Raw genomic sequence first — 72,089 nt, forward strand, 5'->3', positions numbered from 1 at the left:
CAGAGTAAGATTCGGTACTAGTGGTGAACTGACTGCATCTTTTGGGGTAGAAAAGGGGGTGAGACAAGGTTGTGTCCTGGCTCCATTCCTCTTCACCCTCTATACCAATGGCTTGGAGGCTGAAATGTTGAGTGGAGCCCAGGACCTTCCTATGGTGGCCAATCGCCGCATTCCGGCATTACTGTATGCGGACGATGCGGTCATCCTTGCTCGCACCCCAAACGAACTCCAGAGGGCTTTAAACAAATATGCTCTTTTTATGGCCAGTCTGAACCTTAAGGTCAACATAGGGAAAACTTTTGTTATGAAGGCAGGTGTTAGTAAGAACACCAAAACTAGATCCATCTACTTGAACAAGGAAAGTTTAGCAAATACTGACAGTTATCCTTATCTAGGTGTCATGTTTGACAAAAAACTAACTTGGAAACCGGCAGTTGAAGTAAGAAAACTTCAGTTTGCGAGAACAACCTCCGCACTTGTGAGTTTCTCCAGGAAACTGGGGAAGAAAGCACCTACGGAGATGACAAAAATTTATAAAGCCAAATGTATTTCAGTGGCCTTATATGGCGCAGGAGTATGGGGCCACATGTCCGTGGCTCCCATCCAGACGATAGAAAATAATTTTTTGAGATACCTCCTCGCCTTACCAACCTCAGCCGCAAACTACTCCTGCCATTTAGAACTAGGCCTACCATATGTTACTGACCTGGCAAAAATCCAGCCGCTCTTATTGTGGTACCGAATATGGTCATCTGAAAAAACTTTCCTTACCCAAAAAATTATTCAAGATTGCATGAACCTTGATAATGTTTTCAGATCTGGGTGGTTATCCTATGTCAAAAAGTTTTTAATAGATCTAGGACTAGGAAATTATTATCATGATCCTCTTACCATACAGGAGCTAACAAGAAAGGCCTTCTATGATCTTTGCTATAACCACCTTGAAGATTTAAGACTCAATTCAGAGGTAATGAAGCAAACAGCTAGGCACAGTCTTACAGTACAGACGGTTTTTGGGATCCAGCCTTACCTTACCTATAACATTACTTCTTATGAGCTGTTTCTTTTGGTGAGGTTTAGACTGAATTACTTCCACCGCTTAGTGACATTCCCGCTGAGAAACAACTGGGCTAAAATAATTCCACCTTGCCCATGTAATGGGAGTTCCTCCCAGACTACACTTCACACTATACTATTCTGTAAATATTATACAGACCAGCGGAAGAAATTATTAATCCCCTTATTAAAATGCATGGGCTTCCGTACCTGTCGCCCGGCCTTATTGTTTTTGCAGTCTCTTGAGGGGGAAGGGCTGGTCTATGCTGTTTCCAATTTCCTACAATATATTATGCATCATAGACAGAAGTTAGGCTGACTTAACCCAGTTCTGATTTTAATTTTAAATGAATTGTATCGACTTAACAGATGTTTCACCCAGATGCTTACCTCACGTTCTAAACTCTGTGAATTGTTATTTGATTATTTGTGCTAGCCATGAGTTTTAACACAATGAATTTTATAAATGTCTCTTTTTTAAATTATGTATTTTATGTGTATTTGTATATGTATCTTTTATGACTCTCTTTGGAGAGCCGAATAAAGAAATTTTTGATTTGATTTGAAGTTGTCCTATATGGAGACTGAAATCACATTTATAAACATGGTGGTGGTGCTCAATCGGGTAATCTAGGTCATAGCAATCACAATGAAAATCGCAGAGGCTGCATTGATCCACCATCCCAGCAAACGCATCTGACCTTGCTGAAACTTTGTCTCTTCACTCAAACCACTGTGTCTTCTCTACCTTCTTTTGACTAGAATTTAATCGTGGGGGAGTGCATCATTAAGTGACTTATCCTTGCAGTGTGACAAATGAATAAAAAACGGAAATCTCCAGTTTATTTTACAACGATTCATTTCTTCTTCACTATTCCCTTTGTCCCGTAAGGCAAGTGAAACAGCAGATTGTTTAATAGAAAGAAAATTGTTCCTGATGCTCTCCTGCTGTGTTTCTGGTTTTACTAATGGCCAAAACCACCACAAAAAACATAATTGAAGAAGATAGTGGACAGTGGCAGAGTGGTTAGTTTGGCCTTAGCATAATTGAAGAAGATAGTGGACAGTGGCAGAGTGGTTAGTTTGGCCTTAGCATAATTGAAGAAGATAGTGGACAGTGGCAGAGTGGTTAGTTTGGCCTTAGCATAATTGAAGAAGATAGTGGACAGTGGCAGAGTGGTTAGTTTGGCCTTAGCCTGTCTTCCAAAAAGGTACCTAGAGCAAAATGAGCAATTGCTCATATCTTGCAGTACTCCTCCTTTCATCTAATAGATGGGTAAAGCAGGGTGGGTCGGTGAGGGAAGGGCCCTATGGAAAGCAGCAACAAATTGTATTTCTTTGGGGAGGAGGGAAGTGAAAATATTTCGATTATTTACATTTCCCAATTTTCCAGTGGTTAAGAAGGCAGATGATTGTGGCACCTTTAACAACATTTGAAGGAGAGGCTCAACACTGCACGCCTGGTTGACCGATACTGGTTGGGCCACTACTCGTTTGGGAAGGCTCACACTGCACCGTGCAGAAGGAGAGTAGCATACTCGGCATGATCCTCGCAGATTTCATGCACTACCAACCAGCGTTGTTGGCGGGAGAATCGTCCAGAGTGAGAGTGACTCAAGAAAGAGAAGTATTTCAGACACTTTGTGCATGTGGGGCGACTGTGCCCTCTGTGCTCTTGGTATCACGGGTCTCCTGGACAAAAGTCTTTAAATTTGCAAAGTCAGTGCACCAGATTTTGGGAATGCAAAATTTCAGTACGCAATGCGCTACAGTGCACTGCAAGTCATAGCTGTTTTTACGAATCTCAGAAAACACATTGGGGCAGATTTATGAGCCCCTTGCGCCACTTTTGCGTCACTTTTAACATGGGAAAAGTGACGCAAAAGTGGCGCAAGGGGCTCATAAATCTGCCCCATTGGGTCCTCACGAGTTGCAAGGGAAAGAGGATTGTGAAATCTAGCAGTGATTGAACAAAAGCTTCACTTTTGCGGTCGCAAAACATAGAGGGGCAGATTTACAGGCCCCTTGCGCTGCTAGTACGTCACTTTTTGTGACGCACTGGCAGCGCATTTCTCTGCCCCATATTTACAAGGACAGGAAAAGCCATCCTGCATGACTTTTCCTGTCCTTGTAAATACAGCCCCTTTACACGCAGCACTTTGCGTGAAAGGGGCGTGCCATCGGTGTTGCTGTGGGTTTTCCCAGGCAACACCCATGGAACCAGACACATTTCCAGATTTACAAGAAATCTTAAACCTGGAAATGCGTCACTTTGCTACACCACCCTAGGGGTGGTACGCCACCCTAGAGGTGGCATTGCCAGGTGCAACGAGGAGAAATGTTTTCATTTCTCCTCGTTTTTTCCTCTTTCAATGCGTGCTGCATTCTACAACACGCATTGAAAGAGGGAAATGCCTGTAGTGATCGTATTTGTGCAGGAAGGTACCTCTTACTGCACAAAAACAATCTCCCCACGGCGCAGGCATCCTTGCACCATGGTGAAAGTGTGCCTGTGCAGGCACATGGCAGCTGTTTGTGCACCAGCGCTGGGGAGAGCACAGGAATGCGACATATTCTTGTAAATATGTCACATTCCTGTGCACTGAAAGTGCCGCAGCGTGGCGCAGCCAAAGGGATAGTGGGGCCGCGCTGCGGCACTTTCTTGTAGATCTGCCCAAAATGGCTAACTCCTGCTGAAGATAACCATTGGACCCATTTGTAAAGTGTAAATTGACAATATTTGACACTTTGCTCTGTGCTTGTGCAGGCTGCAAACATCGATGGGGGAGAAATTGATCACATGACCTTCTGTACTTCCCGATGCTCCGTTCACAATGTGGCACATTTTGTGGCATTGTGGCCCATGCCCCTCCAAGGAACAGGGGTAGCAGTTAAGACACACTGCAGATATGACTGCTTGAATTGAGTTCATCTCACCATACAGGTTTCCGTCCCAGCGTCCTCTACTTTTTCCAATGAGCCACGAGTCAATTCCGAGCCTGTTAACCCCTTCAGCGCGGCGCGGATTTCCGCGCCACGCTGAAGGTTCTGAGCGCGGGCGGGGCCATGACGGAACGGTTCCGTCATAAGCACAGCCCAACCGACGTGCATGACGGAACCGTTCCGTCATGGGCGTCGAAGGGGTTAATGGTAATGAGGGGAGACGTGTACAAATGTTTGGGAAACGTGCCTTTGGACTTGAGATTCCCTTGCACAGCAAATGATGGGGTGGGTTGTGGGCCAATGAAAAGCTTTTTACTGTAGCCAACAGCCTGTCTATGCATGAGGTCCCTAGTCTTCAACCAAACAAGAATCAATGAGAGGTGCCCACCTCGATAATATATATAATTGGAGTAAACTGTGTGTTCAACAGATGCTTCTTTGTAGCAGCTGCAGGTAGTTATAAAATAAGTTCATCAGATATTTACACCCACATATATCTTCTTGTTTCAGTGACACACTCTATACTAGAAATACCAGTCTGGGACTTTTAGCCTTACATTTCATGTCAATTTCAATAAAGGTCTCCATTTACATAACACTGATTCTAATATTTATGTAGTAACCATCTAGCTGTCTATTTAGCATTATCTTATATGATAATAATCTTATATGCTAATGATGAAGTTGTTTCATATTATAATCTGCAGCTACTAATTAATATTGTTTTGTCCATATGGTCTGAAGAGAAATAATTAGCAAGGTTACACAAACCAAATCTGATCTAACTATTTAATTCTACCTCAGTCTTGTTCTTTATCAAAACAGGCAGTGCTGTGTAAGCTAAATGATCATATCCCCACAGTATGATCTATAGTATAAAGTTAGAAACTGAGGTTTCTGGTTGGCAGATGTATACACCCTGTCCAAGGAGGAACCACAATCCTAGTTAGGGTAAGTCAGATACACAAACTAAATTAACCTGTGCTCACCCTCTGGTAGCTTGGCACAGAGCAGTCAGGCTTAACCTAAGAGGCAATGCGTAAAGCATTTGTTGGAATTTTCCCCGCTGTCGGGTCAATGCGTCAGAGTCGAGCATCACAGACACTGTTGAAGGACTGGTGCTGCCTTATTGTCGAGCCTCATAGACGGTGTCGAAGGATCAGTGCTGCATTGTTATCGAACCTCGCAGTCGGGACCCACGTCTTAGTTGAATTGGCAGTGCGTCGGAGGGTACTGTGTCAGTTCCGTCGACGCATAGAGACTACTGCTGTGACTTTTGAAGAAAACAGCTGCAGAACCCACGTCTGGGGCAGAGGTCTGAAGGGGCCACCTCAGGCAAGGTTGAGACTCACAGATTGCAGAGCACAGCAACACCAGCAGAGTTGCAAGAAGCCTTTTGTGTCCCTGAGACTTCTGAATATTGGAGGTTAGGCCAGCAAACTATTGGAGAATCTGGGTTCAAAGATGTAGAGAGCAGGTCCAGTCCCTCTCACTCCCAGGCAAGAAGCAGCAGGTCAACACAGCAGAGCAGGTTGTGAAGTGGCATTCCCTCCTACAGCAGAGCAATCAGCAGGCATCTGGCCAACACAGCAAGGCAGACAGCAAAGTGGCAGAGCCTTGAACATCACAACAGCTCTTCTTCCAGGCACAATGTCTTTGGTTTCAGTAGTGTTCGTATTTGATGGTGTCAGGGGTCCAGTACTTATACCGAAATGTGCCTTTGTAGTGAGGGAGACATCAAAGAGGTCTTTGAAGATCACAAGGTCCCTGCCTTTCCTACCATGGCTCCAGACTCACTACAGGGAAGTGTGCAGCTCTTTGTGTGGGGACAGGCACAGCCCTATTCAGGTGCAAGTGTCAGCTCCTCCCTCCCAATCTACCTCAGGAAGGCCCATCCGCCTGGGGATGAGCCATCAGGATGTAAGTGTCACACCCAAGCTGCCTTTGTGGAATGGGAGGCAGCGTTTACAACGCTGTCAGTACCACGCATGTTGATAACAACGCGGACGTTACATTGTCCACGTTGTTACCACGCATGGCATTACATCGCAAGTCGTTTCAATGACTTACACTAGATGGCGTGCAATACCATGGAATGTGTTGGATTATAAATCCAACACATTCCCTGCTGTTGCGCTAACTTGAGTAGGAATAGTAATTTCTACTATTCCTAAATCCAGCGCGCCATCTAGTGCAAGTCGTAGAAGCGACTTGCGATGTAATGCCATGCGTGGTAACAACGCGGACGATGTAACGTCCGCGTTGTAACCTACCGCGTGGTATTTGCTCGCAGTGTAACAGACTTACAATTTAAAATCCGACTTCCACATAAGTTGTGATTTTAAATTGTGAGTTCAGAGGTATTAAACTACTTTCTGTGTGCTCCCAATTGAAAATTACACTTAAGCGATGTTTAAGGCAATTCTAAGGTTAAACTATGAGAGAGTTAGGTCTTGCATTAGCGAAAGACGAATTTAAGAGTATTTCGCTACCAGGACATGTAAAGCTTAAAAATAAATGTCCAACTTTTTAAATGCACTACACCCTGCCCATGGGGCTACCTGGGGTCTACCTTAGGGATGACATACTTGTAATAAACAGGAAGGTTTGGGCCTGGCAAATAGGTTAACTTGCTAGGACTGAATGACAATTTAAAAACTGCACATACAGTGGCAGGCCTGAGCCATGATTAAAGGGCTACTGAGTGGGTGGCACAAGCAGTGCTGCAGGCCCACTAGTAGCATTTAATTTTCAGGCCCTGGGCAAATGCAGTGCTCCTTACTAAGGACTTATAACTAAGTTAAATATGCCAATTGTGGATAAGCCAATGTTGCCATGTTTAGAGTACAGAGCATATGCATTATAGCACTGGTTAGCAGTGGTAAAGTACCCAGAATCCTAAAGCCAGCAAAAACGAAGCAGCAAAAGAGGCGGTCAGAAGGCAAAAGGTCAGGGGAAACCATACCAAGGATACCAGGTCTAACAAACAGTTTCATTTAAATTCCCCGAATGCACAACACATTCTGCGGGCCACTTGGGTGTAAGTGTAATTCTCACCACATTGTTTCGTTACATGAAAGCTAATTCTAATGCCCCAGGCATGCAGCCGCGGCGCTCGTGCACTGTAGAAAGTAAGACGGATTGCTATGGATCTCCTCTGCACAGATTTTAAGTCATTAACCTTTGGGAAGATATGTTGATGAGCCATATCTCAAAGACACTATCGTTTGCACTTTCTGTGTAACAGGGGAATTCAGGCAGCACTTATCTGAGAATAAAGAAGAACATGACATTCATAGATTTCTCGAGCTACTTTGAGGTACTGCAGCATTATCAGTTAATTCAGCTAATGGCCCCATGAGATTTTTGCAGATAGGGCTACTGTCCTCTGTAGCGCAATCTATATTAAAATTAGGACGCTTAGGTAGAGTGACTTGCCCTTTTGAGATTGTGTCACAATATCTTCATTTCAAGCCTTACAGAATGCCACTTGGGCAATTTATATCTAAAGACCTTTTATGTAAAAGGTATGTGTAACTATGCAGATCAAATAACTGTTTTAATAGCAGTACTGTAATGGCACATTTAATGCACCACTTTTCCCATTGCGAAACCTTTTTCACTGAAAGAAGTAGAACACAGGAAAATATTATTAAGTTATAATTATTAGGTATGCATAGTATGTTTGGTTGGACTACTTTTTTTAGAGTGCCTTGTTTTCGTGGAAGGGGTTAGATGGTAAATGTGAGATGGCCTTCAAAACTATTATGAGTGCATATCAGCTGTTTTACAAGAACAGGAAGACAGTCTTTTTATTCTACCTATGTTCTATAGTAACTTAAAGTGTTAGGAGCTTCTTTTCATGTAAGAACTGAACCAGACAGGCTTTGAAATACTTTTATATCGGTCATAATGTGTCAAATGAAATACTTTGAAGGTAAATATTACTAGTTTTTTTTAATTAGCATTGTCAATATTTTGATATATAATATAATGTAATGTAATGTAATATATTATAATATAATATATTGCAGTATAATATAATAGAATAGAATATAGCCATGCCCTATGTCCAACCCTCTGTGGGAAACCAATCCCCACTGCACACAGCTGTAGACCATGTTCAGTAGCAATTTAGCTGCAGGGCCTTGTACCTGGGCAGACCCTGCACTCAACCCACCCATAGTGTGTGGCCAACCCCACCCCCATGGATGACCAATCCGCTGCTGCACATGTCCTTTGTTCATAGAGCCTGACTTCTGGACAGTCTGCCTGAATTAGACAGCATGGACATATGGAGGGAGAGGAATATACTGAAAAGGGTCATATTGTTCAATCAAACAAATATCAATAGTAAAATGGCTAATCTGAGCTTCACTTAGTATGGGACATGTATTCAAGCCAGGTTTGACGTTATTGTGTTAAAAATGGGAAGCCATTAAATTGAATAACTTTGAATATGGGAAAAAACTGGAGAAGTCCTGACTTGGAAAACTACTTTAGATAGATATCAGAATACAATCAAAGCAATCAGGATGGATGGCAGGTCAGCTATTACATACCTGTAAGCTGAGTTGAGACATGCTTTCAGGCAATTCTTTCAAACTCTTTATAAGGAAAAGATAAATCCTGAGATAGCATTATTAGATAGTTCACTGGCAAGTCTGGATCTGCGAAAACTCAACTATAAATAGCAACAAAGATTAGAAGAGAATATCATGGTGTAGATGGTATTAGACACTATAAAGTATTAAAAGACTGGTGTAGCAGCAGGTCTTGATGGGCTCTCTACAGAATGCTATAGAGAGCTGAAAGATTAATCTGCACTTCTATTGGCTATGTTTTAATGAGCTTGGGTGGAGTCATAAAGCACCCATGCCTTGGCCCAACACCACGATATACAACAATCTCTATTATTTTTAAAATGATAGCCCTGTGTCAATACTGGAAAATAACTATACATTCTAGAAATATAGTTTGGCAAGGAGGCTGAAAGACCAAGGACCTACTTCAATCTATGACATACACAAATTATAAAGCTGAAGCTACAGGCACGCCTCTGACTATACATGCTGTTGATGCTGATAAAGCATTTGATTGTGTAAATTGGAGAAATCTTTGGCGGGTCCTTTATGGAGTTAGGTTTGGCCAAAATTGCTTCACTCAAGTGCAAGGATGTTTCTTTTCACCTAGAGCTAAAATGTTGGTCAACTCATACTTATTGCAGGAAGTTGTGATTGAGCAATACATCAGGCATGGTTGCTGCCTGGTGTTCGATCTATATACAGGACCAAAAGTGTGAAGGCAGAGAAATACTCTTGAAAGCATTTATTCATAAATAACACATTTTTATCCAAGATAGCATTGTATGTTTATGATCTTGTGATCATCATATCTAAGCCAGAAGAAGTATCCCTACGGCACAAGGAATTATGGAGAATGCTAAAAAATAACTAGCAGCAAAATAAGCAAGGATAATATTGATATTATGATGAGGAATTGCACCTATACCATTACTTCTATCAAAAATAAGAGCTGTTACTTGAGAGTTTTCATCATCTCTAAGATAGAAAGGATTTGTCAATCAATTTTAAGAAAGTCTGTAATGAAACAAAAAATAATGAAGCCATACTGCACCCTGGAAATAATATGTTTGCCTTCTATCCAAACTTCCAGTTTGGAGGCAAAAACTTTGCCCTATATCTTACAGGGACTATCAAATGCAGAAATTGGATGGTAGCATCAAGGTATATTCATTTTTTCTCTTTTTAAATATGGGAACCACTACTGACTCTTTCCTTGAAAGAACTGGCTGACCAGTTGTAGCAGCCCTGATAATATTTGTTAGTAAGCGAGCCCGGAGTGAACTATTTTCTTTAAAAAGATGCATTGGGAACCATCCGGACCCGGGGCTTTCCCAGAGGGAATTATATTGATTGCATAAGTGGCATCCTTCACCGGAAAGGACTAGCTAAGTAAAAAGCAGCCCTCTTATCAAAGGATATGGCTTCCTGGTTGGCAAGGGGAGAAACACCATTAGAGTAGCTTTGTGCTTTACACAGTTTCTGATTAATTGAGATGGATCATATATAGAGGAAAAGTGTTCTACTCACGTTTGAACTGTGATATAAGATTCAATCATAGGTTTGTGATAACCAGAAAAAAGGTTGATTGACAATTTTTAAGAACTCTGCAGTATCAGTTAAATTCCCTGCTTTCTCTAATTCCTCCCAGGCTTTCTTTCTGAGCTCAGCTTTTCTAGAATCTTGTGTTTCTTTGTAAACCGACCTGATCGATTTTATTTCTTCCCTACAGGGTGGGTGTTTAGACAGTGTTTAGACAGAGCAATTATAAGCTGCTTGGGAGTCGTAGTACAGGCATGTTAAACCAGCTTTAAGGGAGTTTACATTTAGGCAGTTTGCATGAAAGTAGTGTTGAGGAGGTGGGAGCACAAAAGGAACCAAAGGTCTCTAGAATTCTCTCCGGGGCTTCATATTGAGATGGCATAATTGAGATATCATAGTGATTATCCCTGAATTTCTTACCCTTATCCAATTTGATCCTAACACCTCTGATACATGTAAACACTACCTCTTGACTATCCTTACATGTGCCATCATCAAAAAGGTTCGACCCAAGAAAAGCAGGGAGCAGATTGTGATCGCTAATCCAGCTAGCTACCACATTGCGATCCCACAGCAAAGGTTTTAAATCAGAGGAGAGGATTACAATGTCAATATTACTACAGTTCCTAATACTCCTAAACATGGGAGGAAGAGGTGTATTAGAGATCTTGTAGTCTCTGGCAAAAAAAAATTTAAGAAGATTAGGGTCATATTTACTGCCTCACCATTGTAAACATGGTTGAAGTGTGTAATGTTCTCCCTTTCTGGACCCCTTTGGCCACATGACAATGTATCACACAAATGTAGATTACATTGTCCTATTAATATGATTAGAATCTCCTTTCTGTGCCTACCTTGAAGATCAGCAATATTCGCTTCCCATTCATCAATAATCTCATTAGAATCAACATAAACAATATTACAGTAAAAATGAGTCAACATATTATCAAATAAATAAATACATTGCAAGTAAAATCACTTGGTAGTCATGGTGGCAATAATTTCCTTTGCCATAAGTTTAGACAACTTGAGTGAAATAAAAGTTGCCATGTCCCCTTTTGATCCACCGCCACATAAGGGAAAATCTGGACATCAAATACAATGAAAGCCATTGGAACTATATTCACAGAGAGTACAAGTTTCTTAAATACAATTTAAATCAAAATCATTTTCAAAAGATACCCAGTCTGGGTTGGATATCTTTGCTCAGTTCCTGAAATGTTCCAAGAAAGTATTCTAACACAATGGCTCAATAGAGAGTTGTCAATAGGGGATGCATCCATGCAGTTTGTTTGTGGGGTTCGATGGATAATATCCTCTTTCAAATGACCCTGAGAACACAAGAAGTCCTGTGGCCTCACCTTTCCTTTGAAGACCATGGTTTACGACTCCTCCCCCTGCCCTGGCATTCCTGTGTAGCAGCACACTGCCCTCCCAGCAGAGCTGGTTAACCCCGGGGGCTCTTTATCACCTCTTAAAGGCAGCCTGGCTAATCCATTTAATTCTGACCAATCAGGACAGACCACTGGAAGGCTGAATCTGGACTTACAAACAAGAAAGTCTTATAACTTCTTGTATGTACACTTTAGGAGAAATTCAACAATACCATATTCGTGAGTTTACCAGTACCATTCTGGGAAGTCTTTGAATGGGACTTCTAGCCCTCTCCTGTCAAGAGTTATTAATCAATAACTTCATACTATGTTACCTATGTAGCAGGGGATTTGCAATGGGAAAAATTACTTGGGTCATTTTTCCAGCAGCAGGACTTACATAAACATATTTTATAAGTACTTGTGTTATATCTACAGGACCCCCACCACATGGGACAACTAGGGGAGATTTTAGGGGTTCTGAATCTGTAGAAAAATTGCAGATCCTCCCTCCACAGGGCTCCTAGCATCAAAGTCGAATTTGGACAGCACTTTATTACAATGTGGGGAGTGAAATGTGAATTTTCACTTAACCCAGGGCATATAAAACTTATTTTATAAGGGTCTACCCTATAACTACCTGATCCCCCACCCCTGGGTCACCATGGGGGGACCCCAGAGGCTCCAAATATGCCACAACATTGTAGGTTATCCATTTTTAAGTGCCCCAAAGTCGAGTTTGACCACAATTTACTTTTTAAAAGCAGTCCTGCCACCCAGGGCCACTTTTAAAACTGACCTCAGGCTTCAGCAGTGCACACATGCAATTGCAGAAAAGCTGCTGACCTCCAAACTAACTGCTGTGTCCTATTTATAATAGGGGCTGATAGGTAGTTTCAATCCCCCTTCCCTAATATGCACTAGGGCCCTAGGGGTAGGTCATGCCAATCACAGGGGTACCACATACCATAGTGTACCCTAGTGTATGTAGGGTTTTTTAACTGTATTCTAAATGTGTGTCTTTCAGCATTGCACTGGCCCTGGGACTGGTTAGGCAGAGCCCAGGGTCAGTCAAAATCAGTTACCACCAGTACCATTCAGCAAAAAGTTGGGCGGTGCCCAGGGCACAGTATGACCTTGCAACAATACCACAGTCTCCTGTAGATTCCTTTCTGGGAATGCCAGTTCAAGGAATTCTCCTAACAAATAGGACTTAACCTGATAAATCATTAAATCACCCAGAATTAGATTTTAACCAATGAACAGTCTTATTTTTGTAAAGCTGAGTAGTCCCCCCTGTTTGAAGGCTGTAAAGTTAGAGCATCCTTCAGGACTATTGTAATATCTGCTTTGATACATTGTGTATCTTTGTTGCAATATATCACCACCGCCATAGCTTCAAAACATCCAAATAGGGTGAGGTGCAGACACCCGTTCTCTCCTTGCAAGTCTGGTTTATTCGCAGAAGTCAGCCATAATTCATTTTGGTCACACAGTGACCTTGTTCATTGTAGATGATGCACTCAGAATGCTGTATCATAATGAGTCGCGCATATTGATCCTCCTCGACCTTTCATCAGCTTTTGACACTGTCAAACATGATCACTTAATTGACCTCCTAGAACACACGATGGGGCTGCCCGAGCCAGTTTTAACCTGGTTCTCTTCGTTCCTTCAGAATTGATCCCAATGTTTCAAGGTGGACCAATCCCTGTCCCACCCTGCACCAGTCACCTTGGGTGTTCGTCAAGGTTCAGCATTGTCCCCCACGCTCTTTAACCTGTTCATGGAGCCTCTGACGGAGGTTTTAAAATCTTCCAGCATTCCCTATCATATGTATGCGGACGATACCCAACTATACTTGAAGATCACCTCCCCTGAAGATATCCAGTCCCTCAACTCAGGCCTGCTGTAAACACAAAGTTGGCTCACCCCACAACCAATCCCCAGTCATGGAACAAAGGCTGAACCAGTTGACAGCTCTTAACTGCAGGCCGCACCTCGTGGATTCGGCATCATCTCTAGGTATCATTCTAGACAAAAGCCTGAACATGAAGAAGCACATCAGCTCCCTCACTAAAGGAGCGAACTTCCAACTCAGTTTACTTAGGAAACTCAAACCCTTCCTCCCTGCTCATTACCTCAAGGTTGCAGTACAAGCATTAGTGATTGCAAAGCTGGACTATGGTAGTGCAACACTTTGTGGTCTGCCTAGAGTGAGGACAGCTCCTCTTAGGGCTACCCTTAATTGCGCTGCTAGGCTTTTAACTGGTACAAAAAGATACCACCACATCTCTCCGAACTTGCGGGAACTGAATTGGCTTCCAAATGAAGCTGGATTCACTTAAAAATTGCATGCATGGCTCACAAAGCCATCCAATTCAAGACTCCGTTGTATCTAGCACAGGCACTGGAACTCTCTTGTGGCTCTAGAGCTTCCAGAAGCACCAGTACCCTTGTGTTTAAACCTCAGAAATTCAAGAAAATGAAGACCTATAACCGAGCCTTTTCGAGGATGGCTCTGGGGATCTGGAACTCCCTTCCCCCGAAGTCCGGGTGAATCCTTCTACTGTCTTCTTCAAGAAAGAGGTCAAAGGGCTCCTGATGAAGAAATTTCTGTCTTAGCCTGGTGCCTGGCACTTGCATCGGTTTCTAAGCCCATACCCATTGACTCTGGCTCAGACACCTGGTTCACGATTAGGTCGGACAATTCTAGTCTGTGATTTGCCTGATGATGTGCTCTCCTTGCACTCACGAGTGGGTTGATAATCTTAGACTGTTATATTGTCGCTTTGGTTATTCTATTTTGTATGTTCATACACTATGATGCATAATTTGTTTTTTACCTGTTTGATGCATAATCTGTAAAGTGCTCTGATACCCTCGGTGGTCATGTTCATACACTACGATGCATAATCAGTTTTTTCTTTACCCATTTGTTGCATAATCTGTAAAGCGCCCTGATACTCTCGGTGGTCATGTTTGCGCTATATAAAACTTTCAAAATAAATTAATTAATAAGTGTGATGCATAATGTTTGAAGCTTTAAAGTGACCATGTAATATCAAACACAAGGAAAGACTACGAACATCATCTGTATTTGGACAACTAAAACAGCATGCTTTCTGGGAAAAGAAAATGCCACACTTCAAGGGAAGTGGTCATCACAGAGATTGGCACCATGCACCCCAATAATTAGGGGTACCCCCTTCTAGCCAACATATGGAAGAGCTGCCCAGCAACTCAGATCCCTTCCTGAAAATATCAAGAAAAGAAGAACGTCCTTCTGTACCCATGGTCTGCATCACAATAAGACAGCACTCATAAGGACTGCACCTGCTGCACACTTTGGGCTTCATAAAAAGAGGACTTTGCCCGACTTCAAAAGGATTAAGGAGTTGACTCCCTGAAAGCAAGGGGCACAAACGAGCTTCAAGAAGTTACCTGCATCAATTTCATAAAGACAACCCCAGATGGCCAGCTTCACCTGGACTTAAAATGATTTGACCAGCTGCATTGTGGGAATTGCAGTTCCAACCCCCCAAAGGTTCTGGCCCCTTGGCTGGTGTTGTGGACCCTCAAAGTTGTGTCAAAACCCAACAAGGAGTCAACCCCAATGCAAAGAAAAGGGATGGGATATGTTAGAACTAGAAACAACAAAGATTCCCTTCTCTAGTGACCCCCTTAATTATTGATTGATCCACCAGTAGAATTGTAGCTTTACATATAATCTCCAAAGAGCCTGAGAACAACATTAAATGTTAGAATTCAAAAAATATTGATAAAGTTCAACCATATAAATGGGCCTACTTTGTTACACTGCAATTAAAACAGAACAGTCCTTTTGCCATAAAAACAAATATCTATATGTCTATAACTGTTTTCTTGAAAAATCTTTTATTCATTATAGTCTTCTTTCAGTTTTCTTTATTAAAGACCTTAGGTTAGCTTAAAAATGCATGAACAGTTAAAAATTAACCCTGAGCGGAGTTCATGTAGTCGCGCTAGGCGGACGTCCGCAAAGTGGTAAAAAAAAACTAAGCGAGCTACGCGGTATTCCGCGAGCACGCAGAGCTGCTTGTTCTGCCCGTTCGCGATGTGTTTTTCCTGTTCGGGAATGCATATTGCGTGCTTGGGACGTTCTTTGCGTGCTCGGGGGGAAATATCTCACAAACTTGCCCATGCGGTCGCCAATGGGCGTGGTCATCTGGTTTATCACTGTTCCCGCCCATTCGCGATGCGTATTTCCTGTTCCGGAGCAAGTATTGCTTGTTTCTGCTCGTTCACGATGCGTATTTCCTGTTCGCGAACGCATTTTGCATATTCGCTGCGGTTTTTTAGTGCTCGGGGGGAAATATCGCACAAACTTGCCCATGCGGTCGCAACGGGCTCAGGCCATTTTGTTTTTCACTTTTTTGCTATGGTTCTGGGCCTGCTTTTCTATCCTCCCTTTATCTTTTCAATCCTTTGTTTCTGAAACTTTTTTTATCTTTTTGATTTATTATCTATCTCTCTATTTTTCTGATTCTATATTTTGAGTTTTTTAATACTTTTTGTGTATTCTTCCTACTTTTTCATTCTTTTTCTATTGCTTACTTTTTAAATTTCTTTTACTTACTTTTTTCCTTCCTACCTTTTCTTTTCCGCCCCGAGTGTCCAGAACCATGGCAAAGGGCAAGGCGGTTAGCCGCATCCAGAACCGCGACCGCCTTCCTTGCGCGAGGTGGTGCCCAATAGGGGTGCAGGCACGGGCTTTATTTGGAGAGGCGGGGGTGGCCGCACTTGTTTATTGTGCAGCGCCACCTCCCCTTAACCCTGGCAGCAGATGGCAGGTCTGGGTCTGGGTACAGGCTCTGGGAGCGTCACCAGCGGTGGGCAAGGGTACGCCGGGCAGTGTTTTGCTGCTCTGGGGTCCGGCACACCTCTAACCAGCTTACGCACGTGTGGTCCGATATCCTTGACTGGGAGTAGGACCTGCTGGACCTGCTAGGAGTTGAGGTCCCAGGGCTTGGTGAGTAGCTGTCTAATATTACTACTTTGTGTTCTTCTGCTCTGTGTTATATATTGCGAATATAATTTTTTTCCGAATAGCATGAATGATGCTTCTTACATTGCAGGTAAATCACGTTTAACAATCTTCTGTAATTGTTATGCCACAGGTGCTCGGCGCTACTGATCTTACTTTGCGCTCGCTTGGGCTGATTATGTAAGACTTTACTTCAGAGAACTTAAATTAGGTAATGCTAGAGAGACTCTAGTCCTTCCTTTGTACTCCTGTCACTAAGAGATAGTTGTGGATTGATAGGTTTAGTTACTTATTAGTTGGTAATTTTTTAGCGGTCTGTGTGACGCATCCTCTGTTACGTCATGTGCTGCTGAGTGCTGCTTACCCCAGTCCTTAGTAGAACCTTTTGTAGTCATCAGCACATCATCAACATCAGCAGCAACCAACCAACAATTTGGTGTATGCAAAAATGTATGCATGTGTCCTCCATCTATGCATTTTTGAAGACTAAAATAAATGGGAATGCAGACTAAGTGAACAATTGGCCGTCTGGAATAGGTGGGCTAGGTCAGGTGGTACTTAGGCTTAGTTAGTATTCTGGAATCAGAATGGAACACTGGATTAGTGTTCATAAATAATAACTAGACAGTCCACAAATCCAGCGATACTACTAGTCGACCAGATTAGCTAGGTAAATATTATTGCAATTGTTGTTTCCATAAATGTTTTTTTGAGCGTTTTAAAAAATATTTTATTTGTTTCACACCAATCATCAATGTTTGTCTCTTTCTTTCTTATATCTTTCATGATCAGCATCCAGGGGCAAGAAGACGGCGTCGTTGGAGTCGGTGGGAGCAGCTGAACAAGATGCCGGCCAGGACCGCTCCTCTACCAAGGGCTCTGCTGCTGGCCCCAGTGAGTCCTCCTGTTGTTAATATTAATAATTATACTTCCCTAACATTTACTACACCTTATTTTTTCGGAACTGTTATTTCCGTTTCCTAATTCTGTTTGTTACCAATTTTTCTTTGATCTAGACTATCTATTTTTAAATTCTTGTTATCCCTGCCTCTAACTGCCTCTGCTGTGACTCTCTTTACTGCTACTATTAGTCTGTCTGTAGCTAAGCTTGCCTAGTTGGCCACTCTTTATTTAAAAGGTTTTAAAACTCAGATTCACCAATAGCTCTAGCCACTGAGCCCAGTCCTTTGGGTTGTCCTCTTCTAGTTTTCTTAATCTTGAGGCTTTTTGACAATTCCCACCAATAAATTGCCCAACCAGATATTTTACTATTTTTGATAGGATAGGACATACTACTACTAGTCTACTCTACTCTAGTACCCTATTTGTAATAGTGATGTATGTATTAACTTTTTTTTCAATCTTGCTAGTGAAAAAGAATAAATAGGGGGAGGTGTATATGGCATCTAAAAAATGTGTAATGTTTTTTCTAGGCGTACCGACCACCAGTGCCAGGGCCAGCGGCGAAGGCGACACGGCCAGTAAGGAGGGAGCAGAAGATGCGGCAGCTGCAGGGGGTGAGCCAGCAGCAGTGATGGGCTGTGGTAAGTTATATTCCTTACTTATTGACATTACACTCGCTGCAAGGATGTATACTGTACTGTTGAGAGAGACTAAGTTGTTGTGAACACTGGTTGAAGAAAACACCCTTTACTTAGCATTAGCAATAGCATTAGCGGCAGGAGTTGAGTAACTAATGGCCTCTTCTATTTGACTTCAACTCGGCTGTGAAAGTTTTTGGGAGAAGACTAAGAGTCAGATCAGATGACCTTGATGGATAGGTTGAACAAAAAGGGAAAGAAGGGTGGAAGTAGGAAGGACGGGCGAGATGTAATATTTATGACTGGCAGAGAAGGATATGCGGGATGCATGCATAGGTGGCTGATGGGAAGGAATCAGATGCATGGGTGGTTGAAGGATGGGTTGAAGGTGAAAGAAAAGATTCCTGCCTTGGTGGGTGAAACTGTATGGGTGGATAGCAAGAATCCTCAGGGGTGTATCATGGGTCAAACTCAAAGCCAAGGCAAGCAAGGACAGAAGGACACACAGGTGGTGGTTTGAAAAAAAAAGAATCATTGTGTGTTGTTGGTGAAACAAACTAAGGTTTGTTGAGAGATTAAGAGGAACGATAGACATGTATACTTTGAATGGATGGATGCCTGGAGTGTATTCATTATAGATAGCATAGGTGGAGACTGTCACTGGATGAAGAGTCTTAGTTTGAAGAGAATGTAAAAGAAACCGCGCCAGAGTAGCAAAGCCAAGGAGAATAGAATAAAGTTGTATTTTCAGAATACACCCTTCACTCACAGTTGTTTGCAAGCACAGCATATATATATTGTGTATGTATGTTGTTATCAAGTGGTTCCCTCCGACTCCGAGGCCCACTCCCTACCTATGTTAATTTATTTTTGACTGTGTCAGCCTGCCATGGGTGGCCTATCAGCTGCATGTTTATTATTTACACAATCAATCAAAACAAAGTACCTCATGTTGTCCCATATATAAGCAATGATCATTTGTATCACATATCATCTGCCTTGTTGTAGTAGTTAGGGCAGGGTGAAAGTGAAATTGAGCAGCTGCCCTTGATGTAACAGAGTATGGCCAGTGCCACCCGTAATAGAAAAATACGATGATTGTGTAGTCAGCTTCCCCAACTGCAGACAGTAGTAAATAAAACTAACATGAGTCTGCGTCACAAGTATGTTTGTCTTGGGCGCAAGCTGACTGAGCTGGCATGCCGGCTACAACAAGGTTACGTAATTTCACTTAACAAACTGTGAACTTAAGTCCATAGTGCTAGTATAATGCCTGAAATTCCAACAAATGTTAAAGGCCGAGGAAGTGGGAGGATAGATACATACCACAAATGTTATGTACTGTGCTTGCTAGTGCTACTGTGCCACTATGTGTAGAATTAATTTGACTCACTAAGAGTATATTGTTACAATAGTCTTTTTTCTTCTTCTTGATATAGCTACTCCTTCCAAAGGAAAATCCAAACCGGACAGGAAGGAGTTGGCAGCCATGGCCCGGCGTCGGAAGCTGGAGGTCATACAAACCGTACACCGGCGGCTGGTGGTTCTGGTGGAGGAGGAGGCGGCAGCAGCTGCAGCGACCTGCAATGCCCCGGGCCCCAGCCAGGCCCAGTACCCTCCAGTGGTAAAGTGCCGCGGTCATGCAGCCACCTGTCGCCGCACTACATCCGATACTGCTGCCCCCCATGGATGCAATTGTAGGGCATTCAAGTGCTGCATGCTCTTCTGAATGGCACGCCTAGAGGAGCACCTAGAGAAGCGGGTAAAGGTCCTGGTGGACAAGCAACTCAGAGCCCGCCGGATCTGATAAAGACCCCGTTGGATTGCCACTTTTTTATTCCTTTTTTTGGTGGGTGGGAATTGGGCATTGAGGTTTTATTATTCACGCGACATTGGTTGGACTTTTTCTTGTTGGACATTGGCTGGGGTTAGGAACAGGGGTGGGTCAGGTGTTTTGGGATTTTTTACATTGTTTATTTTTGTTAGGGGATTACATTATATTTATACTTAAACTTTAAATACAATGTTAATGTTTTGTGGGGGGGGTTACTGTTTTACGTCACACGGTTTCCTTGCTGTTGCAGGGCCGCAGCCAGTGTTTGATTTAAATAATCTGCCGATTTTGTAACACACAAACAGGTCGATGCGGTACCCCTCACTGAGTGACTTGTCCTACTAGTAGTCAGTCTCTCCTCCTGGTCTATGCATTCTGCAACAGGAGGACTCAAGGGGTGTGTGAATTAATTAATTAATTTTCATTATTAATTATACCACCCTCAAACCTCTTCTGTTACCTGTGATTGATGTTTAACTTAGGCACAGCTATGACTGCATGGCGATGATGGTTTGGTTTCCCAAGATGCCATGGTTGTGGTGGTAGTAGTAGACACTGGCAGTAGCATTTGCAGAAAAAGAAAATGAGACAGTTAGTCGCCTGAGAGAGACTTTGGGAGGAGTGGTAGAATGAAGTACAGTACAGTACACAAGAAGACTGCCAAACAATAATAATGCTGATTAGCAATGCTAAAGTAAAATAAAATATAATGGTGGCGGGGATAGCCTAGTACAACAAGTTACAACAAACTTTAGTTGTGTTGAGTCACTCAACACAAGCGTAATCTTTAGTGCTGTGTACGAGGATGATGAATCCTATCGATGCCGGCAATTTATTATGATGGATTAGGTTCCTTTGGACAAAAGATTTACTTGCAAATATACTGAGAATGGGTGGGCAAGCAGAAGATGATCCTCCCCCTGCCTTGAAATTGAATCACTGTTGCTTTCACCACATCTGCCCCAGCAAGCGTGTGATCAATTATTGGTGTACATTTAATTTAGTCACACCTCAATAATAAATCACACAGCCAGGGAAAGAGGGTTAGGGTTTGATGAATGGTTGGGAAGGGGGGGTTTGGGGAAAGGTTTGACAAAGAAAAACACTATGCATGGACAAACAACAAAACACAATCTTGGCAGACGACCATCATATCTATAAATCTGTTAAGGGAGAAAAAGGAAATGCATGCATGATGATGATGACTTGATGGTTAATGATAAGTGGTACTTACTAACTAGACTAGTAGACAGTACAGGGCAGCAGAATATTATTAATTATTATGCAATTTGTCATGCCTGTCTGCCTTCAGAGTGACCAAAATTACATACATTTTTACTTCTGTTGTACCAGGCTTACTTTGTAAAGCTAGCAAAGAAAATAAAAAAATGGCTGTAGGGATCAATTATAAGCAGAGAGCAAACAACAACACACAGTCGTAATGATTGAAGAGAAAAAAATTATCAAATTATTTGAAAGATGATGAATGTTGATACTAAAGTGTTACTGTATGTTATCCTGGTCAAATTGGGGAGTTTCATCTCGGCATTCCTCTTGGTCCTTCCTTCCATGGACGCTGTGTCCGTCAATCTTGGGTGCCAATGCCTGCATGGAAGATGCAGATTTGTAGGTGAGTGTGAGTTGTTTTTCTCTGTTTAGCATAGGGTAAAGGCTGGCCTATAAGTGTAGATGGAAAAACAAAAGGGATATTTAAAGATCAAGGAGTAAAAAAAGCATAAATTACTGAGGAGTGCAAACACTTTCAGAGCGGCATGGCTAAATCATGTCAACTCTGTTGTCTGTTTCTAGCATTAACCTACAACAGCAACAGGACAGAGCAGGCCCACGGTGCCCAACCAACCTCCACTTAGCTTAGATTTTGACTCAGCCAGACAGAGCACACATGTCACATATACAGCAACATAGCATTTTCCAAAGTAAGTAACTACATCAATGGCATGCACAGCTGTTAGTCATACCACCACTACTACACTCGTGACTCGACTCCACCACTACACAGACATGTAGTTCTACTGTGGTTGTTGTTGACTTGTTTACCTTTTATGCCATGAAACGTCCTGAGTTTCCATCAATTGTATCCGATCCTACTGACGGACTGCAAAGATATTATGTCACTGTGATCATCATCATGGTGTTGTCCAACTCAGTCTGCAGTGCACCGAGTGAGTCCAGATTCCATATTAAAAAATGCAATGGATCGGCCTGCAGTAGATGTACAATTTTGTTATTAAACAACAAGAAGGGAAACATTGACTGGAGTCACTTTTAGTGTGTAGATTAAATAATAATACACAATGAATTCACTTCATGCACAACAAGCAACATCAACACAAACACCAATCACTCAGAATCAGCGTCCAATGTATGCCATCATACCTGTTCCTTGTTCTCATCTTAAGTTAAGGGGCAGTCTCTCTCAGCTCAAGAAGGAGGATAGCTATAGTTGTCATCATGTTCCACTTCATTTGGATGGACTCGACGAGACAACATTTTCTTGTACTATTCTCCATCCAATCATCATCTGGTTTGAGGGAAAGGGGTTTAGGGCGAGTCAGGAGGATGGAGCAGGACTCAGAGGAGTGGACTCAAGTTAAATGCACAGAGCTGCAACTCCAATATGGCAATAAAAAGACTAGAAGACGGCGGTGATGGATTTGTTGTGATTCGAAGTTTCGAACCAGAAAGACAGAGACACACACAAATAAAAGTAAAATTAGGAAGAAACAAAAGAAAGTAAGAAGTTCAAAGCCTAGTTGTCAGGGAAGCATAGCTCGTCCTCAAACTATGGTGGTTCAACCAGAAGTAGGTAATCATCTAAGACACTACTTCCGTCACCTAAGTCGCTGTCCTCATCTTCCTGTATTGATTCACGTATTTTGTAATTCAGTGGTACAGCAATGGGTTTTGATCAATGTAGACCTCTGTTGGGTCATCCAGATAGACCTGGACCATCTGCTCAATGTTCAGGGGTGCTCCACTTTGCTGGGCCTCTTTCATCTTTGCATCAACACTGGACCTAGCAAGCCCTTGCTGTAAATACCAATCCCATGCCTATTTTACTGGGGCTGATGATCCAGTTCTTGCTGTTGTCGATAGTGTTGGTGACAGCTCTGACCCAAACGCACTGCTCTCAGGCTCTGAAGTTGAACTTGATGCCGGATGCCCTGCTGCAGTACTTGTGGGTTCGAGTAGTGGGCATTTAATTACCAGCCGTTCATTTTCCAAGTCACTGGCTGCCTCAGATATCCAAGTTTTGGACTGGGCAACATCCACTTCTGAAAAAGGAATTAATATCTTAGTGTTCAGTGCCGATATTGTACCGTGGATCCAGAATTGTGACACAAATGTAATGTTTTTCTGAAACAATGCGAGTTTGCACCCTTGTATTTTCAGCTAAGCAACGGGATAAGCTCTCCACCAACTCATATGCTTCTTTTTTTTCTTCCACACCTGTGTACACTTCAGACACCTTCTTCAGCTGTTGCTCTAGCATGTGCAATAATGGGATTGCTTGGCCCATAGTACAGTCCTCCTTGCAGACTTCACGTGTGAACAGCTCGAAATGAAGAAGCATCTCTGTCAGGCATTCAACTAGGCCCCATTGATCCATCTGCAAGGTCATGCCTTTCACAGTCGCATCCCTTATTCTTTGCATGACATAGTCATTGATTGGTCTGTACTGATCAAACAGACGATCAAGCATGTAATAAGTTGAGTTCCAATGTGTTGGCACCTCCTGGATGAGTGCTTCGACTGGCATTCTATGCTCACGTTGAATGATCCTCAGCTGCTTCCTGGCTTTAAAAGAATGGCTGAAATGTGTCCATATTTTTCTGCACGTGGTCAGTAAGTAGGGCTTTTTTTCCCAGAAAGTTTTGAACAATAATGTTAATGAAGTGCGCCAAACACAGGACCCTGAAATAGCCACCATCTTACATGGCATTAACTACATTACTGCCATTATCTGTGACAACAAAACCAATGTTAAGCCATTCAAAGACCTTGCTGTTAAACTCTTCCAAAATGTTTGCAGCAGTATGAGATTTCTCCATGGCATACATGGCTACAGTTGCATGTTTCTGAGTAGCATTAATAATCTCAGCAGTGTCAACAACACCTGCTTCAGATATCTTTTCTCTAACCCCCACAAAAGAGTCCAGTGATGCACATGTACTCAGTGGCTTGGCAACAAGTCCACGTGTCTGTTGTCAGGTGGATATTGTGAAGAGCCCTCTGCTGCAAAGCTTGTCCAAGCAATTCCAGCACATCGTGATGTAGTGCTGGAACAGCAAGTCTGGCGAAATAGGACCGGCTGGGAACCTTCCATTTTGGGCAGATGGCTGTCACAAATTCAAGGAAACCTACCCCTTCCACAAAAGAAAAAGAGAGAAGGTCCAGCGCTAACATTTTAGCCAGCTTTGCATTGTACAAATGTGCCGTTGGGTGGTTGCGTTCGTACTGCCCCTCTGACCTAAGCATGCTGACAATGGTAGGCTGGATTTGTTTTCCTTTCTGGTGCAGCTGATGCAGGTGTCTTCTTGAACCCAGTTAGGCTCAACAAAGCACAATTTTTCATTGCAGTACTCTGTTGCCTTGGTGTCTCAGCCTGACTCTTACTACGGTGCCACTGAGATGTTGCTGAGGATGTGGGCGGCATCACTACACTGCTGGGGACAGGGCTATTATGTGTACCAGAGAAAATGTCTCCCTCTTGTTCACCTTCCACCGTGATCAAATCTTCTTCTACTTCTTCATCCCCACCAACAGCAATGCACGCAGTTTTACTTTTTTGTACGCTAAGTAGGTACACCTCCCACTGGATCATGTGGTGTTTTTTCAGATGGGTTGTTTGGCCTCCGGTACCATAGTTTGTACCAAGCTTACCTCGACTGACACCATGTCAACAAATTGAGCATATAGCAATGTTGTCCCCCTTACTGCTGACCGAAAAGAAGTCCCAAACTGGGGAGGTGAACTTTCTTGTGCTGCTGGAGGTGCCATTTGCAATGCCAGTTGAACTGGAGGGTGTGCCTAGAATTTGACTCTGTGCAGTTACAGTACCACTACCTACTGAGGTGGTGGATGAGCTGGACGTAGGTCCCTGCTGGGCCTTTGCAAATGCAAATATGGAAGTTGGAGGTCGTGTTGGTGTTACCTGTGTTGGTGGTATCCGTGCCACATCCCTCACTGCCATAACTCTAAGGCTTTCTAGAACCTTCCTTTTCCTTAGCCTTGTTGCGTAGCGTGCCTCACTCTCAGGCTTAGCTGGTGGCTTCCAAGTGGTATCTGGATCATCAAAATTGGGGGCTTGAAGAAGATGTTGATGGACTAACCCTCCTTTTCCTGAAAGACAATGAATCTTCTGAAAGAGTGGCTTGCTCTTCTTCGTCTGCAGGAAGCTCGATTTCCTGAACTATCCCTACTTCAGGAGGAACAACTACTATTGTGGGCTGTTATTGCGGCTGTTGTTGCGGCTGCTGTTGGGAGGGGCTGTTGTTCCGGCTGTTGTTGCCCACTTATCTGCTGAGTTTCCACCTGCGTTGATTGGGTACTACTTTGCAATAATAACATTTTAACATCACCGCTCATTGGCTACCTCTGCGAAACTCATGGGCTTGGGCCTAGGTTGGTGGGGTGGGCCCACTGATGCAGAGGTGCTGCTCCCAGCTTGGTCCCCGGGCACCGCTGATGAAGGAGTAATTTTTTGTTTCCCAAAAAACATATTGGGCGGCACATCAATGTTGTAAAGTGCCAGTGCCACTTACGTCTTCTGTTCCTTCTTCTCACTGGCAACTTTCTTGGTACTGGAGGACCTATTATGTTTCTTTGGGGCCATCTTTTTTCGATGTCAGCAGGACGCAGGTGCACAAGTTGCAGAGATGTCTGTGGTCACACACCACGTGACGTCGTGCGCAGCAGGACTTCTGTCTGGCAGTACAATGGGTGATGATGATGACACCTCCTCCTCAGTATTTTTGTGCACCTAAAAGCAAAGAAGCCAGAAGAACATCAGTGAAATGTTGCACTTGTTGTTGTGGTTCAAATACTACTAGTAAAAACAAACAAATATAATATATAACTTAGCGTGTGGTGGTCACACTTGTTAGTGTTATGGTATTAAATTTTATTAACTAAGTTTAAGTTATAAAAAAAAATAACAGTGTAGCCATTTGTGAGACTTTGACAAGGGCTTTCATGATATACTGTGTACACTTGGGAAGGATAGGAAAGAAAAAGAACAAAAACAAAAATACAAATGTAATGGAAGTGGAACCTGTTTTGCATTAATGTGCACATCACGTCTAACCCTGGGCGTAGTGGGCGTAGTGGGGCTACGAGGAGCATCGCGTAGTGTGGCCAAATCTACGCACACTCGTGCGCTCCGCGTAGCCTCACTACGCGCCGCCCGCCTCCCGCCCACCCTCCTTTTAAAATAAGCTAAACTATGATAAAAAATAAGATAAAATGCCTTACCTGCAGTGCGGCGTCCCGGGGCTCCCTCTTCCTCGTTGACGGCAACATCTTTTCACAAATGTGCAGGCCCGCGCATGCGCATTTCTCGTGAGAAATGCGCATGCGCGAGCATCCGCGCATGCGCATTTGTGAAAAGAAGTTGCCGTCAATGAGGAAGAGGGAGCCCCTGGAAGCCGCACTGCAGGTAAGGCATTTTATTTTATTTTTTATCATAGTTTACCTTATTTTAAAATGAAGGCAGGTGGGAGGCGGGCGGCGGGCAGAAGGCAGCTCTGCGTCACCCTGGCGTGTGCGTAGCGCTGCCTGCTATGCCTACTTCGTAAACCGCGAAGCAGGCAGCGCTACGTACACTCCGTGGGCGAAGCGGAGTACTATGCCCGGGGTTAATCACGTCATTCAGGGAGCAGCAGCTGGCAAAGGGGATGGAGGCAGTAAGCCAAGAGAAACAAAGGAAATACATGCAGGCCTATATGGAAAAAGCAGCACACTACTAAACTACCACCACAAAATGGCCACCAGCCACATGGTCACTCACAGTCACAACAAGCAGGAGGACTGGAAAACTCTGAACTCAAGCAGGCCTATATGGCCAGACAAAGGAGGCATGCTAAACAACACAGCTTTAATGCAAAAACGAAAATCCAAAAGGGCGTGGCCAAGGTAGATGGCTAAGTGGACGTGAGCCGCTTCAGCTCCGGCACCCAAGTTTAATCCACTGATCTTTAATGCTCTCACAGTGGACCCTCGGACTCGAAAACCACTCCAGCTGATGCCCGTTGTGTCCTGCTGCGCCTTCTTTGCCTCAGGTCCAGCTCTGTGATTTGGCAGCAGACTGGAGTGCCAGGAGCATGCTCAAGATGGCGCGGAGATAAGCAGAGAGCGCCTTGGCAAGAATAGAACGGCTGCCCACGTCCCAGTGCATGCCCCCGCTGATGTAGCCTGCTTGGAGGCTCTCTCCCTGATCGGCAGTGAGCGGAGATGTGAGGGGCTCCGGAGCATGCCGAGACGCACTGCGGGAGCCCGGGCAGCCTGGGATGCCATGTTGAGAGTGGTCGTGACCTCACTTGTGCCACGTTGACGGCCAGACTGCGGGAGATCGGCGGTGAGTGCCCTTACTGCCTGGGGCGTGTGGGTAGCAGAGGAGGTGCTGCTCGGCCAGGGGGTGTGCCAGCTGCCCCTCATTGAGTTTGACTGCTGGCAGGAAGGAGGCCAGAAGGAATGTTGCACCACGAGGCCCTGCCTGACCTTGACATGGTATCTGCCCAGTGATCTTCCCTGAGGAGAGCCTCAGCAGCCCGATAGCGATGAGAGAGGGAGGTCAGTGGGGGACGACCTATCCTAAGGCCCGGGCCAGTTCTGATTGTGGAGTGAGGGGGCTGAGACCCACCGACCCACAGTGGAGGTGGCTCCAGGGCACCTGACCTTATGATGGCTGCTGGGGTGTGGCCACAAGATATTCCTGCTTTGACACCCGGCATTCCACACGAGGCTCCAGCTCACAGGCAGTCTGGAATCAAGCTGACCGCTGGCTGAGGGGACCCCGGTGCCCGGCCTCCCCCCAGAGTGTCTCTCCGCCCATGTGCCACCTAAAAAGTCATCAAATAAAGTCTCCCGCTATTTCACAGCTGCTGATAAATGGCCAGCTGCCTCTGACTGCGACCAGAGCCCCCAAATGGCACTCACCAGAGAAGATCTGGTGGCCTCTCTTCGGGACTTCAAATCCGAGCTCTGCCTGGAAATAAAGCGGGTCCTGCACGCCTCCATGGACCAGCACAGGGCTGACCTTTCAGAGAAGATGGCAGTGCTTCGACAGGATGTAGATGCGGTGGGTTCCTGAGTGCTGGAAGTGTAGGAGCAGACGCAGACCTTGGATGCCTGCTACACCGAACTACACAACACTCAACAAGATCTTCGGGCCCAGCTCCACCAAGTGCTCTTAAAGAAAGAGGATCTGGATAACAGGTCTCCGAGGGAGAATATACGTATTCTGGCTCAAGATTGATCGAGTTCATTGTGTGGTGGCGCAGCAGACTGGAGAGCGCCGACGTACGAGGGATGTCCTGATCAAGATGCGCTTCTCTCCACCAAAGAGGCCATTCTGGGGGCAGCGAGGAAAAAGGGAGAGACCTTGTTCCAGGGCTATAAATGTGCTTTGTTTCAGGATTTGGCACCCTCTACACTGGCACGCAGACAGACGCTACGCCTGGTCACCTCCAAACTCCGAGAGGACGGAGTGAGATACTGCTGGACCTTCCCCTTTGGCCTCTCTTTTGAGCACAAGAACAAATCTCACTATATCTCTAACCTGAAGGAAGGTCTACGTATCCTAGGTCTCCCCTCTCCAGCAGACGACTCCGATCCTGGCCCTTCCAACGACCCGAGGTTGTCCTGGAAGGAGCCCCGACCTCGGCACACGATCCCCGCAACCAGATTATCAACCAAGTAAAGTCCTCTGATGTGGTACTCCCTGACCATGGCAACCCCCATGTTGCACTCCGGCCGCGTCTTGCTGCTGGGACTTCGGGCATGCCAATGCTGGTATCAAGCTGACACTGTGATCACTTATATATGGAACTGCTGGGACACTCTTGACACCTTGAGCTACTTATAGTCCACAACTTGTCCTCTGTGTGCCTGATGCATGAGCAAACGGGGGGGCGGGCCTTGTCCGTTTCACCCAGAATGTCTTCATTCTTCCTTGCAAAGTTCAGAGCTGAGAGCCTGTTGGCTCCTCGGCTAGTAGTTCTTGGGGAGTTTTGGGTTTTTGCTCTTTTCTTTTTTTGGGGGGAGGGCTCCTGGTGGTGGTGTAGGGGTAGACAAGGCCCTATTAGAAGAGTGTGTCATGCTGTCAGAAGATTTCACCATGAGGGGGGTCCAATGAGCTAAGTGAGTATGGTCAACCTTTCTAAGTGATTTCCATAGCATTGTTGAATGTTAAAGGCCTGAATTCGCCCCAAAAGTGCCCCAAAAATGTAGAAATATCTTAGCGATCGCCAGTTTGTAGTGGTGGTGCTACAAGAAACGCATCTTAAGAAGTCCGAGGATGCCCGACTGCACCACAAAACATACCCGATAATTTATCTGCACAGCGCGATGGTACTTCCCGGTCTCGCTCACCCGAGACAAGGCCCTACGTGATGATCTGAGAGCCACTATCACTGAGTTCTTCTTTGCACTCAACACTCCACAGGCAACTATACCACAGAATAATTGGGACGCTCTCAAAGCGGTGCTTAGAGGCAAATGCATCCAGCTCAACTCGGTCCTGAATAAACAGAGAGCAAGGGAGCGCATAGCACTTGAAGGGGAACTAGAAGTTGTAGAAAGAGCGCATAAGAACACTCCCACGTGAGCACTTCAGCGAGAGCACACCATACTAAGGGGCAAATTGCACGCAATTTACATTAATAGAGCCGAGTTTACCTTGTTTAAATTAGCGATAGTACTCATACGCACAGCGGGACAAAGTAGGGACTCAGTGAGACTGCTCTGAGAAAAGAGGGAACGTGAATTAATTGGGGGCATCCTAGATGGGGACGGCGGCCTCACCCATTCAGATGCCATCAAAGCTAATCTTTTTGGCAAATTTTATGGGGAACAATACTCGGGTGACCCACCAGACACGCTCCTACAGCAGCGATGCCTTGACTCGGTAGACCTCCCACATCTTTCTCCCGCTGTCGCAGGGCCTCTAGAGGCACCCATTACTTCGGAGGAGGTTGGGCAAGCCATCTCTAAACTTAAATCCCACAAAGCCCCAGGCCCAGAAGGTCTAACAGCGCATTTTTATAAATGCTCTGCGTCCGAATTAATTCCACACCTCATCGAACTGTCCAATGCAATAGCGATGGACGCCAGGGTCTCAACGTCCATGGGTGAGGCGGTGATATCTGTTATTCCCAAAACCGGGAAGAACCCCCAGAACTGAGCCTCTTATAGGCCCATAGCGCTCCTTAACCTCGACGCAAAGCTTTACTCTGCGATTTTAGCTGTCAGGCTGGATAACTTGATGCCCGAACTAATCCACCATGATCAATCAGGCTTCACAAAGGGGCGGCAAACGCATGACAATATACGGCGCACTATACACCTCATCGAGAAAGTCTTTCAATATCAGATACCGGCCATCCTAGTAGGTATCAATGCCGAAAAGTCCTTCGATAGGGCGGATTGGTCATTACTTTTTCTAACCATGGGCAAATTGGGCTTCGGGCCAAGTTTCTCAACATGGTCAAGGCTAAATATTATCTTCCACAATAGTGAGTATTGGTCAACGGGAACACATCCCACACCTTCACCCTTAGCAGGAGGTACACAGCAGGGCTGCCCATTCTCTCCACTGCTATTCGCCCTTAGTATCGAACCTCTGGCTGTGAAATTCCGAGCTAATAAGGAAATCCGGGGTATCTGCTTCGGAGGCACAGACCACAAAGCGTCTCTCTTTGAGGATGACATTTTGCTCACACCCCGGGAACTGGTCACCTCCCTCCGGGCGGTGCAGGAGGAACTTCGAACTGGTGGCGGGGTTCAAAGTTAACCTTTCCAAATCCTCCAGATTTACCCTCTCTCTCTCTGACACCGAAGCAACGAGACTAAAGGGCCAAGAATCCCTCCAATGGGCTCAACACTCCCTCCTCTATTTAGGAGTACACCTCACCCCCAGAATCGGAGATTTGTATAAAGCTAACTACCCCCACTAGTGACACAGCTCTAGCAGGATTTTAAGAGGTGGAAACCTCTCTATATTTCCTGGCTTGGTCGAATCTACGCACTCAAAATGACGGTTCAGTTAAACTTCTATATCTCTTTCAGGCTTCTCCTATTGAGCTTCCTCGGGACTCAATGTCCCACGTATGCTCTCTCGTCACAAGCTTCATCTGGCAAGGGGGGAGGACTCACCTTCCCTTTCATGTGTTGCATCAACCTATAAAGAAGAGGGGGTGGCACTACCCGATTTTGCACTATATTATCAAGCGGCTCAACTGCGGTTGGTGATGGAATGGATGGCTAGGGAATCCGAAAAACACTGGCTCCGCATGGACAGGGCGATTGTAGGCCGGTCCATCTGGGATGTCCTGTGGAAACCAAAGAAATGCAGACCAGCGAATGCGTACCTAAGCACCCTCCCATGAACCACACTCATAGTCTAGCACCAGGTCACGAAGAGGGAGGGATGGACCACTTTCCCCTCCCCATATACCCCAATTCACTTTAACCCGGCTTTCCCGCCGGCTTTCTCGCCGTCTTTACGCGAAGGACCTTTGAATGCTGGAGAGAGGGAGGTTGCTTACAGCTAGCAGACCTATTTCACAACTTTGATGTATTGACATTTGAGAGAGTTTCAGGTCACGCATAACGAACACTACCACTACCTTCAGCTTAAACATTGGGCTACACAACCGCACATACAAGAGGCTGCTACTAGGGAACTCACGGCTTTGGAGAGACTGGTGCTAAAAGCTGGTTCCATGAAAGGGGCTATCTACTCACTATACGCCTTGCTATTAACCACATTAGATGCTCCTAGGCCGAGCTATATGTGCTTTGGGACCAGGTGCTGGGACGAGACATCACAGGGGAGGAATGGAATCACATCTGGGGAGATATTTCTATGCACAGCCATTCGATAGCACTGAGGGAGGCCCACCATAAAACACTACTAGACTGGTACCTTTACCCCATAAACTCAAGCGTATTTTCCCCCGATTCCTCAGATCTTTGCTGGCTGGGTTGTGGTCTACAAGGTGACTTTCACCACATCTGGTGGGACTGCCCTGGCATTAGGAAATTCTGGGAGGAAATCCATTCACATGTTAAGGAGATGCTGGGATACCCCATCCTGATGAATATAGAGGGGGCTTTACTGGGCATCAGAGACCCGGATATGGAACACCAAACGAAAGCAGACAAGGCGATTATGTGGGCATGTCTAGGGGTGGCTAAACTTACAATTGCGGCTGCATGGAAAAAGAAAGAGGCACCCGCGTTATGATTGTGGCACTCCCGCCTATGGAGAATTCTTTCTAAGTAACACCTCGCTGACATTTTCCAGGACGAATACAAGAATTTTGAATTTCAATGGGGCCCGTTGGTACCTTATTTGTCCCATGCTTGCCTTCAGCGGTGTGTCCACCCTCTCTAAGGCAATGCATCTCTTTCAATTTTAACCTCTCCGTGGAGGGGTTGCAGCAGCACTTAGGCCCCACTGAGAGGCTCGGCCTCCCTTACACAGTCCACCTTTACAGTTACACCTGCGTTACTCACTTCCTTAGCAAGCGGAATCTCCATCACGGGGACAGGGGAGGAGGAAGGGTTGGGGGAGGGAGGGGGGTTTCTCCTTGTTTTTTATTCTTCGCACTCTACGTAAGGGTACTACCTTATGACTGGTTGTTTTAAATCGAACATCTTCTCTTCTGCATACGGGGAGATGTAATTACCCTGCAACATGTAAAACTGGACTGTAATTAGCTGTTTATTTTGCCCCGGGGTCTTACAGGCTCTACTGCTTCTATGTTGTGTTATCTGACTATGATGCTGCTTAATAAAAACAATTTGGACAAACAGCAAAAATCCACAGAGCTAAAATATGTTGGAAAGTTATGCAACAACTACACCACAACACACACACACACATCCAACAAAGGCATTTATTTAACACACACCAAAAAAGTAAAATACCCCCCAAAAAACACATTTTGCAATTCAATCCAATGCCATCCATGCCCTAAATGATGTTTAAATTCAACAGACACCACAGAGACAGTTGTTTCATGCACCCATGAGTAGCTCTGGGTCTACTGGATGAAAGGCCTATTGGCAGACTAGGCCACAAGTTTGCAGGCTTAAGGCCAAAGGACACTGGCTGGCTTCACAAAATGGCCACCAGCCACATGGCCAGTCCACACACAACAACAAGAAAGGGAAGACAGGCAATGCAGGCCTATGGCAAAAGCACACTGCCTGGCTTCAAAATGGCCGCCAGCCACATGGCCAGGCCCACAACAATGAGAAACTTAGGCCAAGAGGAACAAAGGAAAGACATGCAGGCGTATATGGCAAAAGCAGCACACTACTAAACTACCATCACAAAATGGCCACCAGCCACATGGTCAATCACAGTCACAACAAGCAGGAGGCCTGGAAACAATGAACTCAAGCAGGCCTATATGGGCAGACAAAGGAAGCATGATAAGCAACACAGCTTTAATGCAATAAAATGCAAACACGAAAATCCACAGGGCTGAAAAAGGTGTGCAAGTTACACAACAACCACACCACACACACACACACAACAAAGGCATTTATTTAACACACACCCAAAAAGTGAAATACCCCCAAAAATACACATTTTTCAATTCAATCCAATGCCCTAAATGATGTTTAACTTCAACAGACACCACAGAAATAGTTGTTTCATGCAACCATGAGTAGCTTTGGGTCTACTGGCTGAAAGGCCTATCGGCAGACTAGGCCACAAGCTTGCAGGCCTATGGTAAAAGCACACTGGCTGGCTCCACAAAATGGCCGCCAGCCACATGGCCAGGCCCAAAAAAACAAGAAAGGTAAGACAGACAATGCAGGCCTAAGGCAAAAGCACACTGCCTGGCTTCAAAATGGCCGCCAGCCACTTGGCCAGGCCCACAACAACAAGAAGCCTAGGCCAAAATGAACAAAGGAAAGACATGCAGGCCTACATGGCAAAAGCAGCACACTTCTAAACTACCAAAACAAAATGGCCACCAGCCACATGGTCACTCACAGTCACAACAAGCAGGAGGCCTGGAAAACAATAAACTGAAAAAGGCCCGGCAAAGGAGGCATGCTAAACAGCACAGCTTTAATGCAATAAAATGCAAAATAGAAAATCCACACGGCTAAACAATGTGTGCAAGTTACACAACAGCCACAAAACACACACACACACACAACAAAGGCATTTATTTAACACACATCAAAAAGTGAAATACCCCAAAAATACACATTTTGCAATTCAATCCAATGCCATCCATGCCCTAAATGATGTTTAAATTCAACACACACCACAGAAACAGTTGTTTCATGCACCCATGACTAGCTCTGTCCTACTAGCTACCCAGATTAAAAAAAAAATGATGAAAATTACAAAAATTGTATTTGCAGCAACTGCAATGCCCCCAATCAAACAAACAACACCAACTTACTTGTAAAATCTTAAATCCAAAAGTCCCCAAATCCAAACACATATGATGCAGCAGACACAAAGAGTGATCCTTCCAGCTTCAAATCCAAATTAAAAGTGAACAGGACATGGACAAAGTACTGGGAGGAGCCTGCTGGACAGGGACCGGAAGTTGGAGACTCTGGGGCACTTCCTTCCTCTCCAAAAAAAAAGTTTTAAAAAAAATGACTCCTTGCACAAAAAAGTACGGCCAAATGACAATCTGAGGAGTTTTTTTCATCCAAATCCTCATTTTCGAGAAGATTTTATGCTGCTTGAGAGATATTGTTCTCCAGATTGCAAATTTTACATGTTTGGCATCGTGACCTTCACCAAACTTGTGATGTTCGATGGCGCGTCCGAATGACGTGTTCGCGATTGCACACTCTCGTGGGATCGCGCGGCTGGCTACCAAAATCTCGTGGCGCACGCAAACGGATAGGAAAACTCTTCAGCGAATGCAGGGATCCAGGTAAGTTGCTACCACATGCGCAAAAATGCATTTTGAAAGCGCGAACAAGGGAAAAACTCTGCTACGCAACGGATCGCGGACTTTTCGGTAACTCCGTGGTCTACGTGGAACACGGAGTTGCCAAAAATCTGCAAACTCCGCGAGATTAGCGGATTTTACTGCCCAGGGTTATTAAAAATATTACAAATTACAGTTTGTCACTTAGAAGTATACATCAAATATCAAAAACAATTTAATGACACAGAATACCAATTCATCAAATGTTAATTATATTCAGAAAGAAGATAAAACACCATTTGACAAGTGTTGACACAGCATTTTGGTGAAACATATAAAATATCGTCACCTTTTTCAGGACAGTTTTGGTAAGTTCACAATTAATCATTATCAAGCAAACATAAAAAATCTTTCAACATAATATTGACTATGGCAAATTCATAAGTGGACATTCTATCCTTGAAAAACTATCTATTATTGTTTAGACAAACATTTTATTAACCCCTTGCGTGCGCACAACGTCTCCCGGCCGTCGTGTATTACGGTGGGCGTGTGCGCACGACGGCCGGGAGACGTCGTGTTCCCGAACAACGTTTATTTCTCCCGCACAGCGGGAGAAAAAAACCCGCATGCAAGGGGTTAACAATTAGGTTCAATTCTACCGATCATTAATTATCAATTTATTTACCAGATTGGTTTATCAGGGAATATTAAAAACATTTTATTAACTATATTTTCCAAAAGAAGGAACATACCTTTCTAGTAAAATAGTTGTGCCTTTTCTGAAGTGCATCCAATTCAATTTTTTCTTTAAGACACCTTCCCACAGATATTCTTTCCTAATAGCCTAGTGTGCAAAATGAAAATCGAATAGCTAACATAAATGTTATTGGTCAAAATAGATTGTCTATTATCTATAAAATATACATATATTACTTAATATATGTATATTAAAACACCCTTCCTTTTTAAGGACCCTCAGAGACCTAAAACAAACATCCGTAGAAGAAGGAATGCCCAGCTTTATCTGTCTTAAAGGACAAGGAGTAAACTCCGTGATCAGTAGCAGAAAAAAAGTGCTGGAAGTGCTACCTACCACATCAACAACAAAGACACCTCCAGATGACAAGCTTCACTGGAATTCTTTGTGGATTAACAAGGTGCATTGTGGGAGTTATATTCCTAGACCACAAGAGGCAAACCAGAGTTCTGAACCCTTGGCTTGTGCTCTGGATCACTTTCCTGTATCAAGAAACACGCCTGGAAGTAAGTGTAAAAGTGTCACATTGCATGCAGCCTGAATTCTCGACTTTGTCCCAGTCCAGCATGACCTTTTAAAACCCTTTGATCAATATTTGCTTATAAGAGTTAGTTTTACTTTTAATCTTTAAAAAGTCATATCTTTGGTTCCCTACATTCGATTTTTGTCATTTTAGCATAATTCTGAAGATAAACATTGCTCCAATTTTTATAAATTGGTTCTGCATTTTCATTGTGTGTTGTGGTGCTATTAACTGCTTTACACACCTGTCTCTCAAGGTAAGCCTGCTACCAAGGGTTGAGTAAGGATTAATGTATTGAGACTTGACTGGAGCTTATTTGTTATTTTGGTTTTATTACTAGCTGTAGGTACCTACCTTCACCTATTTATAAGCCACCTTCCAACACTTTAAGAATATTTTTCGCTTAATTCTTTCATCCATAAGGTCATTGATTTCCAGGGTATGTGGCAAGTTTTCATCAACACTTCTGAAAGTTAGTTGTGCAATTCTTGTTATTCATCTAAAAAATAAATAAAGCCATGAATTTCAACACAAATGGAAACTGTGACTATCCCACAGAGCAGCAGTGTTGGGAGAATATGGCATTCCAATTCAGATGGATTTGCTATTGGCAATCACTGAACATTGGACTTTGATATTTCGCAAGCTGCGAGCTCCTCAAGTGAGACTCTCCTTGTAGGAAATAGCCAATGTTTGAGTATGTTCCCCCAGATGTTTGCCCTATCTATTTTTGTTGGCTGTACAACTCTGTGAAATTTGCCTCTGTTAGCCAACAGTAAAGTGCCTGTGCTCCTCCTTCAAATGTGATGGTATTGGTATACCACTAGGTGGCATGTTTGATCTGCCTACAACTCAGCAGTATATGTTACAAAGTGTACACTGGGCCTGTATGCTAAATGTCACTATAGGACAGCAGCACCAATTGTGCCATCCAATTCAGTGTCAGTGTAAATCATTGCTTCAGACCTACCATTGTAGTCTGGCTAAAGCAGCTCTTAAACTGTAATTCGCCCTTTGAAAATAAACCCTTTTTACAGGTCTAAACCGTCCTTTAGATAATATTAAATCATCCCTATGTAGGTTTTACTGTCCAAAAGGCTGGGTGTATGGTATTTAAAATCGGAAATGTAAAACATTATTGTTACGGTGAAAATCCCCAAAAGCTATTTTCACAGAAGTAAGGGTGGCTGCTCTATAGGAAAATATTGGGATGCAATATTAAATGTAATAATGCTATTCCAGGATAGCCAACACCTACAAACTGCATTCTTGGACTCTTTGAAATATGTATTAAAAGTCCAGGTTAAGTCGTATTTGTAATATATATTTGCCAAAATGTTATTTTAGAAGGTCCACTTGCGTTAGCTCTCTGAGTTCTCAAACCTGAATAAGGTAGGAAAACTTCTCCCAGAGCAGGATACAGAGTGTTGAGTGTGGGGAGGTGTTTCAGTTCCTCCGGCAGGAGGACCATTTGGGCAGTGTTCAGGAACTTAATTAACTTCAAGGAGGTCTCCCCTGTCACTCGCAGATATCAGATGACACCTGCCCAGACTCCTTCGTTGTTCCCTAGTCAGCCAGGCTTTAATCATAAATGAGAGGGAGCTGTCCCCAGGACTCGTTTTGAGTGACCACAAAGGAGGTGTTGCTCATTTCTCTGGTCACACGTCTGAGGTGGGTACAAGAAAAAACAGGTTTGACCATCTTGTATTGAGGCAGAGAAGGCCATTGTCAAATTGTTTGCTGTTGGGCTCACAAGAAATGTTGCAAAAATGGATAAGGTTATCCCTGGGAACTTCAATTCTATGGGTTAGCGAGGACCAAAGGCCACCCACAGGCTCTATGTTGCCCATGTTAAAAAGTAGAACATTTCTTTTTGATTCTCTGTTGTATATGACTCAAATAGTCTGAGAATATACTGTTCTTTGTTTTTTCACAGCTGAATGAGTATATACCTGCCATCTATTTACTTTTGCAACTAAATTGTGTAATGTGATTACATCCACCAACATATATGCTAAAAAGGTAAAGCAACAATGATGTTACTTGTAGAATGTTCCATGGTATTGCAGATGTGATTTAGTTGTGAAGGTGAACCAGCCCAGTCTGATCTGTCAGATATCATTTGATAAGAAAGTCTGAAACCTTCAGTGTAGCAGTGGGAGATGCCAGTTGTTTATCCAGGTGGTGGAGTAGAATTGCATGGTTCATTGTGTCATATGATGAAGGCTAGGCAAGGAGTATCAAAACCTTTATTTTGTTATTGTCTGAAGAGTGGAGGAGTTTCAACTATAGACTACATGTGTGGGTTCAGTGCCAATGTCTAAAACCAAACTGACAGCTGTGGAAAATTGTGTTTTCATATAGCTGATCATGAGTATCCATGCTATCTCAGCATCAGTTCCAATGCGGCTCCTCTGCTATGGTGGAGGAGCGTCGCCCCACTGAACAAAAGGAAAACTAAAATGATAATAGCTAAAGTTATTATCACTTTAGTTTTCTTTTGCAGTCAGTGGCTGTTGGGGCGGGGTAGTGGGGGCTGCGCACAGCAGGGTAGAGGAGTGCTGTGCACTCCTTAAGTGGGCATGACTGCTTGACTGGCCGGTCAAACAGTTATGCGCACATTGCATTACACAGCCTGGTGAGGAACATGCAAAGCCTCCTATTTCCCATCTGAGCGCTTATCCATGGGGCTCAGACCAATCACACTGCATTGCAGCGTTGTGATTGGCTCAGGGGAACCTGGTTGCCGGGTGCTTCCTGCTGCTGGCCACAACTGCAAGAAAAAGGAAGAGGACGGAAAATGGAGAAGAGGCGATGGCTGGCCGTTTCAGATAAGATTTTTTTTTTCTTCGTCGTCATCCCTCATCCCCATCCACCCCGCCTCACCACCTGAATCTGGTGTCAGCAGCTACTGCATCAGTTATGTTTCTTTCTAAGACTGTATTTTCATCAGATTATGCAGAAGCTGACCTGGATTTAAGGGTCAGCTGACTGAGCTATTAGCAGGTCATTTATTATTGCACCTTTGAGACTCTTCAGGCTTTATCTGAGTGGGATAGAGGTGTTTTCCCTTTGGCCCAGGTCTTATACTAGGATTTTAATGTGGCCTTGGAATACAGAAGCAACCCAGGGGTTGAAAGACATTTGATGCTTTGATCTGGTTTGGAGCCTGGGTGACTTGATCCAGATTCACAGACCTGGAGAATGTTTAAGATTTTGAAAGTGCAAGAGGAGTTGTTGGACATACTGCTTTCTGTTCAGTTTTGTGTGGATGGTGTCTCATATTTTATCAATCATTCTCTCAAAAGTTCATAATCATCCTCGCAAAGTTGTGTTGACGTGTTCTGTTTATCCTTGGTAGCTTCTGCTTCTGTAACTTTACCGACAACAATACACTGCTTATTAGTGTGGTGGGTGCACAATCAAAAGAGTGGGACAGTAGACCGTGTATGCTTGATGTACAGCTTTGCTATAGCCTCTCGTATGAAAGTTGAATCAACATTAGTTTTCGTTTTTGTTCCATATCCCCTTTAGGTCTGTTGACAGCTGGCATTGCCACATTAATTATAGGGTTCAATTTATCGATTGAACAGAATTAAACAAGTTCACGGGATGATCTTGGCATTGACATGTAAAGTGCTGATCGTGACTGCATTAGGCTGGTGGGGCGATCAAGGGTTAGCAAAGGTATCCCTGAAATGTTTGGTGTTTACCTCTTGTTATACCCTAATTTCATACGGCCTGATCTGGTTAATCATGGAGTATTACATCAGTTTTCTGGTTTGTGAAATGATTCCCCCTTTAAAATAGATGTGTTTGTAATTTTTTGCTAGTAAGAGCTTTTAATGGGAAGGAGAAAGGTATTCATTCAGGGATGTGCTGATTTTGGAACGTTTTATTCATAACAAAGAGGGAGACTACGGGGTATATTCACAAGAACGTGTGATAACTACCACAAGAGCAGCGTAACGCAATTTTCAGTATCACAGCCCATCGCGGGAAAGTAACCCCGTGTCAACATGGAATTCACAACACAACGGTACCATTCAATAGTCTGCCACAAACGCGGACAATGTCCGTGATACAACCACCCCGACGGAGATAAAAACACAAACCACAACACCAGAAAACCTGCGATGAGCCCTTCTGCTGTGAGGAAAGCAGGGATAAGCAGCGCGAGGGCAGCAAACTCACGCGCAATGCGGGAACAAGCACAAGAACAGCATACAGAAAATGCCACTGAACAAAATACTGCTACAGCGGAGTACCACGGATGCACCCTGGCCAACTGCAACAGAGGACAACATGCACACCATAACATCCAAGCACAGTGGAAGGACAGAACCGACAGGCACACCGCATGAAAGAGACCAGTGGCAGACAAATCAGAGCCACAGGAGCGACACACCAACCATGCACCATACGCACATAAGCAGAAGTGCACCTCGACATTGGCAACATCCTTGTACAAACAGCAACCCCTCCACAACTGAACACAGGACACAACTGGATCGGCAAATGTGCCCAACCAGGTGAACCACATCTGTAACCTCAGACATGACAATGCACAATTCCAACCTGTAACCAGCAAATATGTTTTATTCACACATGCAGTGCAATTGGACATCTACTACTGTCCCATGATTGCCACGGACGGACACAATGTGACGTGCTCATGAGAAGTAGGTATCAATAATGTAGTTCCTACGGGCCATTCCTGCCGCAGCTGCAGTGGGATGTGGTCCACCTGCCCCATCACCATCATCATCGTCCGGTACCTCTGGAATTGGGATCCATGGGGCCCTGGTGCAAACACAGATGTTGTGCAAAACACACCATGCAACGATCATCTTGCACACGACGTCTGGGCTGTACAGGAGCTTCCCACCTCTGCAGTCCAGGCACCTGAAACGTGACTTCAGCACGCCAAATGTGCATTCAACGATGCCCCTGTGGACGCATTGTACTGCCTCTGGGCGGGTGTGTTCGGGTCCCGGAGGGGTGTCATCATCCAAGGGCAGAGTGCATATCCTTGATCACCTGTGACAGGGCAGGGAGAAAAGAGTCTATACTTGGTTCGGCAGGATGTGAGAGCAGGCCCACCAATTCAATGATGCCTGTGCTGGCTGTATGTGGGGTGAGTGTAAGCCAGCCCTCTGGGAGTAGCTGGCGCTGGCAACATCTCCAACAGTCATCAGGCACTCAGACATGCAATGTCAGAACCACAAGGGGGGGAAGACTCGAGTCGCACAGGGCCAGTGGCCCCGGATGCACAGCAGCCAACACGGGCCCACCGCCACGGGACGCTGACCTGCGGGAGAATGGGGCAGGGTCATGAGGGCAGAGCAGTGCCTCACATGTCTCATGACTGCATTCCACATCTCCATACATCAAGCCGTTGTGTGGCTGTGGTTCCATGAAATGTCTATTGGGTGCAGGGGTAGCCCAGGATGACTATGGAGTGGTGTAGTCGTGTCTGGTAGGTGGTCGTATAATCTGACATGTTGAATGTGGTTTGGTCACGTGTGCATCCCCACAGATGTGCCTTGTGCGTTGGTGGCTGTGGGATGTGTGGTGTGTTGATTTGGTACCTACCAACGAGTAGTCCCGTTCCATATGTGCCATCCTGGAAGCGCTGGTTGATGATGGACTGTCGGAAGATGAAGGAATCAAGCACACTGCCTGGGTAGTTTGCGGCGACATTGGTGAAGAGTCTCCGGTGGTCCACTATTGCCTGCACTTTGATGGAATGGGTGTGCTTTTTGTTGCGGTAGTGGTGTGCAGTGTCCTCAGGGGGCACAAGTGGAACATGTGTGCAGTCAATTGCCACCAACACGGCCGGGCATCCAGCTATGGCGTAGAAGCCTTGCTTTGTCTCCAGCTGTTCATGTGCAGTGTTGGGGAAGTGAAGGTACTGAGGTATGAAGCTGAGGATGGCATCCAGGACAGGTGTGATGAACTTAGATAGGGCTGGCTGTGAGACTCCTCCGACAGGTGCAGGACAGCCATCAGCTTTGTCTGAGGTGGGATGTTGGTTTTCCGCTGTGTTGGGACCGTCAGCCTGTGGGCGATGTGGGTCATGATGCGGAGAATGGTTGTGCTTTTGAGCCTGTAGTGGGCAATGACTTCCGCAGGCGTTAGGTCTGTGAGGGTGGTGCGTTTTCGGTAGGTCTGCTGCCTTACTATATGCTGCCTCTGTGGGGGTCGGGGGGGGGTGTGGGTCCTAGTCCTGGGGGGGTGGCGGTCCTGAGGCTGGTGGCGGTGGGTGTTGTGGCCCTGTTGGGGATCCGAGCTGCATAATGAGTAGCTCCATGTCGTCATTTGTTCTTCGGGTATGGCCTTGTGCGGGGCTCCGTTGCCTACTGCAGGTAGGCGTCCGTCTTTACACCTGCCTGAGGCAGGTGTTAAATACCTGAGGCCACCGCGGCTTATCATCTGTTTTTGGTTCGCTTTGCAGTTCTGTCAGTTCGTTGTGAAAGTGGTGGTGTTGTGTTTTCGTGTGTTTTTGCATGGGAACGCCTACTCTGCATCTCATTAGAGTTAGTTGGTGGTGTCCGCCGTGGTGTTAGATTTTTGGGCAGTTATCGCGGAAATACTGCAGTGTGCTTCTGCTTGTGAATGGGGAGTTAAATCTATCTCCACTTTTGTTGCGTTAAGGTGGAGATAAATCGGAGTTAAGTCCTTGTGAACATGCCCCTATCTGAGCAAAAAAGATTGTCATAGAATTATCTGTGCTTGAATACACATTATTTCTGTATTCATTTCACGTTTGCAACATGCCCTCCACCCCCACATATTTTAATTTTGAAAGCAGTTTTTAAGAAAATGAGCGGAAACATTGGACACCGATTTGGATGCTCAGTCGAAACTCCCATGCTGAGTATTAATGATAAGATGTACTGGAAAGACCAACATCTAGGACTTATCGGACTGTTGAGTTGGTGCCTTTTTTGTTGCAGAACTGCTATTTGAAACCAAACCACAACCTTATATGGTTTTATTACCTTGTGGTCTGTCTACTTGTTAAATAATCATGAGCATAGACTCGAAGTTGTTTTTCAGAAATAATGTGTTTATTAATTATTTTGCATATACAGTGTATTCATATTAGGTGAATTGTGTATTGGGTCTCCCGTCTAATTGCTGCCTTAATATGCACTACTCATAATTAACCATGTAAAACAGAAATTGTTCATTGCAGAATGCCCAGTACTGTTGTTCTGAGTGAGTGGAGACAGAATTCCTCTGTATCAGGAAGGCAGGAAAAATGTCTGAGAGGGCAATGTTCTCGTCTTCCTGCTCATGACTCCCGGGCAGTTATGTAAACGCAAGGCCCGAACCCACGCCGACGTGGCGTCTGTGGTCTCGTTCCCCAGAGAGGAGGTAGAGTGGGTGAGCTCTCCCTGTCAGCTGTCCTGTCCAGCAGTAATAGTGGGTGAGCATTTATCGCCTGCAGGAGGCTCCCCCTGCCACGACAGCTCCTTTTTACCACTGAACTTCAGCGTACATAATCAGGCCCCTAGTGTGTGGAAATGATTTGTTCTGCATCTACTTGCACTGACAATAATAGCACGTCTGTTACATGTTATTCTTGTCTCGCTTGTTCGTAATAGGAACTACATATGTTTTATATAGCGCTCGAATACCCGAAGGTGTCTTGGCGCTGCCTTGGAGAAAAGATCAAAATCAGATACGCGGGGCAGAGGTCCTGACCATATGTTATGTTATGTTAATATGTTTCTGTCTATATTCTCTCTGTCTATCACTTTTTAAATGGAGAATCAACCCAGCTCGCGTACATCATGTTGTCTTCGCATTAGTAACTTTGCAAATAGAAATCTTAATGCACATTCAAAGATCATTGCCTTTGTCACATTGTATTGTCAAGTATTTGTTCCTACTTTGGTAAATATGTAGAGGTACATTAGTGCCAAAGCATAATGTAAACCATTACTCAATGCATAACATCTTCACTGCACTTCATGACACTTGGATACTATGAATAAACATACATTTCCTCTGCAGGGAGCTGCTGCATGCTAAGTTGATGCATGCTGAGTAGTTTCTAATTCTAGTTCAACGTTCCTTAAGAGACAGGTTTTATTGTGCTTCACTTGCTTTCTGAGAGAACTTATAGCTCATTTGACAGCAATTGGTCCCATGGTAATGTCTGAAGAGATAGTTCTTAGATAATCAGATTTAAAGGAAATTACTGCAAATGATGAACAACTTGCGCTCTCTAAGATGCTTTGACAGGCATTGTGCATGGTTTTCTGGGACAACATGTCTGCCAATCAGAAACTGGAATAAAATATTTGAAATATATTTACAATAAAACCAACTGTATTTGCACGTAAAAGCTTCATCGAGCTATTTGCTATGCTAAGACTACTTGTTCTTTCTCTTCTCTTCTTTCCTCCCTCCTTTCCTTGCTTCATTCATGCCCTCCTTCCTGCTTTTGTTCCTTCCCTCCTTCCTCCTGCCTACCTTTTTACTTCGCCTTCTACCATTCCTTCTTTACTTCCTTGCTGAAAACGGAATGTTTTTTAATATCTTTCCAAATCCCCTGTTCAATCTTTCATTGGCTCATGCAGCATTCGTGACTGTAACCTCCTCATAGTTGATAATTCAAAATCTCCCAAATGTTCTTATAATTAGACGGCCACACATGTGGGGATGGGTTGGCGTGGGCAACTCATGTCTTCTGGGAGGAATCAATTCTTCCAGCAGGCAATCCCTAGTGCTGGGGATATATTAGTCAGCAAATGAGGGACATTGAATTACACCACAAAGAGGTGCCAATGTTGATTAAGATACAGGCCTATGTCTTGGAAGACATTACAAATCTCTTATTTTGGTAATGTTGCAGCAGAAATATCTTTTTCCGAGGGATGCAAGTTGACATGCCTATGCCCCATCGTACAGGTACCTGCGCAACTTGCCGCACCTGCGCAAAACTCCTTAGTCAATTGGGACACATGAGCAAACTGCAAGCCGGAAGCCTATCTCAAATCTTACCATCAACCCACCTGCTCCCACTACACAGCCATGGCTCAACATACTGTGGACCCAGTATTGTGTAGCCGGACATTTAGACTCCACTCCCTTGCTCCCTTCGTGTGGATAGCAACAGCCACCCCATTGAAATGTTTGCCGACCTCTCAATCAGCTAACCTTACAAAACACAACCACACCACAGTTATTAAACACATTGGCAAAGCTTCTTCTTGCAAATCGGTTACCAAATCCTTTGAAGTGTTGGCATTATTACAATTGTGGTTGCAAACCATTAATAATGACCTTTGAATTCTTCTGCTCTCCTATTTGCGATTTGGAAGTGTTTTTTTTTTTGATAAACAGATTTTATTGACTTTTGCATAGAAGGACCAATAGGGCATACAAGTAGCATGTCGGAGAAAATAATATCATGTTTGATCCAGGCATGGGCTATCAAATGACACAATACAGTAGTGCAAAACAACAGTAACACCCTAGTCTCCAGACAAGACTATAGGCTAACTGGCCACTCCCCCAGACTCCAACATGTTTAAGGTGACAACCCCTGGCCTTGAAAGACCAGTTTTTCTTGTTAAGCACACCATTGAAAACCCCTGCACTACTGCAAGAGGGTAGGAGGGGCAGGAGATTTCCAGCGAATGGCAATATCACGCTTGGCAGCCATAGGGGTCCTACCCAAGAAGGACAGATCAGCCCTGGTGCCATCAGTACCATCAAGGGCCCCCAGCAGAATCACCAAGGGGGAGAGGAGGACCTTCTGACCCAGCACCGCCTGGACCAAAGAAGCTGGCCCGACTCCGGACAATATCCGTACTATCTGTAGGTAACCCCAGTCCACTGCATCGAAAGCTATTTCAAAGTCGATAAAAAGTAAGGTAAAGTCAGGAGGCAGAAGATGACGGTGGGCCAGGGCCATTTGAAGACATCAGAGGCAATGCCTCTTGCTAATGGCTGGCATGAAGCTGCATTGGCATGGATGTATCAGTGTGTGTAGGACTTGTTTGAGATGGGTGGCAAGCAGTGTAGCAAAGATTTTAACTTCCTCATTGATGAGTGATATTGGGCGGTAGTCGGCACACTCTGTGGAGGGAGGTTGTGTTTGGGTATCACCACAATTGCATTATTGTCTATCTCTAGGTTGAAATGTGCTCGCCTGCCTCACTTCCCTAAAGAGTACTACGAGTTAAGGAGTCAGGTTGTTGTGAAATGTAGTGTAGTACTTTCCAATAATGCCATAGGGACCTGGAGTTTTCACAGGAGCCACCGCTAAAAATGCTGCACCCATCTCCTGGGCTGAGAAGGGCTCCTCCAGCATTCGGACTTCGGTCGGGAACAAACAAAGGTGGGGATTGTCATTGAGGAACCGGGAAGATGAAGTCTGCTTCTCTTCTGGAGGGGGCTGTGTATAAGCAAACAAATGCCTATGTAGTCTCAGGGAGGGCATGGAAAGAGTCACCGTGCCATTCAATGATTTCAGGCGCAATTCTAGTAGTTTGTTTGCGGGGGGCAGCCAGTACAGCAACTTTCCGTTTTTGCCCCTCGACCCATAGACTTTGTCTGGTAGGGCACTCTAGAGATGTTTGGCGGCCTCCAGGGACTGGAGATGTATGTTTTCATACAGGAGACCCAATTGTCGAGGGTGTCACCACTGGGATCTGTTGTAAGGCCTTTCTCCAAGTGAAGGGCACATGCTTCTAGTAGTGTGATGTGGAGGGAGTGGGCAGGTGCCTGCTATCCCGATGCGTTCTTTGGAAAACCCCCTTATGGTCACCCTACTGGCTGCCCAGAGGGTACCAATTGTGGCAAATGATCCATCAGTACTTTGGAAATATGCCTGGAGTTCAGCTCCCAGAGATACTATGCGTTGAGTCTCCCCATGGGTTGCAGACCATTGCTGAGGAAGCCAAGATAAAGAAGGTGAGGAGCGTGGCCAGATATACCACGGGAGAGAAAATGGGCTTGGGAGATGGTAGGACAATCTAGGGCGGGCATAAAGACAAGGTCTGTATGTGAGTGGGTATGATGTGCAGGTGAGGTATGTGTGAACTGATGGCGCCTTGGATTCCATATCCTCCATGCATCACAGAGGCCAAGGCTGGTGCCCAGTCAGAGAGGTGATGAGCCCCTGAGTTCCGATAGACAGAGGGGGGCCAATGGTGTCATCTTCAGGGACGGGAGCTGCATTGATGCCGCCACCGATCAATGTCAACCCCTGTGGTGGATGGAGAAGGATCTTCGAAAGATCAAGGAGAAAGGTGTTGAGGGTTGCAGGCATATCATAAGCACTCACCAGGTTTATTGTCAGGACTTCAAGTGTTTTAGTGCGTGTAAGGAAGCGATCCTCTGGGTCTTGAACATCACTGGAGATTGACAAGGGGAAGGAGAGCAGCAGCAGGATAACCACCCTCGGTACCCACGAGTATAAACCACGTCATAGCCTTTGTGTGTCAGAAAGGGGCAGTTATTACCCATGAAGTGAGTCTCTTGGAGTAGGAGGACCTTGGAGAGGTGTCGGTGAGCAAAGTTGAGGACTGCAGTACGCTTCACATGGTCTAAGAGCCAATTAATGTTTCAGGGCAAAACTCAAAAAGATGCCATTGTGGGGGTAGTTAGGTTCCCTCGCAATCAGTATTATGGTGAGGGAAGCACCCAGGTACCGAAGTGTGCACTTGCAGTGGATAATAGGGAGCCATGCCTCATATCATGCTGCAGGAGGTACAGTGTAGATGTGTTCCTCAGTGTAGGTAAACACAAAAACAAGCATGTAAACAATGCGTGGCTAACAACTGAAGGAACATTGACATTATACTGAATTCTCACACCTTAACACCCTCACCACCCCATACTTCACCCAAGAAGCATCTGTTGCCCTGAAAAGAGAAACTATGATCTAAAATAACATGTAAAAAAAGAAATTTAGTGATAGACCCCTCCATAGTCAAGGATAGGTGAAGGCCATCAGAATATGATTAACAATGTTCAGTTAGGAATGCCTTATGTCCCTCAGACAATAAGTAGCATAAAAGTTATTGTGCGGGACTCTGAGGGAGGTCTGTGTCTGAGCGGTTATCAATCAAAAGGTAGCAATGACTCTACATCCAGAGGGGCCTCCGGGTCCAGCTGGTGTTCCCCTTTTTGGAAGTCTGAGGAGTCCAACAAGGAAGGAGGTTGTCCGCATGCTTTGGAAGACTCTGAAGGAAATTTGTAGCTGTTGTTGGTGGCACCTGTTCCAAGAGAGAGTTTGATATCTTTGCGGCTTGGGTGCCAGTGTATTCCCGGCAGGTCCTGGGGAGGTCTCCGCAAGTTACCAAAGTGGGTGTTCTTCCATAAGCCACAGCCAGCCGGATTCTGGAGTATAGAAGAAGTTGGATTTGTTGGTGTGGATCCAGGTGGGGAATAAGAGGCGGCATTGGAGGCCCATCGCCTTGAGTTTCTGTTTGATCTCTAGGTAAGAACGGCATTTTTGTTGGACTTCGCAAGTGAAAATCAAGGAAAGGAGAAGATTGGCATCCTCAAATCAGAGTTCCCTGTCTCTGTCCCTAAAGTTAAGGATGCGAGCAATCACTAGTCTCGGTGAAGCACCTGTGGGAGGTTTAGGGGTCAGTGCCTGATGGGCCCTTTCTATTGTGAACTAGGAGGACAGTTGGTCTGTAGGCATCCAGGATTTGATCCAAGTTTCAAGAACGTCTGTGACTTGTTGATGTTCAGTGCCCTCAGGGATGCCAATTACGTGCACATTGTTGAGCCAGGAGAAGTTCTCACTGTTTTCAGCGTGGCAATTCAGTTCTGTTGTGTGCATGAGAAGGCTAGATACCTGGGATATTGTCCTCCACTATGGATATCCAGGAATCAGCTTTAGTGATCCTGGCTGTGACATTTCGGAGGTACTGGCAAAGCAAGTCCATGTCCATTCGCACCGCTCCAACTTTGGCTTTTAGAGCAGCCTGGGATATTTGAATGGCCTGGAGGATCGTGACAAGATTCCCCTTCGATGAGGGGGATTCCATACCGGTACTCCCAGGGTGACCAGTCACAGGTCTGATGATGTATTGATCAATGCAAGTTTGGGAGGTTGTCGAGCAGGCGGGTTTATCTTTACCCATGATGTTGGAGCAGTGTTGTTGCACAGCACCTTCTGCGATGGAGATTCAGCCCACTTGCCACAGCTCTGCAGCAGCATGAGCAGCAGACCTTGTGATGGTAGAGCCTCCTTCAATCCAAAGAGAGGGGTTGGAGGAGGTGGGTCAGGTGGTCATCGGGCACTGCCGTGGACAGTGTGGCTGAGTCTCACAAGGCCTCCCCCAGTGTAGGGTAAGAGGACAGGTCATAGCTCCCAAGCCCGGCAGACACCCAGAGGGTGGAAGGTTGTATTGCAGCAGTGAAATGTTGGTAGGTTGGTCCACAAGTTAGTATGGCTGAGAAGGTATTACTGCTGGGAATCACACCCTCAATTACACAGTGTTGAGCATTAGAGGAGGGAGAGGACCCCGCTGTCTCTGGAACCCCAGGGCACAAGAAGGCCTGAAATCATCCAGTCAGTAAGAGGAGACAGGGAGGTGAGAATCGCAGTAGCAGTCATAACTGCATCAGGGAGTTGCTGTAAGGAAATGCCCTTGAGTTCACAAGGAGGGTACTGATGAGGGCAGGTATGCACCTGGAAGAATGGGGATAATAAGACAAATCTGTCTGGACCTTAGAGGCTCAGGTGCACAGTTGGCATTGTCTGCTGGGGGCCCTAATGGTGCAGTCCAGTAGGCCTTCAGGGGGGGCATGTTGCCCATAAATACAAAAAAGAGAGAGGTCCTGGGAGAAAGACACGCAGGCAGAATATCAGGGAAATATTGGGCACTAGAAGAGAAAAATTATCCTGTCTGCAATCTGCTTCAATTAATGGAAAACACTAATCTCTAAATAGTGCTCTCACGAGTCACAGCATGAGCCCGGAGCTCTGATCACTGTGTGCACGGCTGATGATAGTACAGGCATTCAGTCAAGTAATATACATTCAAATAGATCACAAAAAATAAACATGAATTGTGTTCTTACTTTTATTTGTATCAAAACAATCTAGACTAAACATGTTATAATCGAATCAGGATGATCAATACAATACAAAATATCAATTGATTAATGAAAACAAAAACACGAAGACTCAGAAAGTATTGTCATATCTGATCTCACACTTCCAAACATGCCACATTCATACCACAACCAGTTAACACATTCTAAGAACAAGACAAAGAATAGATAACTTTAGAAAGACCATCCTAGTTCAATATTCGAAGCTCAACCCAGGATAAGAAATCTGTTATGTAAAGTTGGATCTGTCTCAGTGTCTTTCACTGATATCAAAAGCGAGTAGATATTACTAACAATATAGCTTTTTTGTCACAATAGGGATAAAAGGGATAATTCAGTATCCTGAAGAAGTACAGTTCTGAGTGACTATATGTATTATCTCTACACTGAGCTTATTGTATAACGTTTCTGTTTAAGGTGGTCTCCCCAGTGTGCTCTGACGCGTGTTTCAGTATTGACCTAACAAAGAGATCGCACCTTCTTCAGGGCACTTAAAACGTAGGAGAATCGGAGTGTCTTGGTGTCAAACACACAACAAAATCTGTTCTAGGATCTAGGTACAGGAATGTAAAAACTTTAGGAGTAACCAAGATAAGACACAGGCAGCTCAACAGAAAGGGATCCTCGGGGAAATCCCTTACGTAACGGTCCTCTTGATGGTTAAATCTGGATGAGTATTCGACAAAGATACACGTGGGTACAGGACTTCAAGGGGGGGGAAAAGAGAATCATGGGATATCCACCAGCACTCGTATTAAATGTATTTTGGTTGAACTGAATGAGTGACACAAATCATTCACTTAGACAGATGAGGGCCCAGCTTCCGCCAAGATTAGGCTCGGTGCTAGTGGTAACTAATAGTCATGGCCTAAACAGCTCATGACGGTTGTGAGGTCCAGGCAGGCCACCCCTCAGCAACCTGGATAATCCCTCACCTCTTCAAGGAAGTAGGCAGTCTCTCAGATCAACAGATTCCCACCACTGCAGGAGGCCCATCTCCAGGTCCAGGTGTTGTAGGGAGAGGTCTGACTATGTCAAAAAATAGGCCTTCAATGTATAAGGAGGTGCAGTCTGGGCCCAGCCGTGCCACGATATTAAAAGGTCAAAAGCATGCCCTCACAGTGGGCGGGTCTAGACAGCGCCTCAGGACATCATTGAGCTGAATCACACACGAAAGCTCGCCCCCAAGCTGGGAGCTGCATCGCGGGTCAATCCTATCCCCAGCTCAGGTTGAGCATTTGCCGCAAAGTCTATTGGAGGTCAGGGGAGCTCACAGGTCCTTGTGCAGGATTGTGCAGCCTTGCGGTAGGCCAGAAGGGCCTCAAGAGTGCAGCTGTTGTGCAACTAAGCTTGCCCAGTGGTATCAAAGGGCATGGGACAGCGGGTAGAAACAAGGGGCAGCAGCTGCTGGAGGTCCTCCTGGGCAATTCAGTGTCAGGCGATAGAGTGGGAGCCTTACTCACCTCCCTTTATGCATTGGCTGGTGTCAATCCACACAGCCCCATGAGAGACTGAATAGGCTGCAGGGCCCTAGTCACTGTGCGGGTGAGTCTCTGCTAGGGGTACAGGAGAGCACAGACTGGTGGAAAGCAGACGCTGGGAAGCAGCAGCCGGTCTGAGTTACCCGATAGCTGCCTTGGTCCAGCACAGTCACTGGAGCAAGCTTGGTGGCCCCCTGGAGCTGATGAGACAGGCAGTCATTAAGCTCTGTGGGCTGCCGTGCCAGAAGATCCATTGCCCACAGAGGAACAGCAGGTAACCGGGGTATCATCACCTCTCTGAAGACAAATCCGGTGGCTGTGGAGTCCAGGGCTAACAAGAGGCAGGTCCAAGGTAGAAATGTAGCAGTTTGATTGCAGTAGATGTGAGTGGATGATGGAGGGGTCCGGAACACTCTTAGAGTGGGACCACCAGCTTGATGTTCCAATCCCCGCCCTGTGATTTGAAAGCGTTAAACCTATTTTGTGATTTAGAAAGACTATACTGAATACAATGGTGACTGGTAACATTTGAAAGTAGTGGAGTGAGTGAAGCGAAAGTCTTGACCCACTGAAAGGCATGGTGAGAAACCAGCAATGCCTTTAGGTTCAACACCAAAGCTCTCAATCATGGCTTGTTTTAAACAATGTTTATCACAGACCACAACTGAGAGTTCTGAGGCTGAGGTTGAAGGGAGTGTGAGTTCCTCACAGTGCCTGTAGTTGAGTCGAAAAGCCGACTCAGTTTTAAAGTACGCACTATACATGGGTAATAAGCTACAATGGAAAAAAAGAAACACAACATGCTTTAAATACTATTAGGGAATGCAAGATTAAAGAAAATGCATGCATTATAAACAGTAAGTAAATCATTACTTTACATTAATATTTTAAAGTAAAAAATGTAATGTTTATATATACACAGTGTTCTTCTCCAATCTGTGGCTCCGATCTCGCAGTCCCCAAGCCAACTTTCCTATCCAATCCAGACACTCCTCTTTAGCTGTTAATAATATTAACCAGTATGAGAGAAGAACTAGGATTGTTTGGGGTGGGATAGTTTAGTGCTCCTTGAGACAAACTAAGCCTGGGCTTTTGACTGAGCGTTTTCATATTTGTAAAAATGGTCCCGGATGTATTAGAAGGATATCTCCATCCTTTCTGTGAACATCAGTATAAGATTTTAAAGATCAGTAAAAACATACATATCCTTAAAACATGCTGTTTCTCTTATCACATGTTTAGGTTGTGGGTAAATCAGCCTAAAAAGAAGCACTCATTACTGACTTCAATATTGAGGGAATATATAGTGGAGACCCTCTTATTGTGTTTTTCTTTTCGGTAAGAAGATTACCATTACTATTTTCTCTAAATTCCCCATGAAAATTCTATGTTCCCATGTGTTTATCTGCTCTTTCTAAAAAAAAAAACATAAAAATCTTCGATACAATTTTAGTGAAGTAACCTTTTGCCCTGCCCATATGGTTTGCAATATGGCGACCACTGCAGGAGTGTAGACCAGTCTTCATTCTTACATGTCTAATCTGAATGTTATTTGACTTAGCGGGCTGATATTAAACAAAGTTTATCTCGTTAATGAATATTGATTAGGCTTTCTTTCTTATATATGATATTTGATTGTTATTTCGATAGGCTGACTAAACACAATGTTTATACTTTTCATTGTTTAAATCACAATATATGCAACAATGCTATAAACAATAGAGTGTTTCTGTGTCTGATTTTTATTGTATATACACCTTTTGGATATCATTTTCTTTTTGTATATAAGTGTATATTCGTTTTTATATGTAAATAGAATTGTAAATATGGCAATGCTTGTGTCTAAAACATATTGTTTGCCATTTGTACCCATATATTTACTTATTCTGTAGCCCTGAAGAAGTCCGTAAGGACGAAATGCATTGGCTACGCAGTTTTTAAAGAAGAATTTGAATAAAGAATCTTGAAATCAGACCTGCTGCTTGGACTAATATTGTTTGAAATACATGATGTTCATGTGGTGTGATGGATCATAGTGTTTTGCACACACTAAGCCTGTGTCTGCTCTCTACCTGACTTACTAACACAGCTTGGGTTGGAGCTGTTTAAAGTGTGCATGTTGGGTTGACAGTCGCAAGAGGCCATCATTACTGCCCCCTGCTGTCAATCAGCATCAATGGCCTCTCCCCCCCCTTCGCACTCGACTCAGGCTGGAAGCAGTAAAAAATATAATGTTAATCAAATTATTTTATCACAATCTTATTTTTTGAGTTTGCTGCGCTCACAGCAGCTGGGATGACAATCCTGCCCCCTAATGGTGGAGCTGCCACTGACTGAATGGCTAAGTGGATTTAATACATGCAAACCAACTGTTTTTGGTGTGGCAAACCCTTTGATTTTATAAATCATAGAGTTTGTAACAGCAAATATGTTTTTCTTACATATTGCCTTTATTGTATAAAACATTTTAGGTGAATTAATCCAAATATTAATTTATTAATTTTATGGTGAGTAAAAATAAATGTGACAATACATCTAATGTATGTCATTGTGACCGTATAGTTTAAGAAAGACATGCAGGGGCTTGCTTATACAGATGCAAATGATGTTGGTAGGTATAGCCTACCTTTGGTACAAAGGGTGGCGAGTGTGGGAACCAGAAACGTGTAGAGTTAATTTCCAATGACAGAGATATATATTCATTGAAAAAAACTAAGTTTACCAGGAAGATATAGTTATGCTCAAATTTCATTCATACAAAACCATAGAAATTTAGCAGTTGTAGTTACCTTAGCTAACTATAACTTACGCCCCCACAATGTACTGCTCATGCCTCACATATTGCATGACTCATGACATGGTCAGTGACATTACTTACGATATCTCAAATGACACCAACAATGACACCACTGATGACATCATCCAGCAATTGTGAGTGTTTTATAGAGGTTTCGGAGTGTTAAACATATATACTAAGGTATAGCAAAAGTTAAATTAGTTTACTTTGTGTACTGCTAATGAGTGACTATTTTAAAACATATATTATGTGAGTGTCTGTGTAACTGTGTATCTCCATGTTTGAGTGGGTGTGTGTGTGTGGCTTTATTTATGAATAAATCAGTGTGTGAGTAGCTGTATAGGTGAGTAAGTGGCTGTGTGAGTGTCTGCATGTATGAGTGAGTAGGTGTGTAAGTGGTGTATGGATCAGTGGGTTGGTATGTCATAGACTGTATAGATGAGTGAGTGGCTATGTGAGTTTTTGTATGGGTGAGCGAGTTGCTGTGTCAGTAGCTGTATGAAGCAAGGTAGTGGCTGTGTGTATGGCTATCTGGGTGAGTGGGTGTATAAGTGGCTGTAAATGGTGAATGAGGGAGTACATGAGTGGCTGCCTAGGTGAATAAGTGGGTGTGTGAATGGCAATGAGACAGTTCATGAGTGGCTGTTTGGGTGAGTGAGAAGGTGCATGAGTGTCTCTATGGGTGAGTGTGATGATATATGAGTAGCTGTATGGGTACGTGATTGGGTGTACAAGTGGGTGTGTGGATGAGTAAGTGAGTGTGTGAGTGGCTGTATGGGTGAGTGAGTGGGTGTGTGAGTGAATGCATTGGTGAGTGACTGGTTGTGTGAGGGCCTGTATGAGTGAGTGAGTGGGTGTGGGTATGGCTCTATGCATTAGTGAGTGGGTACATGAGTATTTGTATGGATTTGTGAATGGGTATGAGAGTGGTTGTATAGGTGTGTGAGTAGGTTTATGCAATGCTGCATGAGAGTGTGAGTGGGTTTGTGAGTAGTTCTGTGGATGATGTCATTTGAGATATCATCAGTGACGTCACTGTCCATGTCATGAGTGATGTAATATGTAAGGTCTTAAGCAGTGAATTACAGAGGTGTAAGTTATAGTTAGCTCATGTAACTATAAATGGTGAATTACTTTAGTTCTGTATAAGTGAAATTTTAGCCTAACCATAACATCCCTGTAATGTTTGTTTTTTTCAGTGAATTTCTAAGATTATTTAAATTATATTTCCTAAGCATAATGTCTCTGTAACCTTTGATTTTTTCAGTGAATTTCTAAGGTTTAAAAAAAAAATCTTTTTCCTAAGTATAATATTCCTGTAACCTTTGTTTTTTTCAGTGAATTTCTACAGTTGTTTAATGTTATTTCCTAACTGTAACCTGTAAACTTAGAGAGTGAATGTGTGAGTGAGTGCATGAGTGTCTCAGTGTGTGCGTGAATGGGTATGTGAGTGTCTCACTGTGTATGGGAGTAGGTGCATGAGTTTCTGAGTGGGTCTGTGAGTGGGTGTATGAGTGGGTGTTTGAGTGGGTGTGTGAGTGTCTGAGTGAATGGGTGAAAGACTGCCTGAGTGAGTTCTGCTCATTTTCTGCTTGCTTTCTGCCTTTCTTCTGCACACTTATGGCCTTTATTTTGCCACTTTCAGCTCGTTGCTGAACTTTATTGTTCCCCTTTGTGTAAGGCCTGGTTAGAGCTATCAGTATTACCCTCTGCAAAATTCTGTTGAGTTATGGAAAAACTCCACCAAATTCCATTGAATTCCATGAACAGGGAGAGTATTGCTCCTCCACTCCTAATTAAATCCCCTAGGATGCCAAGAGTAGTTAGGGGCCAAGGACTCCTATGGTTGCCACCAGTAAGTCCCCCACCGCAGGATTGCTAAGACCTCATCAGAGACCCCACCCCTTTCTCAACCATGCTCCAAACATGCCACCTAGGCACTACTGGTTGGGGGATACAGTTCTTTTGCCTGCTGAGGGTCATGGGGTCCAGTAATTCCTATTGTTGTCACTAGTAAGTCCACCAAAGCAGATTGCTGAGACATGGGTGTAGGCACCGCCCCTTTCTCAACCACTTTTTAAATGTGCCTCCTGGTGTACTGCTTGTTCGGGGATGAAGTCTCCTTGGCTGCTGAGGGTCCTTGGGGGCCAAGAGCCCCTATTGTTGCCACCAGTAAGTCACCCATAGCAGGATTGCTCAGACCTCGCCGGAGGCACTGCCCCCTTTCTCAACCACTCTGCAAATGCACCTCCTTGGGTACTAATGGTTAGGGGATGAAGTACCTTTGGCTGCTGAGGATCCTTGGGGGTCAATAACCCATATTGTAGCCACCAGTAAATCCCCCACAATGGGATTGCTGAGACCTGGTTGGAGACCCTGCCCCCTTTCTCAACCTCTCTTCAAATGTGTCTCCTGGGGAACTACTGGTTGGGGGATGAAAAAAATCCCCTTCACAGGAGGGGAGTCTGTGCGGCCCCCACCGTCTATAAAATAAAGCCCCAGGAGGTGGTGGTCCAAGGGGCTTCAATGAAGCCCAGGAGTGGGGTCTGCATGGCCCCCTCTATTTATATAGATATAGTCCTGGGGAGGTTGTGAAGTTACAGGAGGGAGGCCCGTGTGCCCCCTCCTTTTTAAAAAAATGCTCCTGGGACCTTATCCACCTGGGGGTTTATTTCAAACCAAGAGCGGGAGACCACAATTGTTTTATTTTTCAATTTTGCCACAAATTAGAAACATTAAAAAAAAGTTGTTAATCCCCAGCAGGGTCTTTCTGGGACCACACCACCACATCTAGGGGGTCAGGGTATTTCTACCCTACCCCCTTTTCTTTATTTTAAATGTTTTTTTGCTCAAGCCAAGTCCCAAGATGGCTGCACACACTTCCTGTTTTTTTTTCTTTTTTTTCCTTTAATATCTACAAAACTCCTGAACGGATTTACACCAAATCACAAAAAAGCATGCTTTCTGGATCAAGAGCTAGCTTTCTACCAAATTTGCTGTAATTTCATCCAGTGGTTTGGCCTGTAGTCATGTTAAAAAAAAGAAATCCCCATAGCCATAACATGGGGAAAGTGGTTCCCCCTCCTTTTTCTCTGCCCCCGCTCCACGGATCACCCCGAAACTTTCAACACAGCAGCTGAACTGACAAAAAAATAATTTTCTGAAAATTTCTGCTTTGGCATACTTATAAGAATTTAAATATAAATCCTGTGTCAAAGACAGTCTGATATTGCAGTTCATAAAACATTGAATTTACAGCATGGACATCCCAATCATCTGATTGCAACCCGGGCATTATCACATCACCCATGGAAACATGGAATGCATATGTAATCTGTAGGGTCTCTGTAGGACAGAATACATCTAATGGTAATTTATCCCATACAATTCCATCAGTGACTGGTACCACTGAAATGTTAACAAAGGACTGGTCTCTTTTCATTTAATGCGAAGAAGAATGTGGGGCCAACACCCCATCAACAGGTTCTGCAGCAAAATGTTCTGGGAGATAGTGGCCATTAATCAAAAGGATAAAACCAGTCACAAATCCAATCCACATGAACAGAAGTACCATGGAAAATATGATCCAGACATAAATCCACTGTGGAACCGGATAAGTGCGTTTTAACCAGGAGATAAAACACATATCTGCCCTGATGGTGGGGATAAAACAGAAAACAATGAAATCTGTCTGAAGAAAAGTTATCTTGATCAATATAGTAACAAGAAAAACTCAGCTTTAATAATGGATGCTGGGATTCTGGATGTAGACCTGATGATTGTACTCCCGCAGGGGCCTCTAGGACTGTATCAGAATGGACGATTTTCATTGTGGAGCATGAAGAAGTTAAAACAGGCGCCAGGTCAACAGAAGACTCGACATCCCCTTCCAGAAGCCGGGGAGAATCAGTAGAAATGGAGCTCAGAGGCTGTAAAGGAATATCCCATCTTGGAACACCCCAAGGCATACTATTGAGTAGTGGCTGAATGGTGTAACTTGACATATTCATTGAAAACAAAGCGATTGTCCTTGTATCCTGTTAGTGGAGGTAAAATCACAGTTGGCATACCCTGAAGACCAAGCACTGGAACAGGAGCAGGGCAAGAAGTATCAAATTCTTTCTTGATCGCCACCCTTTCACAAACCAGATCTCCAACTTTAGGAAGCCAGCTGGAAACATGAATGAGAGCCGCTGTATCAGATGGCTGAGTTGAAGGCAAATGGGATTTAGCTAGAGCATCACAACACTTTTGTAGATCCAATAAGACAGCACAGTGGTTATCTACGTCAAAGGTTCTGGCAGCCGCCATAATGTTTAGATCATCAATGTCTGGAACAAACATCTTCATGCCAAAGAGTTTTTCGTAGGGGATCCACCCACAGAGAGATCTTTGAGGCAGATTAGTAAGAGCACATTGAACCCCATAAAGATGAGTTAACCAGTCACGGCCTGTACCTAATACCCTTGCTGTTAAAGATAGCTTTAAGTCACAGTATATCTGCTCCACAACAGAATTGCCCTTGGGACTATATGGAGATGAGAAAAGCAACTGCACTCCCATTGACTTTATCAAAGAGCAGTACGCCTTAAAGGCGAATGCCGGACCCTGGCTTGAATGGAAAGTGCCACAGGCATAGGTTCTGACAAAGACATGCAAATCATTTATAACAGTGCGAGCGCCAGCCGAGCGCTGTGGCCAGACCGAGAGGAACCTATGTATTTGAAAGCATTATCAGATATAAGAGGACCACAATGATCAAGGTATATACAGGTAAAAGGCTGATTGGAAATAAAAAGATGTGGCTGAGGTGGTCTCAACACAGTAGAACTTTTAATTTGTTGGCAAACATCACAGAGGACATATCGCCGAGTCTGCTGGTATAAACTGTGCCACCAGTAACGCTGCTGTAAAAGAGAAACAGTGGCAGCCGTTCCTGTATGTGCAGAAGTGATACCTTCATGAGCTGCCACTATCAAAGATGGGCTGTTGTCAAGGTTGGAATCAGACAATCACCAACACCCAGGCATGGACACAAAAGGAACTTTGTCAGTAGTCGAATGGTAAGTATATTTATAAGGAAATCCCTGATTTGTAGCAAGGGCCGTCAAAATGTTATCATCAATTTCAGTCATAGAACCTGTAACTGTGGCTACTTTAACTGTGGCTACTGCAGATTTGACTGCTTCATCAGCCATCAAATTCCCAACAGCGTGCGCTCCTGCTTGTTGATGGACCAATGTATTTACAATATGTTTAAGTAACAGGTGTTCTTTAAGAGCGGCCACTCAAACCCAAAGCATTTTATTCTTTATCGTAATACATTAGGAATACCGAAAATCATTGTTTTCAAAAAACAAATTGTCCTTGAAGGAATGAACACAATAGAAAGAATCATGCACAACAAGGGTGGGTAATTCAGGGTCAACATATACAAGAGCTAAAAGGAGAGCCCCCAATTCGGCCAGCTGGTCCGTGCAGTCCACAAGGGACTGGGTATGAACCAAGGTACTGTGATAAACTCCCTATTTCATTAAACCTACGATAATCACTCAAGCTGCACAGTAAACCTGTTTAGAACCAATGGCAGGTTGTGCCGAACCATCTGTGTAAATAACACATTTGTACTGATCGAGGGGAAAAACAGAAAAAGGCAGTGGGTGAACATGTTCATACTGAAGAAACTTGCATTTGCAAGGAAGGGTCAAAAACGAAGCTGACATTAATATAAGTTAACAATGTAGCCTATTGAATCCAACAATGATGGAGTGCTCTAGTATTAGGAACATTAGCTTTTTTGACCCCCTCAAAGGCTGGCACAGGCGAAACAACAAAAAGGCATATACCTTGAGCAAGAGGGCGTTCCAGAAGCCAGTAGGAAGCAGAAATGGACTGGTGTAGCAAAGCAGAATGAGGTTTGATTCGCTGAGCATAGTCAGGAATGTAAGTCCTACCAAAGTTCAGAAAAACAAGCAGAGACTGGAGTTTCCTGAGGGTAGATGGAGGTTGCAACTGTGCACATTTCTCCCCAAATATGGTGCCTACCCCCTACTCTCAGTCGTAAATTTATTGCCAAGAAAAAGAACGTCTATAAAGGCAATGTGCAACTTTGAAAAAGTTTACTTGTAGGCAAGAGCAGCAAATCGTGTGATGATGCGATCCACTCTTGCGAGACAAGGATTTAATTCATCATCTGTCAAGTATATGTCATCCACAAAAGAGACAGCAAAAGACACACAAATGATGGACAGAATGAAGAGCAAATCAAACATTCACCCAGAGTCAAAATATCTGGGTTAAATCCATCGTTCTTTTGCTCACCATGCCACCCCAGTTTAGATCCAGCCATATGCAAATCAGTCTTGACCCTTTGCCTCATGGGAACAGTCCAGTCTGAACTGCCAAGCCAGGTCCTCCCTGACTGGAAAAAAGCATCCTGGGACCGGTTGCGGGGCATCACCGCTCATCAGCCAGGCTATCTTAAATCCAGTGACACAGTGAGCCCGAGATCCACGTCTGGGCATACCTGGCGCACTTAGGGCGAGAAAGCAAAAGACACACAAATGATAGATGGAAAGCAGAGCAAATCAAAGATTCACCCCCAGCCAAAAGACTGGGTTAAGTCCATCATTCTTTTGCCCACCATGCCACCCCAGTTTAGACCCAGCCATATGCAAATCAGTTGTGACCCTGTGCCCCATGGGAACAGTCCAGCCTGAACTGCCAAGCCAGGTTGTCCTCAGACCCGAAACAAGCATCCTGGGACTGGTTTTGGGGCATCACCCTTCATCAGCCAGGCACGTTTGACATAAAAGAAAGCATCAGGATCAACATCTTGCAAGAGGGACACAAAACATGTTGCAAAGACCCTGGGCTATTCTTATACCCCATGGGCAGGCTTGCATATCGACTCTGAGAACCGAGGTCGCTGAATGTGGACATGTCCTGGCTCCCAGGAGTCAGGTTGTGACTGAAAAATCCATTAGAATTATCAAGTGTAGTTTTAAAACTTTTATCCATGATATTATTGACTACGGCTGTACAATGAGTGTTTTGCACTGCAAATGTACGAGTATGACTTTTCCAATGCCTATAATCCAAAACTATGTGATATGAACCATCAGGTTTCAAAACAAGAAAAGAGGATTATTCATTGCGGAGACACAGGGTTCAGTTACACCCTGATATTCCAAATGAGTAGGAAAATCTTTTACGGACGATTCAGCATCACATTTGATTGGATATTGAGGCTGCGGCTGAGGAGTAGAACGTATTGAAACAACATGTAAAGGAGAATCCTTATCCCAACCAGCTTGGTTGAGGTATAGGGCAGGGACTAAAGCAAGCACCCATTCAGAAGCATAAGCATGTTTAGTCTCATCAGGGACGAATTGCGAAAAGGAAGATATAATCACATCCTCACCCCGAGGACAAGCTAGAACAAACGGGGAAGGTCAGTCGACCTTGCCAACAAACTATCACAAGAAGAATTCAAATTGTCCCCAAAAAAAGTATTAATGGTGCATTTAATGTTACCTTCAATTTGAATGTGTACATTGTGAAGTCTATTGGGTGGAGTAATGCGGTTGTCCACCGTTTCAACAGTTACAAAGGTGTCAGTTGCTTTCGCCTTCAGAAAAGGGTGGAGTGTCTATCGCACTGTGGCAACTTCTGCCGCGCTGTCGAGGAGAGTCACAGTGAAACTCCTGTTCAGGAGGAGGGTTCTCACGGTCTGGAGCATATTTCACTGTTAAAGCGTCATCTTTCTTCTTCTGGAATGGGGCTCCATATGGAGGTGGTTTTTCTCTCCTAACTTTCACAACAAAAGTGCCCTGCGAGACCCGCTTAGATTGCGCAGACTCACCATCTCCGTGATCCTGTTGTCCTCCACAGTCGTACTGTTGATCAGACGATTCCAAAAGGAATGAGGATCAGGAACCTGAAACCTCTCAGGAGTTTTTATTTTAGAGCGATCACGTAAATCATATCTACATTCAGAAGCGTCTGGTGGTGGAGACCCACCACAAGACCCAGGCTTCTTTTGCTGCTTCCATTTGTCCCATGTCTTTTCCGGAAAGAAAAGATAACCCTCCTTTTCAGGAGAGGGCTTACATTGAGATTGGGTAGATGGTCTGACCCCCAAATTATTGCTTCCTACGGATGTATAAACTTTGGAATAATAATCGGCAACTCACATTCCCTGTCAATGTCAGTCACAGCTGAAAGGGGTTGACGTACCATTAAGGATGCTGCTTCACCCTTTAAAAATAGAAAGAATCCTATCAGAAATGATGGGAAAAATACCCATCAGCATCATCCCCAAATCAAAGGCAGGACTTGCCCCATGTTCGTTCTTTACTAGTTTGAGAACGCTCGGAAAAACACTCCTCGAGGAGGTGTGCCTAGCAAAGCATATACACTGAGACAAACACCATCCCCCAGGTGTTGCAGTCAGCCAAGGGTGGAATCAGACCACTAGGCAAGCACATAGGAAGGGTCCCATGTTTCTCCACACGCCCTATTAAAGGAAAAAATGCACCAAGCTAATCAAATTTTGGAGTAATCCAAAATGGAAAGTCCTCACGGTTCTCAGGATGTTTGCCCATGACTGAATTAATAATAACAGGGCTAATAACAAGACCCTCACCGTGCGCAGCCTGTACGGTTGGCGCAGCCCCAGATGGAGCCATGAGAAAGACACGAGCAACAAATTAGATCAGACGCCTATTAAGAAGCACAACCTGAGCATACAACAAAAGTACTTCCACCAAATTGACGTTAATATAATTAGGGTATGGAGTAAAACCGGCCAACACAGGCCAAGTGGCCCCATCAATACTTAAGAGGCCCATTCGAAACAGTGGCAATGGGATGGGGTAGGACACCATTAAACCAAATCTGGTGCTCTCAGGCCATAAAAGGAACGTCAACAACGGCATATGGGCGATAAGCTGCCTGAACGGCAACAGCTGTGTAAGCAAGAAAAGAATTATCATTTGCATCCACTGCGGAAAAGGTAACCCATGAGGAAAACACTTCAAAACGGTATGCAAAATCCACCTTCAATGCAAAAACAACAGGAGACCCCACATTGGGAACTCTATGCTGCCACAAAAGTTGAGTAACTGCAGTGCTTCAATGTGCCGGAATCGCAACCGGTTAATCCATTAATCTGAACGATGGAATTCAAACCGTAGCACTAAAATGGGTCAAAAACATTTCAAAATTCAAGCTCGAAAAACTTACAGCAATAGGTGATGCCTACAAACTGAGGAGGCAAAGCCCTTCCACGATGGACGTCTCCGGGGAATGGTGCGAGGATATTGTGTAGAAGCACAAGCGCTACTCAGGGGTCCCGTAAATTAGTACTGAACCAAACGTTGGCGGCGCCATATTGCAGGAATTCTGCAGAGGCACAGAACTATGCTTCGGGTCATAGAAACTTAGCAGGCAGGGACTAATTCATCTTACAACCTGAGTACCCATGAGCACGGGCCCGACTAGCTATAGTGTCTCATTTGCCCTCCTACTCACTCACAGAGGAACAAGTGTTTAGACACCCCAGAACACAACACTTCCGACCCTCTCTGGAATCGAGGTGGCAAGACATACCCTTTTTCTCTCATACTTGTACTAGACCACAATAAGGTCTGACAGAGACATGAGAAAAGTTTACAATGTTTGTTTTAACTATCGTGTTCTAGTATGCAGTATACGTGCCAAAACCAGTAAGAAGATGCAAATACAGTCAGCATAGTAAGTAGTTATTATATCATAAAAGGAGCTGTCATTATACAAGATAGGGTAGCCTATCTCACCTCCCCTTCTACAGAAGTAAAATGATTATATATCGGAAGATCTCTGTGTGTTGACAGCAGAACCTGTAACATAGCATGCGGAGATTAAAGTTCTACATCTCAGGTGCTGTCACTACCTCTTGCCTGGAAAGATCCTACTCCAAGTGTGTTGTTACCTATTCTGTGCATAGGTTTATGACAAAGTACGTATCCCCAAACAACAGCTATATTTGGGTGTTTTGTCTAGGTGCTAAGGCCTGACTACAACAAAATAACAAGGGGCATTTTTTTTACCTTGTATACTGTGTGCAGACAAAATCCCAGGAAATAAAAGTACGCAAAAACAATGGCCTTTGTTTATTTCTGTGAACTACTAAGGCTTTTGAATTCTATTTCCTAATTATAACCTCTCTGTACCTTTGTTTTTTTAGTGAATTTGTACTTTTAAAAATAAATTTTAATGCTGAACTATAACATCCAGTGAAGCTTGCAGTGGGAGAGCACCGACAGGGTCCACACTAGTAGTCATCTCCCATGTTTGAAGGACCATTTCTGTACATGGTTGAAAATGTTATGTCATTACTTGCCCAAATATATGAGAGAGTTTCCAAGTACACCTCTATCAGTGTCATGAGAGGTTTATGTAAATGTTCCGGTATGTAACTTCCTGCTATAATACCACTCTGGCTGTCTAAATGTGAGTATAATTGGCTGCACAAATAATTCAGTGCCTGTGTTAGGCAAAAGAGAGTTATGAAGGTGTTTTTGCAACTACTATTGCAGGGATTCTGCGGAGGAACAGAACTATGCTTACAATTAAAGATCCTTTGTAGGCAGGGACTGAGTCATCCTACCACCTGAGTACCCATTAGCCCAGAACCGACAAGTGTCTCACTTCCTTCCTACTCACTCACAGAGGAACAAGTGATTAGACACCCCATAACACAACACTCCCGACCCTCTCAGAAATCACAGTTGCAGGAGACACCCTTTTGCCCTCACACCCGTATTAGTCCAAAATAAGGTCTGACAGAAGCACAAGAAATGTTTAGAATGTTTATTTTAAATATTGTGCTTTAGTATGCAGTATACGTGCCACAACAATTAAGAAGCAGGCCCCATACCTTAGCATGCACTGCTGAAAGTTGTACATCTCAGGTGTTGTCACGATCAATTCCCTGGAAAGATCCCTCTCCAAATGTGTTGTTACCGATTCAGAGCATAGCTATATGGCAAAGTATGTGTTCCCAAACACCAGCTGCATTTGTGTGTTTTGTCTATGAGCTAAGGCCTGACCAGAACAAAATAACAAGGGGCATTGTTATTTGACCTTGTCTACGGTGTGCCGACTAAATCCCAGGAAATAATAAAACGCGAAAACAAAGGCAGGTTCTATGTGAAAGTGCAGTGTGGCACAAAGCTAAATACATTTGTATAGTAAGGTGCTAAAATCCTGCTCATGCCATGAGAATGCTGGAGGTGAGGAAACTAAGGGGGTTCTGCAGGCTCCCCTGTTGCCTCAGGGCCTGGGAATACATGCAGAGGGGCACATGGTGGGCCCTCCCTGTGTGCATACACCCCATTTCCTGCACGGCATGTTCTGCAAAGTCCATGCCATGCAGGAACTTGCTTTGGTGCTCCTTCAGTGCTGCAGTTCAAAGGTTCACATACAACTTTTTGAACTGCACCGCCACTGGACTCCCACCTGTGAGACTGCAAAATGACTTGAAATCTGGTGGGTGGGCAGCGATTGACTTTGGCATTGTGGGAGCCAGGCACTGGTGTGGTAGCACACCCATACAGCCAAAGTCATAATCAAGCCCTCACTTATGGGCCCATTACGATGGGGGGCAGACTTTGTCCGCACGCCACCATAATGGTAAACAGGACCGACCACCAGAGGTGTGGCGGTCCCGCCAGGCCCATTAGGATACTACTGCCACCCTGGCGGTCACATCCCGCATGTTTTACATTGCGGCGGGCGGTGCTGTAAGCAGCACCTGCCGCAATGTAAAAGATACATGGTGTGCATTGGCATGCACAATGTGACAGACACCACGTGGTGCCTGTCACCATGTGAATGCCAATGTAGGGGGAACCATGGGTACCCCCCAAGTGCAGCCCCACACACCCCCAGCCCCCGGATGCCCGCAACGGGCCCCCAAAGTAAACTCCGCATGCCTCTTCATGGCGGAGTCTCTGCCATGGAAATGCATGCATACCGTACACATCATAATATGGCACCGCCACCATATTATGGGCCTTTTCCGCCGGACAGGCAATTGTGACGATTGCCTGCCGGCGGAAAAAGTGGCGGACGGTCTTTCTGTCTGCCACAGTACCCCCCGTAATGCTAATGTGGTGGGGGTAAATGGCCGTCCGACTGGGTATTTTGGCGGGTGGATCACCACCGCCAGTCGGGCGGTGGCGATCCGCCCGCTATGATAATAGGCCCCTTAGTCTATTGTTTTTGGGAGTTGTGGATTGGGAGAGCAGCGATCCCTTGCCTGTTCCTCCTAGTTATTAAATCAGAGCACCTCATTTTGAATACTCATTCATTCAATGCCTCAGAGTGTTAATAACTAAATGGTGTATAATTAGGCATAATGGGGCAGTTCTGGAAAATATGAAGCATTTTGATGCATACTTGACTGAAGTTCTCTTACCTGCTGCAGCTTTCTCATTGTTGGCAAGCAGACCGCTGAGCTGCACCCCGAATGGAGCTGAAATGGGGACAGTGTCAAGAGGCCCGAGACAGACCTTCTTTGTGCCGTGAAGTCCGTCCCTGAACTCCCCAATCTGTTTCTCTTTCATTCCTCATAAATGATGCGAGTTTTCCAGAGGCCATTTGTGGTCCATCAGGAGTAACACTTCTATCTGGTGCCCTTTTCCAATGAAGCCTCTGCCAACGGTCAAGATTCTCTTGGTTCACAACAGAACTATTATTATCACTTTTTGTTAGGCAGGTTGTATTTCATTAAACCAGGCTTAAACTTTTAACCAACGATTGTTAAATTATATTATTCCTCAGATTTAGGTTGACATTTGATTGCCTGCAAAGTTTGTTTTTTCTTTTAATTCAAACGTCTATTCTCACAGAGCATTCATCAAGTCGCTGAATTAAGATATTTTGTTATCATATATTTCTTTATGTGATGATTTAAAAACCCGACCTTTAATGACACCCATGCCAGGCGTCACAGACAAGGTGAAATAGGATGACCTTGAGAAATGACTGCAAATATCGCAGAGGTGAGCAATATTTATTAGCTTCCTTTCCATAGTCCAATAATGTTGTAAATATACCACTGATAGAAGATCAAATAAGACACAACCCAGCCACATAAAATAAAGGCTAACACTACAGTAAATGTATTATTCATTTTCTTTTCAATATCTCTCATTGAGTTGTATTGTAATTGCATTTATATAGCGCTTGCTACCCCTGACGAGGCGTCGAAGCACTCTTATGAGGGTTCCGGTTTGATGAAATTGCAGATCCATATTTAAATCTTTCGTGTGGCATATGGGCAGATCCAATGTATTACTGACAAACATTGTGCATTGTCTTCACCCGTACATGCATTTTTATTTTTGGGCAATTCTCCCTGAAACGTCATTCTTTACAGTGTGTTTCCTAATGTGAGTTCTTTATTAGTTTTAGTCATTTGATTCTGTCTTCCCCAAATTCCAGGGGAAGCAGGGGGCTTTTTTCTGAACACTTTTACTGCGAACATGAGAGTTAGTACATAAGAAGTATGTTTTGTTCAAATGACGAAGTACACTGTACCAGATACCGTTCTCTCCATATATTTATGGAAATCATTTTTCAAAATGCACCGAATGAAGCCATGTTTTGGTAAGTGTTTTTTGGAAACCCCTCAAAGTCAACAGACGAGTAGAATGGCTCTTTTGCTACACTCACTCGTGCAGTAGTAGGTATTTCTCAGAATCCGAGGTTTGGTGAGCTGGTACCAATGATCAGAACGCTCTGAAAACTGTTCCAGGACAACAGTGTGCAAACTGGAGTTTGCGATTAAATAAGATTAGCACGCTGACTACATTTAGGGACCAAAGGTCCTGACATCCGATGTTCTCACACCTCTATCAATAGAAACAGTACATGAGTGTGCGTGGGAAAACCCTATGGGAAAGGACCCGATGTGCATTTAATGATTCTGTGTAAAGCATAAATGCACAGTAAAGTATATCTTGTAATTCCTAGCATTTTTAAACAGGCAACATCAATAACACATGTACAAGGTCATTTCCCTGTAAATTACTTTTGGAAAAGGAGAAGACTAGAATAAAAATGTAATGCGAACTGAAGTGTTGCATTGATGTTTAAGAATTCTTTTATTTTGTGGTTTATATAACAAAGAAAAAATCAGTCTTTCAACCTATAAAAGTTATACTCTTTATCATTTTTGCTCCAGAGAATATGAAATAAAATACCACAGAAATGTACTCAAGCCTAAATAAAATCTCTAGAGCACTATGTATCGCTTCTGAAAAATGTTTTATTTTCAATCCTTTATTATTGAGCTTTCACCTGCAGATATTATACATATCAATTGCAAGCAGCTTCCTCTACAGAGACGAGAACTACTAAATCAAGATCTGGGCAAATCCAATAGATTTGAGTCTCAAAATAGTCAAACAATGCATTCTCTATCTTTTTTAGCCTTAAAAGATCATGGGTAAGATTTACCAAGTGTTTGTGCTTGAGCAAAGTAAAAACAGCACAAAGTCATTTGAAGGGTATTTACCTTCCAGCTTAAAAGGTATTTTGCAGAGAAAAGGTGCCTTTTTCTGAGCGCAAACAGAGATTGGCTCGGCTTAGTGTCACATTGCTTGAAGAGAATATTACATGAGTTTAATTCAGATCAGGCCAAACATCTATAGTTTTTACACAAAGCCAGATCTACTAAGAAATACGGGCTAGGTGTATGAACATCATGGGCCACAGATGCAACTGTTTTTAGCAGTCGCAAATGGCTAATCGGGCCGTTTGCTATTGTTGTACAAACCCTATTTTACAAGTCAGCAACCTATTACCGACTCGCAAAAGAGGGTTTGCGACTTAGGAAGGAGTGTGCCAAGGGCGTCCCTTCCTTATAGTGACTCACAGTGCCATGTACGTATGTTTTGCGACCAAAATGCTGTGGCAAATTGTTATAGTCTATACTTCCTAGTCCTGGCTGCTCAGCCTGCATGAGTGTGATGTCATAGAATGTTGGGTGTGTGTATTCTTTGAATGAGGGTTCAGTTAGATTGAGTGGGGCTGAGCAGCAGGATGCTGCTCCCGGTGGTGCAATCCTGTACCATCTTACTTGAACAATAAATCTACTTAAATACATCCCTGGCTCCTGGTCTACCTATGACGAGAGCACTTTCTTCAATTACATAACAAATCATCCGCATTTTACCACTGATGCAAAGTTGGTGGTAGGCCATTTGCAAGTGGGAAGGGATCCCCAAGGGACACCTTCCCCTTTCCAAATGTGGGAGCAAATACTTTTTAAGAGCTGGTAGTGGTCCCATGGACCATTGCCTGTTCTTAAAAAACAAGCATTTGTGTAATGCAAATTGGTCTCACATTTGAGAGTTAGAGGTATTGGCATTGTAAATGCCAATGTCTTTTTCCTACCAAAGGAATAAAAGAGGAAAGAATATGGAAACAAAAAGGATGCTAGAGAAAGGAGGAAACTGAAACGGAGATGGAACGAATATGTGAAAAGGGGACACCTGGAGTGAAAATAAAATAAAGGGATAAATGGAAATGGCACAATAAAGACAGAATGATGAAAAAGAGAGTTAAATAAAGCAAAAATGCCCAAAGATTAACAAAGTAAAGAAAGCAGGTAATAGAGACGAATAAATAGGAACAGGAGAAGGAAAGAACAAATGAAAGCAGAGCAAAACAGGCCCTTTGCTCCTTTCTTTTTCTTTCCAATATAGGAAAAACTCTTCACAGCTTCTGGCCTGCAGGAGAACTGGCCTTCCCTGGGGCTCAAATGCCCTATGTCCACAATATCAGGGCTCTAACTGGGGCATTCCACTGGCCCTTTTGGGGCCAATGCAGCGAAGACAATGTGCACCATGCACTGGGGCATGGGGTGTACCTCACCCCTTCCTCCCTTAATTTGTCTGTGGTCGTTCAATAATTAATGCCAGACTATCTGGTTAAAGGTTTTTGACATAGTGTTTGTTAAATAGAAGGCAGATGGCTTTATGATATTCTTTTTTGGCATGCTTCACCCCTTCTGTGTACTTGTCATCTTTGGCCCCACTGCAGTGCCCTAATATTTACAAGCACACTTCTCTGTTCTCTCTCATCCACTGCAGTGTATCAACCTTCTTTTGTTTCTACGCCTCCCTTACCTCCCTTCCTGTGTAAATTTCTGCTCCACTGTTCTTAAGCCCTCTTACTAGGTATTTTGTATGCGAACTCCAGATGCACTTCAGGGTGCTTTCTTCATTAGAGCCGGTCATAGTGCCATTATCGGCAACTTCCCCACCCACAGTCTGAGCATGCATGAATAAATAAATACACAAGACCACTTTTGTTATGGGAAATATTGCTGCAGGTTTATTCCGTACAAAATTATGCAATATGGTGGTTTATTTTACAGGCGATCCAAGGACAGGCAGCTATACCAACCTATGCTGCCCCGCCCACCTGATGAGCCAGCACTGTGGGACACCCAATCAGTGCTACACCTTTTTGTGATCCTCCTCCTCCGGATCACGCGACACGTTGGTCTTTTATTACTCATGCCCTTTTCAGGGCGGAGAGTAGCAGGGCAAAACCCCGGTTGGTCAGGCCCCCAACCGCCCGAAGGACTAACAGGGCGCCATCGCGGTTTTCCAGGAACCTGCCATGAGGCTCCTGGTCTTTGGCTCTGGCACCCCTACTGTGCTGCGCAGAGGTACCTTTACTGTACCCGTCTGCCGCAGAGGTACCCTTACTGAACCCGTCTGCTTCTAGATCGCCCTGTAACTCTGCCACAGCTCTGGAGGCGGCCCCCATCGCCGCCAGAACCCCCCCACCAAACAGCTCATTTCTGACCTGCAACCTGATTTCTAGGGCCTCGTGCATGTCCAGTGGAAAGTGTCCATGCCCACCTGTGACAAATGCACCCCATGTTTGTCAACCTAACCTAACCGTATGCCTGGATGGCAATGGTGACAATGGACCCCATCTTTAGCAAAGTAGCCTTTAACATTAGCCTGAATCAGCTCGTGTCTGATGAAACCCAGACCCCTCTGGTCTGCAAACTTACGCCATGAACAGTTCCCTCTTACAGGGATGTTCAACGGCCTCCTCTGACTCAGGTCTGTGCCACCTCTGCGGGGTATCATCTCAGACCACCAGAGCTCACATTGACCCATGTAGTTGCTGATCTCACCAAAACAGCACATTTCACATATGCAACCGCTCATTTCCAGGCCTCCTGCAAATCTAAGGGAGGAGATCCCTCCCTACTGGTGATAGATGAACCCCATCTATATCACAATAGCCCTTGACGTTAGCCAGGATCAGCTAGTGTCTGATGAAATCAAAGAACCTTC

The sequence above is a fragment of the Triturus cristatus genome, chromosome 5_1, assembly GCF_964204655.1.
Source record: "Triturus cristatus chromosome 5_1, aTriCri1.1, whole genome shotgun sequence".
Taxonomy (NCBI): domain Eukaryota; kingdom Metazoa; phylum Chordata; class Amphibia; order Caudata; family Salamandridae; genus Triturus; species Triturus cristatus.